Below are 72,089 nucleotides of genomic sequence, written 5' to 3'. Positions count from 1 at the left end.
AAATAAATAGATACAACAATAAAAATAAATAGTTATTGTAGCATGGCTCATTGGTCTAGAATTTTGATCTCTTGATTAAGTTGTGCAGAACATTCAGGGAGAAGCACAGTATTTTGATAACTTTGTAGCATACTGGCTGCTTTGAGATGACCTATATCTTGTTTTTTGAGCCATGATGAAAGACCCAATATTTCTTCACAAATCCACCTGCTCTGCATATACCCACACTAGAAAGCAAAATCCAGATCAACAAATAAACAAGACTTGCTGGAGGGATTGGTTACTAACTCAATGTATTCCCAGCTTATGTAACACATTACCATTTCAGGTCAAACAAAATGCAACTATGGCTACTTTTAAGAAAAGTCTTTATGATTGGACAGGTAGACTTAAATTCTCACCAAGGTTATCATATCTGTCCCTATCTTGCCTAGTATTGTTCCTATGTCCTCATATGTATTTATAGTTAACCAATAATTATTTATTATCAGACTACAGGCTAATATGTAAGCTGTATTGATGCAGTCTTTATTATGCACTTATTTATAAGTGTCATGCAGTGTCATAAATTAAATTAATTTCTTAATAAAGCAGACTTAATTTATACACTGCAATTGCTCTCTTATGAGTTTTGATAGTGTTGTATGAAAAATTATACTACTGCGCAATCATTATAAAATGAAACATTTGGTAAATTTCTCTTAAAATAAATGTATCTAATTAAGCATTAATAATAGGTAGGCTCTGAAGAAGCACAATTTTCCTTGCAGCTTAATGACATAAGGTAACTTTAAGCTGCGATGAAAATGTTTACACATAGAACAAATATAATAACTTATATGGCAGTTGCAGTCCCATACTCCCAAGTACTAAATAAACTAACTCCGAATCTCTGTTGCGTTGGATTAAATAAAATACTTGAGTTTGCACAGTATTCAAGTAGTCCTTTTATCTTCTAGGTAACATGGCCTGAAAAGAAAGTATTTAGAACTGTAGAGTGGTGAGACAAGTCATTATATATATATATATATATATATATATATATATATATATATATATATATATATATATATATATATATATATATATAGAATGAGAGAGAGAGAGAGAGAGATTTATGTGTGTGTGTGTGTGTGTGTATGTGTGTGTGTGTGTGTGTGTGTGTGTGTGTGTGTGTGTGTGTGTGTGTGTGTGTGTGTATACATGCATAAAACTCCATCTAGTTTTATACAATTCAACACATATACTTGACATTTTATTACAGTGTAATTTGATGATAAAAGTCTGATCTATATATCTTTTATTGTTCTCATTTTTCATTGTCAACAGTTCAGTGCTTACAGACTTGATGTGTAGGTATCTCTTATATATCCAATTTCACTACTTTCCAGCATATCCTAGTATAGAAGGGATAAAAAGAAGCTAAGATGAACTGTGTCACATTTGCAATCTGTAAGATACACTGAATGTGAAATATGGCACATGGAAAAGGCAGGTACACACATATGTAATGTTCACCTACAGCTATATTAAGCTGTAATAAGAGCTGAAAAGATCAGATGGGTACCTCTAGATGGATGGATGAATGACCAGAGTAATAACTTAAAAAAGATGGATAACCAGAGTCATACTCCAAATAGGATGGAAAACATAATCACTACATATAGATGGATAGATGAGCAGACGCATACCAATGGAGGATGGATACCCCAACAAAGATGTCTAGCTAATGAGCTACCTCAAGAAGGATGGATGAATTAGGCCAAGTCTCGTGAAGAATGGATAGTTAAGTCTCTATGTCAGCCATAATGGATGACTGCTTATGTTCATCAAAGACATAAGGCTGAAATGAGGGCCCTCTTAGTTTTTACTTACAGTGATCAAGGGTGTCTTACCTTTTAAGGATTTTGCTCTATCTTGTAGTAGCTTCCTCCTTTTGTTGTAGAGTTTGTTTATGGCTGGGGTCCACCAGACTGACGCTTGCCTTTGGTACAAAGAGTCTTTGTTTTGCTTGGGATTGCCTTATCCATGCAGCCCTGCAGGTGCTGGTAGAAGGCATTTGTAAGTGATTCAGCGGCTTGAGTACTGTTTTCCGCCGCCTCGGGGCCTTAAAGGAGACCACACTAGTCTTTAGAAGTGTGAAGTCGGCTTTCGAGAAGTTCTTTACTGTGGTCTTTTTATTTCAGGTGGGGTGGGATGAGGACCTCCAGCGAGATTAGTTTGTGATCTGACCGCACCAGTGAGGGGTATACTCGGTGTTGAACATTGTGCTCCCATGTTCGTGATGATGAGATCAAGTATGTTTTCTCCTCTTGTGGGATGGTGACTAGTTGTTCCATGGCATTTGAGTTTATGAATTCCAGGAACTTTTGGGCTAGGTGTTTGGGCTTGAGTAGTGTTCCCAGTCTATATTAGGGTAATTGAAGTCACCTAGTATGATGGTGTTTGGTGATACATTTATCCCTCTAGTGTTTTCAGGAAGGCCATGTGAGGTTCCTGAGTTTGTGAGGGTGGCCTGTAACATGCTACAATTTGCAGAGCAGTCTTGCCTATGGTTAATTGCACCTGGATGGTCTCCGATGCATCGTATGTTGCCACCAGTCTTGAGGTGTGGGTGTCTTTGATGAATATGGATACCCCTCCTTTCTTGGTATTGTCCGGATTTTGGGGCCGGAACGATGATAAGAGGTAAACCTGATAGTGCTGGGTGCTCTCAGGAGCTTTGAACCAGGTTTCTGTCACTGCACAGACATCGATGTTCTCCATACTGAGAAGGGCCTCGAAAGGCATTTTGAGATTTAGACTTCTGGCATTGAGCAGCATTACCCTTAGTTTTTTTCCTTTTTGTGTTCTAGGGTGGTAGGTTTAGAATTTGAGCCTTGCCTAAAAAGGCACTATGGGGTGGCAAGAGCCTTTGCCAATATCCGAATCCTAGGGTGACAGGTGCAAGCCGCCCTGCGGCAGCTGGCTTGTCCAGCATGTCATCTAAGGCAGACAGACATTGATCCCCTTGAATGACACCAGAGTTTAAGCCAATTGTTAAAGCTGATCATCTTATCTCTGTATTGTGGCATCATTCTTGGTGAAAGTAGGATACTGCTCAAGGTCAGGGTCATACCTGCCTGGGCTACATAATCAGAGAGCTCCTCAATGTCTCTTACATGTAGACCAAGGAGGGTGCCTCAGGTCGCTTACACCAGCATGGACAATGACTGAGTCAGATTTGTACCTGCTGTTGAGAGACCTGAGTGCTTCATGCTATGTGGCGGATTCTAGCACCGACAGGCAGCTTACTGTGACCTTCTCCTTACTCAGTCTGGTGAGCGGGACGTCAGTGTGTCTGACTATGGAGTCACCAATGACTAGTATGTCTGGCATTGTCTTTGGCCTTAAGGGCTGTGACTGTTTGACACTCTGACTGTGAGGTCTATGTGTTGCAGGTGTTGTGTTCTGAGGTGGTGGTTGTTTGATGTCTGCTTTGGTGGCCTCTGCTGTTTTGGTAGATTTTTGATCAGAGCCGAGTATGTCTTTGTGTGTTTATGTGTATGATTTGAGGTTGTGATGGTACTATGTGAGACTGGGTCTATAGTGTGTGTGGTAACCTTCTCCTCCTGACTGGTCTTGCCAGTCCTATGTTGAGAGAGCTCAGCCTCCAGTTTGGCCGATAGTTGCATCTCTCATGTATTTGTGTTTTTGGGAGGAGAGGGTTGTTCAGTGTACATGAGGCAATTGTAACATTGCCTCAATATTCCCAGGTTCACCAGCTGAGCAGGAGAGGACACTAGCAACTGATCCTCGACATGCTAGAAGGACTAGACAAAAAACTTTAAAAGAGATTCCGGGGATGTGGGTGACCGAGAAATGGGTTTTGCCTTTTGGGGTGCTATCTATAAGAGTGCCGATCAAGGTAATAAGTACTGTAGGAGCAAGTGCTAGGTTTAACAGATAGAGAATAGTCTACTTGGAGTCAAGTAGAGATGATCTTTTTAGGTATTAGAGAAAGTGCTAGTAACAGGGATGCTTAAAGGTAAGATTGAAAAGAATGCACTCTGCAGTGTGCACTAGAGAAGTTAGATATGAAAGTAGGTAACTTGAGTTTTACCTGTTTAAAAAGTTAAGGTTTAGTGGAGAGTTACTATTTTTAAAACAGCAAGATGGACTGAAAGGGGTGGTTACTTTTGTATTTTGGTACTATGAAATACTGTAGGATGGCCAATAAATTTAAATAATTGGTTACTAACTCAATGTATTCCCAGCTTATGTAACACATTACCATTTCAGGTCAAACAAAATGCAACTATGGCTACTTTTAAGAAAAGTCTTTATGATTGGACAGGTAGACTTAAATTCTCACCAAGGTTATCATATCTGCCCCTATCTTGCCTAGTATTGTTCCTATGTCCTCATATGTATTTATAGTTAACCAATAATTATTTATTATCAGACTACAGGCTAATATGTAAGCTGTATTGATGCAGTCTTTATTATGCACTTATTTATAAGTGTCATGCAGTGTCCTTAAATTAACAGAATTAATTTCTTAATAAAGCAGACTTAATTTATACACTGCAATTGCTCTCTTATGAGTTTTGATAGCGTTGTATGAAAAATTATACTACTGCGCAATCATTATAAAATGAAACATTTGGTAAATTTCTCTTAAAATAAATGTATCTAATTAAGCATTAATAATAGGTAGGCTCTGAAGAAGCACAATTTTCCTTGCAGCTTAATGACATAAGGTAACTTTAAGCTGCGATGAAAATGTTTACACATACAGAACAAATATAATAACTTATATGGCAGTTGCAGTCCCATACTCCCAAGTACTAAATAAACTAACTCCGAATCTCTGTTGCGTTGGATTAAATAAAATACTTGAGTTTGCACAGTATTCAAGTAGTCCTTTTATCTTCTAGGTAACATGGCCTGAAAAGAAAGTATTTAGAACTGTAGTGTGGTGAGACAAGTCATTATATATATATATATATATATATATATATATATATATATATATATATATATATATATATATATATATATATATAGAGAGAGAGAGAGAGATTTATGTGTGTGTGTGTGTGTATATGTGTGTGTGTGTGTGTGTGTGTGTGTGTGTGTGTGTGTGTGTGTATACATGCATAAAACTCCATCTAGTTTATACAATTCAACAAATATACTTGACATTTTATTACAGTGTAATTTGATGATAAAAGTCTGATCTATATATCTTTTATTGTTCTCATTTTTCATTGTCAACAGTTCAGTGCTTACAGACTTGATGTGTAGGTATCTCTTATATATCCAATTTCACTACTTTCCAGCATATCCTAGTATAGAAGGGATAAAAAGAAGCTAAGATGAACTGTGTCACATTTGCAATCTGTAAGATACACTGAATGTGAAATATGGCACATGGAAAAGGCAGGTACACACATATGTAATGTTCACCTACAGCTATATTAAGCTGTAATAAGAGCTGAAATGATCAGATGGGTACCTCTAGATGGATGGATGAATGAGCAGAGTAATAACTTAAAAAAGATGGATAACCAGAGTCATACTCCAAATAGGATGGAAAACATAATCACTACATATAGATGGATAGATGAGCAGACACATACCAATGGAGGATGGATACCCCAACAAAGATGTCTAGCTAATGAGCTACCTCAAGAAGGATGGATGAATTAGGCCAAGTCTCGTGAAGAGAGGATAGTTAAGTCTCTATGTCAGCCATAATGGATGACTGCTTATGTTCATCAAAGACATAAGGCTGAAATGAGGATGCCCAACACTCCCAAATGGTAGTATACAAAGGCATAACCATCTGATGTACTGATTCCATTTATGTGTACAGATAAAGTCATAATGGCATTAGCAGGTGACATTAAAAAAAATTTCCTCAATGAACACTGGAATTAAATTAAATGGTGCAGCTACATTACTGAATAGTGATACTGCATTAATGATACTGGGAATAACAGTTTACTATAAAAATTCCAAAGGGCAGAACGTTTTTCCTTCAAAGGATCGAAATATAATATTGAAAATGAAAATAAAATTTCTCCTGTCAAATGTGATAAACATGACTATCAACATTCGACATGCCAGACTTCTGGTTTCGAAAGTCTGTGTGTCCCTTTACGTTTTAGCAGTGGGGGCAAGCCCCACTGCACTACCCAGCCCCCTACACCCCCTGCTTATTATATATATATACCAACACCAAGGCTGCACTACAGTGAGGAAAAGGGGAAATTACTCCACTGAGATTGCACTACAGTGAAGAAAAAATTACCTGAGCCGCACTGTACCCTGATCTCCATTCAAAATTTTCAGATTTTATTAACGAATATATACACACTTTTGCCAATATAACTCAACCACTTTCTGTTTAACATTATGACAGCTTAGAAACCACGCATTTGACCAACCTGTATTTGACTGCTTGCCTTTCGGAATTTTGATAGTAAACCAGGAATAACAATTATTATGGCTTGTATATACAGATGAAAATAAATGTTGATCTTTTTGTTAAAGTAAGAATTAACATTTAATTGCATTACTCAATGGAATACCAGGCTTATAACTAAGACAGGAGGAAGCATAACATATTGATGTGACCTCAGACGTGGCTATTTGAGTTCACTTCTGTATGTTTTTTTTTTTTTTTTTTTATTTAAATACATTGTTATCTCCTGTCCTGGTTTTTCATGTTTACTTATGTTATTTAAAGTACAGTCTGGTGTTAGCTTGAATGCGGAATAGCCTATATGTGCCATGAAACACCTGAAGTATTTGCAGAAATGAAGTCAGGGAATTAAATGAAAGCTTCATAACATAGCTGTTCTATGTGCATCAATTGTGTTTTGATGTGCCTTGTCAAGTAGCCAGGATTGCATAATACTGAATGGATGCATTACATGTTATCTCTATCTTAAAATATGAGTAGAGAGATACAACATGTAAAACATTATCACTTCTCTTTCTCGGACTAAAGAAATTAAAAAAAAAAAAACATTAATTTGCTTATTTATTGTTATTTATTGACATTTGTTGACGGGGAAAATCCATTGGGTCAGAAACCTACTTTCAGTGGAGGCCTGGGGAGAAAAGCTCCAGTTATAAATCTAATATTGTAAAGCAAGAAAATATTTACAATGGTAAAGCAGTGCACAAAATTATTATACAATTCTTTGTGATTAGTTATACAAAGGGCAAAAGTTTATACAACCTGGTTAAGTGTTAGTGCTAGACACAGAGCATTTTTTGAGGGAAATGACTATAGATACATTCAGAAACAGTTCATTTAAGCACTTAAATGCATAGAAGTTTAGGATTTAGCCTGATAATATTTATAGAGACATGACAGTGAATATGGTAGCTTAGTAGATATAGAATAGTGAAGGAAGTTGAGAGGAGTCTCAGAGGATTACTCGAAAGTTAGAAGATCCTTATTAGTCAGCAGAATTTTTACAGATTATTTATGGTAGTCTGTAGTTATGTGCACAAGGACAGGTTTAATTATTAAGAAAGTGTTTTTTTAGGGCAAGTTTGAAAGAATTTATAGAATCAATTTGGGAAATTGAGGAGGGTAGGGCATTCCATAATTTTGCTATGGAGTGGGGTATAGGCTTTGTCCAACTCTCTTACTGGGTTTGAAAATGCTTAGGAGCTGTTTTATAGTAGACCAAAGGTTCCATAAGGGGATGTAGGGTTATAGGATAAAATGAAGTGAGGGACAATATTCTATGTTGTATATTAGTTTATGAGCAAGAGTTAGTTTGGTGTAGTGAAGGTGGTCAGGGAATTCAAATCATTGCAATTCCTTAATGGCATGGCAGTGGTGTGTGCAGATTGGAAGGCTGGAGGCAAATTTTGCAATTTTATAATAGCATGATTGTAGTTTGTTACTTAGAGATGTGTGCAGGTTGGTGAAAATGGGTGACCCATAGAGGAGGGAGGGGAGTAAGAAGGTATTTGCCAGTTTTATTTTTGTGGGTTTATACCTGTAGAGTTTGTGTAGTTTAAAATGTGTTTTTTTTATTGTATTAAGGATAAGTTGTTGAAGGGATAGTTTGTCATCTATTGTAATGCCTAGTAATTTTGCAGTCTTCACTACTTCAATTTCAGTTTTGTTAAGGGAGTATATTTTAAAGTCCTGTGGAGGTGGTTTAGTTGAAAATAGTAGTAGCTTAGATTTTCTGGGATTTAGTATGCGCTGTGCTTCATTAAGCCAAGTTTCTATGGATGAGAAGGCATTTTGTGTTACTTTTAGGTGATCTGAGAAGCTGGTAGAGGAGGAGATGATAGTTAAATCGTCTGCATATTGAATGAGTGCACTTTGTAGGGAGATTGTATAGAGATTGTTTATAAACAAATTAAAGAGCAAAAGTCCAAGAATGGACCCTTGGCGAACCCCTGTCTTGTTAACCAGATAAGCAGATTTATTGTTTTGCCGTCTGACAGATTGTTGTCTGTCATTCAGGTAGTTGGCAAACCAGGTAAGGGTATGTCTGGAGCATCATAGTGTTGCTAGTTGTTGAAGGAGTTTAGTGTGTGATACTGTGTCAAAAGCTTTGGATTGGTCTAATAAGACTACTGTTGTCATCAAACCAGAGTCCAGAGCTTTGTTTACAGTATCAGTGAAAGAGAGAAAGCCATGCTGGGTTGGGGCAAGAATATTATTGTCAGCGAGGTGTTTTAACAGCTAAGTGTGTATACACTTTTCCAATATTTTAGATAATGGTGAAAGAATGGAAATGGGTCGAAAATTAGTTAGGTCATTAGTATTGCCACCTTTAGGTAATGGGGTTATGAAGGATTTTTTCCATATTTGAGGGATTGTGGCTTCAGAGATTGATCGGTTTATTAGAATACTGATGGGGTAGGCTATTGCTTCAGCACTGAGTTTCAAGTATTCGGAGGAGAGGTTGTCAGCAGATAAGGCGCATGATTTTAGTTTTGTTAGCAATTTAAAAACTACAGAGGTGGCACTCACTGGTTTTAGGGAAAATGTTGGAACTGTTGGAGTATTATTAGTGGTTTCTATATGTAGGTTGGGATGTAAACTTGTATTTCCCTGAACTACGTTTGAGGTGCTTGTGTTACAGTTGGAAGGTATATTTGTCATTTGGGATAGTTCTTTGACAAGTTTAAGAATGCTGTCAATAAAGTGGGAGTTAACAATATGGGCTATTTGTTGTAGATTTTGTGTGGTCCCAGGATTAAGGAAGGAGGAGACTGATTTCCAGAATTTTGGATTTTGTGTGGTCCCAGGATTAAGGAAGGAGGAGACTGATTTCCAGAATTTCTTTGGATTATTTCTTTGACTCGATAATTGTTGTGAGAAATATTTTTTTTATCATTTTTCACTAATTTCCTGACTTTGTTACAGAGTTCTTAATTTTGTTTGCTTGTTTTTTGTTTTTGCTCCATTCTTTCCAGGCTCGGTCTCTGGAGAGAAAAACATTTGTTTTGTTTGTTTTGTAAGCCAAGGAGCATGACTGAGTTTTGTTCTTTTGTGTAGGATGGGGGCTAGAGTATTTAGGATAGCAAGGAAGACCTCATTAAAATAGCATACAACATCTTCTAAGGGTAGTGTTTTTAGTGGTGCCCAATTATGTGCTTTTAGGGAGATACTGAAAGTTATTTGGTTGAAGCTGGTTACGTTTCTAGATGTTCTTCTGTAAGAGTGTGGTTTGGGTACCTGAGTATGGGTTCTATGCGTAAAAGTTAGTAAATGGTCGCTTAGGATATCAGGGAGGGTACTAGTGTTGAAGTATTTGTGTGGATCAGAGACTGGACTCCAATCCAAGGTGAAATCTGGATGCTTGTTTAGTATTTGTGTAGGGCATGTGATAAGCTGGGTAAATCTGTGCAAGTTAATACAATTGGCTGGGGTGTTTGAGATTACATTTTGCCAATAAATGTTAGTATCTCCTAGAATAACAGTTTCATTAAATATGTTTTATGTTGACTAAGATAGGAAATCTTCAAGAAAAGGGATCTTTTGGCTTTGGGGAATATATAGTGCTGCTAGGCATATCTGTTTATTTTTATTTATTTGTACTGATGCTAGTAAAATTTTCATGTTACCCATGTTAGGGGCAGGTTTAGAAAAGGATGTAATGGTTAAGGAGTTACAGCAGATTAAGGCTACACTCCCTCCTTTCTTTTGGAGTCTGTCTTTACATAAGATATTATAACCTGATGGAACTATTTTAGAGTCAGATATACGTGACTTTAGCCAGGTTTTTGTAGCAGCTACGATATCAGGGGTGTATTGAGATAGCCCAGGAATGGAATTCAGTAATTTTGTTGCAAGTACTTCGAATGTTGATAGTTATTATAAATAAGTTCTGAGTGTTGGTGTGTGGCTTAGAGGAGGGTAGAGGACTATGGCTGATATTAGGGGGAAGGGAAGGGCCGGGGTTTGGATGTATGTCACTGCTTTGAGATAGTAACAAGAGATGATTTTCAGAGTGTAAGTAGAAGTTGGTTTTAGAGGAGACCCTAGCTAAATTATAGGGACTTAGTTTGAATTTGTTGTTGCTGGGGAGGACTTTGAATTTGGTATTGTATACACTGGTACAATTGAATAGGGATGATGAGATGTTAGAGAAGCTTATTATATTGGGCTGTGATGTTATACTTAGGGTGGGGTTTCTAAAAGATAATGGGAAATGTAAGATCTGTAGGGAAGTGGGTTGAGTTAATATGAGAAGAGGGGTGCTGAGAGAGAATATAATAAAAGGTAGTTGTATGTTGTTGACCATTTTGCAATGTGTCAGATATTGGATATAAGATAGAGGTGCAGTGAGTGGTATTAAGGTACTTGAAAAATTAGTAGGTGTTAAAATATGATTGACTACTAATAGATGATATCTGGGTGTGGGTTTGAATTAGTTAATTGGATGATTGTGAAATAGGGGTGTGGTCTAGATGAGTATAAATGAAATGAAAGAGGGGGTAGATGGGAATGGAGGTAGGGTAGGGGAGTGGAGTGACCCCAAGTGTAGCAAGGGTGAATGGAGCAGTTAGAGACCCAGCTCAAGCAGTGATTCCAGAAACAATCAAGGAAACCAGCACAGGTCAGTGCACAGGTTTACTGTGTTAAAGTAAGGATGAGATACTGCACGTATGTCTCACCGGATCTTGCACTGATTTCCTATCTGAAATAAACTTGTCCAGCCTCATCTTAATAACTCTTCTTCACTCTATTGCTTGACCCCCAACATGCATTAAGAAGGACACTGAAAGTGGATCAGGGTTCAGTTATGTAGCATGCATATAGCAGCTTGTTTTTTTTTTAAATCTCTGGAGGTAAAGCCTAATTTATAGGCTATATGTGCACTTGGGCATGTAGCAAACATGGAAAGATGTTTATTGTTATGACTTTGTAGTTAACATATCTCTCAACCTCTATTCACAAGAAATCTGGACAAAGCCAAAGGTAATGGGGAGTCAAAGACCCCAAATCAAGATCAAATGTTAAATACTGCTGATAGAAAGTTGCTAGACTAACAAGTTTTGCATTAGTATGCATTTTCTGAAGGATCTGAAACTCAGATGTATGTCATTATTTAGAAACTCAGTGATTTGCCAGAAAACAGAAACAGATTAAAATTATGAGATAAAAATCAGGACATTCTGGAAAAATCTGGGCAGTTGGGAGGTATGGTGTCTAACAATTATCCTGCAGAAGACCAGTCTTGTGAAGGTCTTACTGGTAGTGTTTATTTAAAGGTATAGTAAAGCCCAAGTACTGGGTAAACTGCTCAGCATCTGTAATACAACAGAGGGCAAATTTATAGAAAATGCTGTTGTGCAACTATTAGTTGCATGATTAGAGGTGACATAATTTGCGGTATCAATACCTTCAATCCAAGAAACTGTTAGAGTTGTATTCTGGACTTGTATACTCGGATAAAAAGTATTATATAAGTAGTTTCAGCAGCAGTAGCCATTCATTATCAGGAAATGTTATCAAGGCTCTGTGCATCTTGTAAATGGATGATGCAAGAACTACTTTTTGCACCAGATGGCACTCTGTGTTAGGCCACAGAATCCAGGAAAGGTAAAATGAGTGTCAGTTGTTAAAAAAGCTTGAAAAGGAAATCACTCTGGACATTTGTTATGATCACTGACTTAAGGCATGTAACAAAAGTGCTGTATTGTCAGCCAGTCATTTTATAATTTAAACATAAAAGATTATTTAGACTTCTAATATGATACAGAAACTCTTTCATTCTGTTGCATGTATTATAGACTGAGATATGTAGCAAAACTACCCTGGTATTACTAGAGACAAAATAGACTGAAGTAAGCAGGAGATGGATTCAAAGCAAGAGTTCATGTTTGTGTTTACAGACTACATCAATATACAAAACACAGCATGAAGAGATTAGAATGGAAGGTGTTTCAAAATGCAACCATTCATCTCACTGACTGTCAAAATATGCAAACATATCTGTGGGGTTCCTCAGAACAGCTAACACCTTGACTGTTCTTGCCAAGGTTAAAATCTAAAGCCTTCCCAATGTTTATTCTTTGTCTTGTTAAGCTAGATTGGTTTAGATGCTATATACAGAAAAGTTAGCATGGTATATGTTGTTGTGCTTTGTGGCTGTGTCTGACAAATTATATCAGTGTGGCTATATTTTATTACTTTTGTGCTACAGTTGCTATTCTATTATAGAAAAAACATGCAGAATCCAACAACCCTCTGCATTTTACTTTTTGAAGCACAAGCCCAGGATAAATATCAGTAAGGTTAAATCAAACAGATTATAACTGTGACTTGCCAAGCAGTACTGTGCATTTGTAATCAAAATGTGTGTACCCCCATACACATAAACTCCATTCAGGCTCAGAGAAATATCAGCCGTCCACTGAAACTGCTTTACACTGCAGTTGCAAAGTTTCTCCAGCAGGAGAGAGGGCACTGTGTTTCTACAGAAGCGCAGCATGAATGATCACTGTAGAGCATCACAGAACTGAATTCTATCATTAATAGATCCACCAGATTTGTGGCACATAAATTCCATCAAACTGCTGTCATGCATGCCACAGATAGCCACCAGAGCTTTTGCAGCACAGTAGTAGTATAACTGCACTGATGTACAGAACTGCTGTAGCCGTTGTAGTAAAATAGCACCACAACTGCTCTAGGGTTTCCTGGATTGTCGAAAATCTGGAAATACTTCATAAATTTGTGAATATGTCACAGAGTGTAAAGGCCAAATGAGATGCAAATGAACAAAAGTATATTAGAATAGGCAATGAGCACAAAGCAGTTCTATAAGCCCATGATCTGTATTACTGATGTCTACGTCGTAACAGAGATCAACACTGCATGCAAACATTACTGAACAACTCCTGCAAAATATAATGCTGCAAGGGTATAGAGGTGCCATTTCTATGTACACTATGCAGTGCTGAGATTCTGTTTATCCTCAGCATAAACGTATTACTCTTGAGCACTGTTAATATGGAGGGAGCACAGTATTGCAGAGCCAAATAAACCACTGACTGATTCAGGTCTATATTACAACAGCGAAGAGGCGTTTAATCGAATGCCTCTTCACCGACACATAAAGTGCGAACGCTCATAACACCGATTTCTTTCTGATTTTTTTCCCTGGGAAAGAAATCGGTAGTACTAACACACAAAAACACACACACTTTCAAACATTACAATGTGGGGGCTCCACCCCCCACCACCCCCAACATGGGGGACTGTGACCCCCACATCCCCCTAACTAAATATACCAACTCCAAGATCGCACTACAGGGAAAGAAATCGCTGTTCTGAGCATTCGCACTTTAGTGCCTTTGCTCTATATGTGTCGGCGAAGAGGCGTTCGATTAAACGCCTCTTCGCTGTTGTAATATAGACCCACTGATTTGAGCAAGAACCAAAAACCAAAAAAACAAATGCATTCAAATGGTAGTGAAAATGGCATGATACAAACACAACCAAAAATGTATCTCCAAGCTGTGTACACATAGCATAACGTAACTGTATAACTGTCAGAGTGAATTGTGCACTGTTTGTAAGGTTGGTGTGACGTATTGTAAAGCTACGTACCCTTCAGTGTATGGTGCAATATACCTAATGATGATACACAGTACTGCCAGGCTTTGTATAATTATTACGGCAGTACAACCCTCCACAGTGCATCCTAAAGAAGGTGAGAAATATTACTAAATGTTTTACACTGAGTATAACAGTATATCCTACTTTTACTTTGGAGGGTACACAGTATTACCAAGTTTTGTAAACTTAGCAGTGCAGTAAACCTCCCCTCACTGTACTTTGTACTATTCCTAAGGAAGCTGTGCTTTACTGCCAAGCTTTGTAAACTTTGTATAGCAGTATAACCCCTCAATCGACTGTATGACATTCTTAAAGATGGTGTGCTATGTACATGTTCCATAAAAGTATAACCCTCACAGACACTGCACGCTATTCCTGAGGGAGTCTGCAGTGATGTCAAGCTGTGTAGACTTACCATAGCAGTATAACCCATAGTGGGCATGAAGCACTATTCTTCTGCAGGGCGGGTAGTTCTGCCAAGCTGTATACACTTGTCATAGCACTATAACCTCGCTCACTGCACAGTTCTGTATTCCTAAGGAGGGTATGAAATATTGCCAAGCTGTGTACATTTAGCACAACACCTAGAGAGGGTACACAATGCTGCCAAACTGTGTACACTTAGTGTAACTGTATACCCCTGCTCATTTCATTATATACTATTCCTAAGGAGGATGAGCAGTATTGTCAGGCTCTGTACATGTAGCATAAATTTACAGACCTACAACATGATTTCTACTCTGCAGTGTATAGCCTGGTCCCATGCAGAGTGTTAAGACTATTGTTGGCATGTGTCATTTGCAGTTTGATTCCTTCAGACAGTATTTAAATACTGTGTGACTGTAAGCAAGTTACTGAAGCAGGCAACATTTCTGCATTATCCCTGAAAAAAAAACACTTCATTTACCAATTAATCGATAAAAATATAAAATATAGTATTTTCAGAGGACAGCACTTCATGTGTGTAGTAACGTGTGATAAAATCATGTGTTTTCTGTCTGCCCTGTGAAATATACCCCCCCCCAAAAAAAAATATATAAAAACAAGTAGAGGAAGAAGTCCTTTTGCAGGGTTCAGAAGTTTTAATCTTATGATTCCTTTGCTTCTGAATGCCCACAGTGGTATTTTATTGCAGGACATACACCAACACCCTGCTAGAATCCATAAGTAATATATTTGACACATCTGTCCCACATAGTGCTATTTACAGAACTCACTACTGTGTAGTATGGAAAAATGGCATAAATTACTTCTTTGCAGTATTCTATTCACTTCTTGTTCAGGTACACTGTGTATGTGCAGACAGGTGCTTGATTCTGTCTCTGAACTGATTGTCAGCTCAATGGTTTTAGCCACTGTCTGTTAAACAAATGTCTGTGCGCGCGCACACACACACACACACACACACACACACACACACACACACACACACACACACACACACACGTGTGTGTGTGTGTGTGTATGGGGGGGTGATCTTAGTCTCTCAACTGTCCTTATTTTGGAGGTACTTCCCATTTTCAGGCCTGATTTATCCTTGCACATGATGTACCCATTTTTGGAGGTATGCCCCTATTTTCAGAATTGACTTACCACTTCACACAATTTTCTGAATCTCCCTCATTACATGTGATTTTTGAAGTTGTCTAGTACACAGCAAACCACACTGCAAGGCCAACATAGTAGTAGCAACAATACTTTAAAGAAAGAGGAAACACACAGAAAAATAAAATAAATGACCTTGTGTGGTATAATTTATTAGTTCATTACAGTTTATAGACTTTAAACTCTCTCTTTGACAATGGGCTTATATTTTTCCACCATTTTTGTCACTCTCTGTTTTCTTAAAAGAGTTTCTGAGTAGTATACCACATTCATTGGAAGCGGGAAGAGTCATGTACTCTTTGATATTCAAACTGTATCCAAATTAGTAGTCCAGATTTTTAACTGAATGCATCTATTTTTCAAGGGCTTTGTTGAAACAAATGCAAAAAGGTCCTGGGACACAAAACCAAAACTAGAAATAACAAACTGCAGTGTTAATACTAACTCAAATTGTGCACTGAACTTGGCTTCAGGGTTACCCCAGAGAAAGCAGACAGCTGAGGAACTGGCCAGCAACTCACAGGTGGCAGAGACAGCAGGAAAGGATCCATTAGTGAACAAAACTGGCATAAGCCATTCTCATTTTGGTTTGGACTAAAACATTATGGACATTATAAATGAACCTGGACTTAATGGTGAGAATTTAGTGAATAATTCAACCACTGAGACTTTTTAAAATTTTAATGAATGGATTAATCATGTGTATGATTTTTCTGGGTCATGGTCATCTCAGATTATTCACAATTTTAACAGGTTGACTGTGCAAAAGAACTTTGATCTTTTGGAAAAACAACAACTTGATAACTTTTTTTTTTTGTGGAATGTATTTAGCACAACCTTGTCCCCAAGAGTTTGAGATACAACAAATTCCCTAATGGAGCAGCAGATGATATTGATTTTTATAATGAACTTGTTTCTTTATTTAACAAACAGGGTTTAGAATTACTTAATGTTATGATAAAACATAATGAGAAGGTTATTGCTGACCTAGTTAAACAGCTTCAAGGTTGAACAACAGTATAAAAAAAAGATTTGTTGTTTACAGTTTATCAACAGAAATACACTAGTATTTTAATAATGTTGACAAGCAGGTTGACAAGATAAAGGAAAGAAAGTAGAAAAAGTTATATAGAGATGCTTGGGAATATTGGGACAATGTAGCATATGTGCTTACCAGCAAGTCACATAAGAGGAATAACAACAGTTCATTAGATGTGCAGGACACAGCAACCAATTGCAATTATAATAATGGAGGAGTCTCCAATAACGGGAACATTCAGTTTGAATATGACCCAGGAGACAATGGTTCAGGACACAGTGACACTGAGATTCCTTGTAATTCTGACCTTTTAGATTTCCCTCCCTCAGAAGATCAGAAAAAATTGCAAATCAATGCAACAATGGGGAGGGGGGACACAGGACATTTTGCCACAAGAGAGTACATTGGAATTCCCACAGGCATTCCAACAAAGAGAGAGTTTATGGAGGGAGGATGACAGATTATATAACACAGATTTAAGTTTTACTACTGACTATAGTGGTCTAATGTTAACACACAGAGGATTTAACATGTTTATATATAGTTCCGTGGATATCAATGTGTCTCATTTATACAATTTTATTATCAGTAAAAAAACAAACCTGGTGTATGTTTTAATTGAACTTACTAGGAAATTGAACTTAGCTGCTCATTTCAATGGTAAAGGTAGTCCTAACACTGAAGTATTTAAGAAAAAAATGTAATTTTATTCCACTTAGCCATCCTGTTATTAATACTTTTGAAAAGGCTTGTGAACACAATTCAAACAATGTTTTTGCAACTTATTTCCTGAAAGGCTTTTGCTTACAAAAGTATTGATTTATTTTTGGAAGATCGTTTTCTTCGAGGATTAATTAACAAAAATCTTTATGATTTTTTTACTTAATAAAACCCCTGTCACACCCACAAGATTTGGAATCCCTAAGATTCATAAGAACATTTTCAAACCACCTTTGAGACCTATAGCATCAACGCAGGGTGCTAAAACATACCCCCCTTGGAGTCTACCTGGATAGAATTTTGAAACCCAGTTACAAGCTGGTAGTTCATATATTATGTGACTCATGGGGCGTTTTAGGTAGAATTACAGAAGGATGAATTATATTTCTTAATAGTAGATGTAGTGGACTTATTTACCTGTATACCTAAGGTAGAAGGTCTTGAACTGTTCAATGATGCACTCAAACAGTGGGAATTTGTAACCCAAAGAGATATTTCTTTACTTATGAGCTTGATGGATATAATTCTATGCAATAATTTTATCTTTTTTGAAGGTGAACTATACAAGCAGATCAAAGGCAATGCTATGGGAGGGGGGGGGGTTCCTGTTCACCTTGTTTTGCTAATTTGGTTATACGGTCATGGGAATTGAAATATATTTTCTCCTCCCAGTTCCCTCTATTCTGTAAGATGTATCTTGGACTTTTGGATGATCTTTTTATAGCTGTGTTTTTGTACTCAATCTTCTTCTTCTTCTTTCGGCTTATTCCCGGTTAGGGGTCGCCACAGCGGATCACCTTGTCCGCACATTGAATGGCAGTGGAGTTTTACGGTGTCGAGTTGCCAGCCCGGCGCCCAACCTTCCACAGAAGGCACACTCACACGCACACCTATGGCCAATTTAGAGTGTCCAATCCACCTGCAGCATGTCTTTGGGATGTGGGAGGAAACCGGAGCACCCGGAGGAAACCCACGCGACCACAGGGAGGACATGCAGACTCCACACAGAAGGCACCCCAGCCGAGGATCGAACCGGAGAACCTCTTGCTGTGAGGCAGCAATGCTAACCACTGCACCATAAAGGATTTAATTTACATTAATCTTGGATCTGTTTTTCAACTAGAGAAGCCTCACACAATTGCCCAGAGGTGCAGTTTGTTGTCACCCCAAGAAAATCTTATCTTCCTGCCTTGTCCCCCACACTCTCTAACATTGTTGCAAGCAAAATGTTAACATGTTTAACTTCCCAATGCAATGTCTTGTGAATTGCTTTCCCCTTGTGGAAACACTAACCATGCATTATCCACCCTCAGCCTCTGCACCTTTCTGATCATCATAAAATATGCAAGGCCTGTAACACATCTTTCTCCAGCGTTACAACCATATAGTACAAAATACTCAGGACACGATTTTCCCAGGTCTGCACCCTAAAATTTGCTCAACCTTCTTCTACTTAAGGCTGCCAGTGTAGCAAACAAATTCTTGGTTCCTAGACCTTTTACATAAACCACTCTCTGTACCCTATCTGCATCAAATATATCAACAAAATCCCCTTTCCAAATCTTCTCTTTAACTGCTTCTGCAACATGGGGTATAAGAAACACCCCAGACCCGCCACCAAGAAAAGTCTGGGCTGTCAACTAATCCCCCAGAAGAGCAACCATGTCCAAAACACTACCTTCAACCGCCTGCCCTAAATCCTGGTTAGCCTGGCACATAAGCTGCTCTGAGCTGCCTGCTCCTTCTTCCCCACTCATGTCTCTGCCACCTAACTGCCTCCTTGTTTCCAGCACTAGATCATCAAAAGACACTATCTCTTGCAACCTGGCCCACTCTTATCCTGTTAAAACCTGCAGTAACCTGCTGTCTACCACCCCACCCTCAACCTGAGCAATAGCATCATTACCTGCAGGTGGCTGTGCTCCACTGCTGAAGGTCTTCTGGCCTCGTTTTACCAAGGTCTGGGCAATTTCCTCGATCTCTTCCCTGATGTGCTGCCCTCGGCTCCTCCACTGTCTTGTGTTTCCTCCCTCCACTTATCCATCTGTCTGCAGCCAGCTCTGCTGATGGCTCCCCAGTAGAATTCAATGATTACTCTGCATCCTTGAACAACTCTTCCATTTGAGACACCAAGTGGGACAACCATTTTTTTAATGCTTGCATCTTGACCATCTGCAAAACAAAATGGAACATTAATAACCAGCTTATCCTGTGTCACCCCTTACTTCACACTAGTCTCCCCATCCCCGTGCCACCCTAACCTCAGCACAGACTGCTAACAATACTTGAAGACCAACCTGATGTATTCTGCATGGACTTACTCACCCCTGAAATGGTCAGCTATCCAAATCGACGCACATCATATTATTGTGCATTTCCCCTGACAGTAAGGTAACTGCTACTGGCTTTATTTAACCTGACTCCTGCAAGCACTAATACCAGGCCTGAGAAACTCTGGGTGACTGGCCTTAGGAAGACATAGCTGACTTTGCATGTATCCAAACTGTAACAATTTGTGACAATCTTGGCAACTGCAGAGGAACAATCACACTTCACAACATTCACCCCTACCTACCTGAAGAAAAATCCTGTAACATACATAGCTGCTGGCACACCAAATCTTAATTCAGCCTGCTTTATCTGCAACCAAGAAGCACACCAGTTTGATGAAGCATTAGAACTGTTTTTTTTTTCATGGGGTTCATGTGAGAGCAAAGACATCCTCTAAAGTACCTCAGTCTTAATGACGCAGTTGAATTTTTTAATACTACCTTCCTGAGCATCCTTAATTACCATGCCCCCATAAGACTTTCCAGAATCAAAGCACAACCCACCCCATGGCTACAGAAAACCACTAAGTCAGAAATGAAAAACAGGGATAAAGCCTGGGAGCACTGGCGCAAAACCAAAACCCCCTCAACTAGACAGAAATTCCTAGAACTATGCAATAGATTCAAAAAGCTAATAAAACAGGACAACTTCCAATGCTACCAGTCTGCCCTAGACTCCTCCCAACACAGCCCCAAACAATTCTGGTCCTCCATAAACTCCATCCTCCACCCAGGTAATGTCAGTACCCCTCCTCCTAACATCCCTCACTCCTCAGAAAATATTGCTACCTCATTCAACACACACTTCACACAAACCATACTATCACTAGCTAAACAACACAACCCCCCTCCCCTCCAACCCACACCTTCAACTAGTAATCTCCCCACTGCCTTCTCTTTTTCTCCTGTACCTACCTCCAACATAAAAAACTCTTAACTAAACTTAAGCCCACCAGATTAGCAGCAGACAACCTCCGAAGTGAATACCTACAAATCGCAGCTGATGCTCTGGCCTACCCAGTATCCATCTTGATTAACCGATCTCTGTCAGAAAGTTACGTTCCCACACTGTGAAAAGTATCACATATAATTCCCCTCCACAAAGGTGGACCCTCCACAGAACTAACCAGTTACTGCCCCATAGCTATTCTCTCTCCACTCTCCAAAATACTAGAGAGATGCATACACTCAGGTCTCAGACTACTTCCTTACTAACAACCTCCTTTCCAATACTCAGCATGGTTTCTGACCAAACCATAGCACCACCACTGCCTTACTCTCCTTTACTAACACTATCCTTCAGCATAAAAACAATGGCTATCTCTTCTCTGCTACTTTCCTAGACCCATCTAAAGCATTTGACATGGTCCCACACAAACAACTTATCTCTGTCCTCAATAACCTATCCTTCTCACAATCAGTCACCAACTGGTTTCAGAGTTACCTGTCTGACTGCCAACAAATCGTTGTATGGCAGAATGACATATCTCCCCACCTACCTGTCTCCATAGGGGTTCCCCAAGGATCCATCCTTGGACCCCTACTCTTCTCTGTTTTCACCAATAATCTAGCCTCTGCCACCAAACATGGCACACTAATACAATACACAGATGACTCAACCATCATCTGCTCAGCCCAGTCCCTACCCAAACTGCAAAAAGTCACACAGGAAGCCTTTTCCTCTGTTGAAATTTGGTTATCCGATGCCCAATTAATACTCAACCCAAACAAAACTAATCTACTCATCTTCCAACCCACCAAACGTACTCAAAACAACTCTCACTTTAACATTACAGCAAAAGACAACACCACTATATACCCAACTGAACACACCAAATTGCTAGGAGTGGAAATAGACAATAAACTAAAATTTGACATTCACATATCCATGACCATAAAAAAAGTCCACAAAAAACTAGGAGCGCTATACAGAAATAAGCAACTTCTCACCAAAGCAGCAAAGATTTCAATAGCAAATTCCCACCTTATCTCCACCCTACTTTATGCCTCTCCAATATATACCAACCTAAGGTAATGTGATCTAAACAAGCTAGAGACCTGCTACAACAAAATCGCCAAATTCGCCACAGGGGCATCCTACCATAGTCACCACTGTCTCTCACTTGCTGAATTGGGCTGGCTTGAACTCCCTCACCTCCTTCAATGGTATCAACTCTCACTCACCCACAAACTAGTAAACCATCCACTAAATGTCCCATCCCTCCAGAATCTACTCCAACTCTATCGCACCACCAGACCACTAAGATCCAGCAACAAAAATCACTTGCAGATCACTAAAGCCAATAACTCTGCTGGTGAAGCACTATTCTATTGCACCATAGCCAAATTATGGAACTCCCTCCCACCCACAATTACCTCCATACCATCATGCACCCACTTCAAAACTTTACTAAAAGCGCACCTAAAAACATGCTGGCTATGCCCTTGCAACTTCCACTCTAATATCACCCACCCCATCCAACCACTACCTTTCTTTCCACTCCACTAACTACCTTGATTGTAGCAAGCTCAGATGCTCATAAGCCAGTACTTATTATACAGCAGGAACTTCTTCTTGTAACATTTGTTAATGTCTGTTATGTACTTCACAGATAAAGATTCTAGTTGTCTACTGATGTACTATGTTCTTCATCTGTAAATATGTTGTAAGTAATTGCTATGTAAATTGTTAATCGCTATGTAATCCAATGTAACTATTGTCTGTTTATTTTAACTGTGGAGCTTTTCTCCCCGGGCCTCCGCTGAAAATGGACCTACATTCAGTTGGACACTCCCGGTCAACAAATATAAATAAATAAATAAATAAATAAATAAGACATGAAATACACCAATCAAAACTGCAGCTATGGTGTTGCAGCAGAAGCCAAATTATCCAGATGACAAAAAGCAAAACCTGATGAAAATCAAGGGAACCAAATTTATGCCAAGAAAAAGACTATTATTTTCCCATGGACTCCAAGCCACTTACATTTTCACCAAATTCTCACCATTGCAGATCAAAGTGAATGCTACTTTGAAAAACTCAAGCTCAGCCCACCAGGCAGGAAATAACCAGCCCTACAGTCATGCTTCCTCAAAATCTACCATGCCACCTATGATATCATCGCTAACCAAATCATCATTACAAGCATAGATTCCAAAGCCTAACGGGTGGTGACAAATGACAGAAAACAGCTTCCAACCAGCACCCTTATCAAACTCCCTGGGTGCACAAATACTGACATGTCCTGAAGGCACACATCGCCACATGGGAAGACTCCAATTCCAAACAACAAAGAATTACTCTGATCAATCCTTAGCAAACATTCATACAATGCTGCAGTCATGACCAATTGCCCAAGCCAATCAACAATGACACCAACACAGCAATGATTCTGCTGGAATGCTCCCTTTGCTCTCTTCTCTTCACAACATTATATTACATTAAAATTTCATTTCCTCTTCCTTTTTTTTTTTTTTTTTTTTTACCACTGATGCTGCACATGTGCACTGGTAGTAAAGGTCACCCTGACTTCACAGACATTGCAACCTCTGCCCTCCCATCCATGCCATCACCCAATGTGCAAACACATACTGATGAAAACAAAAAATAAAAGCACTTGCACTATTATGAGAAGTTATAGAGTGAAAGGCACCCTATACTGTTGATGCCATTCACAGCCTAAGTTCACAATGGCAGCAAACTATGCTGCTCCTGCACATCTCCCAGTTTAGTCCACCTGTCCACCTCTGCCATCTGCAGTGTATCCTTGCTTTATCGTTTCTCTTCTTGCACACAAGGCAATCTCTGACCCTGCTTTATTGGAAATGCTGCATCTCTGTAAGTCAAATGGTACATGGGTTACTCGCTCTAAAGAGCTTAACCTGGTATGTGACATTAATAGAACCTACCTGAAGGACAGATTTGTCTCCTAGAGGTTACCACACATTTGGAACAGACTCCCACCTCATGTCAAACAGAGCACCTCATTAGTCCTCTTCAAATGCAATCTGGATGACTGGATAGGTAACCATAAATTCACCCTGGGGTTCTCTCTGTGTCCCCCTTCTTGGACAGGAGCAATAGGTGCTGATCAGGGAAATAAGAGTAAAACTTGGCTAGGCTTGTAAGGGCCCTAGGGTCAATAGCCTAGTAACTTCCTACAATACTATGATCCCATGATCTTTCTATCATTTTTTGCACTTAAAAGAGGCCATGCAGCCTGCCTTAGCCAAAAGGGGGGGGGGGACCAATAACCTACCTAGCCTCAATATACCTATTATCAGACCTACACTAACTCTTGGTAGCTCAGACATGTTTCTACACAGTCAGGTGCATATAAACTTTAATCCCGCCCTTTACTTCCCTTCACACCTACGTTACTTCCTAATAAACCAACTCATCATTTCCTCCAGCCAATTAATCCTTTCCTCTCCTGCTTAGTTGAAATAACCTTACAACCCGATCAACCCCCCCCCAGCATACACACACCCACACACACTAATCAGAAGTCTTCGGACAAATGCGTCTGCAAGCAAACTGCATTTTTTGAAAAAAGGCATTGCTCACTTAATATTATACAGTTGCACAAAGTTAACTATTGAAATGGGAGGATTGTGCTAAGGGAATACAATGAGAATGCAACATAATATTAAGTGAAATGCTTGACAGTATTTTTCACACTTTTGCACTATAAAAAGAATATACCTGAAAGCAGATTGCACTTTATGTCGGCACCATAATATCTGAACATTCAAATTATATTCATGTGAAGTTCTGCAAATTAATCAGCATAAGACAGTGGAAGATAAACTGAAGTACAAAAAAAAGTATTTGCATGTTGGTTATATAGAATATTTAAATGCAAATGATCTTAGTAAACTAGCGTCCAAACTCTGTTGAAGGGGTAGAGCTACACAGGAAGTCACTTTTATTGATGGTGATAGGTAAGGGCCAATTTTTTAAAATCCAGTTGGTGCAAAAGCGTGGGGCAGTATGTAGTTTAATAGCAGCTGTTAAATTGTATGAGGAATCATGCAAATAAATAACACATAACTTGCAAAATCATATGACTCCAAAGCTTTTAATAACTAATAAAGAAACTACGGAATTGCAGAGTACATATCTGACTTGCACATAAACAAGCAACAAACAACCAAAACTAAATTAAGCACAAATGTGATGGCTGCTGGACTACTATAAACTGCTTTTTAAGGGGTGTCAAGAAGTTGTGTCTACTTAAAGGTGTATATGGCTAGGCATCTTATGCTCCCTGTGACCACTTGCTTAGCATTCTTCTTCCTCTTCCTGTGTCACTAAGTTCCATGTGTTCTTATAAGAAAATATACTGCTGCTCCATTGGGACATGCAAATAATGGCACTGCAGATACTGCTGCTCCATTGGGACATGCAAATAATGGCACTGCAGATACTGCTGCTCCATTGGGACATGCAAATAATGGCACTGCAGATACTGCTGCTCCATTGGGACATGCAAATAATGGCACTGCAGATACTGCTGCTCCATTGGGACATGCAAATAATAGCACTGCAGTACATTAACAATACTTAACAAATCCATTAGCACACAGTGTAAGTTTTATAGTAGTAGGTACTCATTCATAGTTTCCAGAAATGGTTTGCGTGGAATCAGCTAAACTGATGCCCTTCCATGATGACTATTCATGAAAAAAAATGATGCCTGTACAAACTGTAGGTGACAACAGGCCACAGTTTCCATTCAGCAGGTAAGCAAGAATGAAACATTTGCTATTTCTAAACAGAAACATGAAGACATGATTGGATATTTTGTGGCCTCTTATCACAAGTAAAAAACAGCTTTTAAATTTTGCAATTAATCATTTGTAAATATGTTCATGAAAGATAGTTCATGTCACCTGCATAATGCATTTGAGTATCAGATATGCTAGCCAACCTTACAGCTTGGAAATTATAGTTACGTTATTTCAAATTAGCAAGATGACCCAGATAATGAAGAGATGGGGATGGATGTTCTATGTCATCCCTAGAGACAGAGTTTCACAGGTTCCTATAGTTTACAAGGCAGAGTCAATCCATGAACCATGATCGCTGTGTCAGTCCTCCCCACCATCATCACAGACAACCTCCTGGCTGCAAGAAGGCAAAACAAGCCATGCCTGTGCTAAATTTAATGACGCCCATCCAACTGTTATTGTCTTAAAGGAAGCAAGAATATCACTATTTTTAAATATATAACAGAAGATTATTCCAGAAATGAAGAAACTGTTGTGTAATAAATCTAGCCCCCAAGTGTGTCATATTTATTTGTTGATTTAGATTTATGTCTTTAGTTTGTGCATGGAACCATTTGTTTCATGGAGGCACAAAAAATCAGCAAGGATTGGTCCTTACCAGTATTGAGTGCTAGACATACATCACACTGAAGAAGTGTATAAGAAAAGAGTACAGGAATAGGGCTTTAAGCTCACTTTGCTTGCTCAGGGTTTTTAGTTGAGTGATCTTTTTATTTAGTAACTTCTGGCGTCTTTCTAGCTCCATGATGTGTTTGGAAAGACATACTCACAGAGGTGCTACACTCTATAATTCGTCTGATCAGGAAAGAGACTAGAGGAATGATAACTCATTTTGACATGAAGGAGAAACCTTTTCTTATTAATTGGGCTAGACAAAACAATTTCTTGATCACTGCTTCTATGTGGCGATCAAAAGATAGGGAGCTGCATGTGAAAGTTGAAATCTCTGACAACCATATCACTCTGGAATGGGGTGCTATCTCTGCTGTCAGTATGTTCTTTACATTGAATCTAGGACTGTTTCTAATACACCATTGATTTGTATGGTTTTGCCCACGCTGTAGTAACATGGCATCGGATGCTGAGAAAACATTTTATATTACACAGTTTGCAGTCATCTGAAAATTTATTTAGCCATTTGTCTAGTCTAAATTAGTTGTTTGGAGATCTGAGAAAACAATGCTGAACAGAAGGGGCCCTAGTAATGCACCGTGAGGAATGCCACTAGTTGCTTTTTTTATTTTCTAAAGTGACAACTATTACTTTATCTAAGTGTGATCTGCTTTCAGCCAGCTAGCTGTTCACCTTACAACAGAGGGGTCAACATTAAGGCCTTCAAACCTTTTTCTAGGTATGGTGTATGATGATCACTGTCTATGGCTTCATTAACTTTCTCTAAGAATTTTAATAAATTAATAAGACATAATTTATCTTGTAAAAAGTATATTTCTGTGAATCAAGGGTAACATTTTCTTGAATTAGATTTTAAGAAGACAGATGTAATATGTTCTATGGCTTTGTTATTTAGGCTAGTTGGGCTGATGGATCTACAAATTGAGGGAAGGTCCTCATTTAGGACAGGGATAATGACACCTGTTTTCTATATCTCAGGAACATACCCTGTGGACATGTACAAGTTGAATGAGTTATAGTAGGTATTCAGGAAAGGTTTACCTATGTGAATATGAAGTACTCCTTTCTGTTCCTCGTTCATCGCAATTTTATACTGGGAAATGGTGAGCCAAAACCACAAAAAAACAACTAAAATCTTCCCCTGCACCACTTGCACACCCACCAAAATTGTATATACCAACTCTACAGTCACAAAACAGTGAAGAAAAGAGGAGAGATCCCCAAAAACGCACAGATGGCTCATACAGTGCATTACATGGTGATGCAGCTCACTGCGAAGAAACACTGTCACACTAAAGACAAATGATGGCAGAGTCAGTGATGACTCGTAGGCATGGTGTTCAGGGAGGGCAAGTTTATAAATGTTAATTATGCAAACAGTTATGTTGTCAGTGCCCTGAGAGTCAGCATGTTTTATACTTAAACAGGGCAATTAGGGCATGTCCATAATAACCGTGGGACTGTAAAGCGTCTCTTTAATGTGTGGAAGTTTTATGACTGTTCCTGATGTGAAGTTAGCACTAAATTTATCTGAAAGTGTATGAGACATATCTTTAGGGTAGGAGTGTGTGACACCATTATAAATTAACTTGGAACATTGCTGAGAATTACTTCTTAACTGCCTGATGTAGTCATAAAAGGATTTATGATTCTCCTTGGTTTTAGATGCTAATTTTCACTTGTTTTGATCTTCCTTGTGGCAGCTTGCAGATTTTTGCTGAACTTGATAGAATCTTTAATGAGGGTGGCTTTTGATTTACTATAAGGATTAACGTGTTTTTTTTCATTATACAGCTTATTATTCTTGCATTCTGTGAAGGTGCTTAATTTTTGCATTCCCAATATGTTTGGTTCCAAATGGGACCACGTAGTTTACTCCAGTTGTCTGATGGAAAAAAATGTATTTTCATAAGTGACTGCTGAGACTACATGTAGTTTGGAAATGTTGAAACTGAATTTTTAGAGCTTGTAATGTAGTTTTAACAGGTTTGTTCTTTTAAATTAATTGAATATAGATGTATTCATTGTTGTGGGTTTAGATGCTCTAAAGGAGATTATTGATTTGTAATCAGTTTTGACCAGGGATAAGGATACTGCAGGAGTGTGCAAGTAGTCAGATGCTAGAGAGGATGAGATGTAGAAGATTCTGAACCTTAGCAGTCTAACTATCTATTTGTTGAAGGGAATAATCATTTAATAAGTTTAGGAATCATTAGGTAAATCCAGCCTTTGAGATAGAAGTACTCCAGTTAATCAATGGACAGCTGAAATTAACAAGAAAACGATATTTTTATGGGTACTTCAGATATCAGAAGGCATATTTAAATTATTTATTTATTTATTTATTTTACATTTGTTGACCGGGATAGTCCGACTGGATATATGTCCATTTTCAGTGGAGGCCCGGGGAGAAAAGCTCCATACAGATGAACACAAGACAGCATCTGGTTGGGTTTGTTTGTTCTGATTTCCTGCTAAGGAGTGTATTATATAACTTGTTTGCAGTTAAAAGCATTCTCTAGAGTCTGCTTGATCCTTTATCTGTTTAAACATTTCTGCAGTTTTTTTCTACCTAAGTAGTGTGGGTAGTGTAGCATTGTCTATATTCAGGCTTGTGTTTTGGGCATATTTGTTTGTTAGTAGAGGCTGTGTGTCTGAGCAGATGTTCCAGGCCATCATAGCTTAGGCAAAGCTAGTATAGTATTTCAGTGAGAGTGAATTGTTTATGGTCATTGGCTGATTGGGGTTACCTGGACTATGGCTTGGAATAAGAACCTCATTGGTTCTTTCAAGCTTTTTTTTAAAGTTGTTTCAGGTTTCAACTTTGTTACTTAAGAAGTTAACTTGTAAGTGTTTCTGCCATTTCACACTGAGCTATCGGAGGAAGGGCTCTGACCCAACTAATCTGTGATATATAACATTAAGTATCCTGTTTTTTAAGCATCTGGTTGGGTTTGTTTGCTCTGATTTTTTTTCCCCACCCCTACTGTAAATTTGATCTGGGACACTACTCCCAGTCTAGTGTCATTACCTCATTCTACCTAATTCAGGGAGAACATTTGAGAAGGACAAATCAGTTAGTTTCTGCTCCTCCTTTCCCCTTTCCACTTTACAAAAAAGAAAAGAAAGAACATTTCTAAGCTTGTTTCCTGCCCTTCCTGTAAGTCGTCTAGTCCAGATACATATTTGCTGTATCCAGGACTGTTTATAAGCTCCTGAGCCCCCAAGCCTTTCTGTGTTGGAGGGAAGCCTTATAGCTTAATTTTGTCTCTTAGAACTAGCCAGTTTTCTAGTTTCAGCACTTGTCTGTTTCTTTGAGCTCACCACTTGTTCAGAACTCATTGTAAGCACTAAATAAACTACAAATTACTACAGCACTCAACTTTCCTCACTTGTCTAGAGGAAAACAGTTTTTAGTACTTAATAAATAAGCACCTATCCAGGATCATCTAAGGGTCAGCTCCCGGTGTTTTCTCCTGTCTACCTGATGAATCTGGGCATCTTGGGGCAATGCAGCAATTGCCTCATGTACACAGACAACCTTCTCCTCCTACCACCCAACACTACAACCTGTGAGAGATGCACTTATATAGCCAAACTGGAAGCAAAGCTCTCTTCACCCAAGACGGGACTAGACAGTCAAGAGGAGAAGGTAAACACTTGCACCACACCACACTCATCACATAGTCTCTAAAAACCTACACCACCAAAACACACACATAGAAACACAAAGCACACTTTCAATAAAAATCTACCCAAGCAACAGGGACCTCCAAAGCAGGAACGCAAGCAACCTCCATCCCCCAGCACAACCCAAATGACACATAGCCCACAAACTCAGTGTGCCATTCAACCAAAGCCCATAAGGCATAACAACTTACCCAACACTCTAGTCATAGTTTACTCTATAGTCAGGCACACTGATGTTCCACTCACCAGGCTAAACAAGGAGAAATTTACTGTCAGCTGCCGGTCAGGTGCCAGAATCTGCCACATAATGCATGCACTCAGGTCACTCCACAACAAGTACAAATATGACTCTGTCATTGTCCATGTTGGTATGAATGACCTAAGATGTACCTCCCTGGACTACATGAAAAGAGACACGGAGGAGCTGTCCAATCTTGTAGCCCAGGCAGGTATGACCCTAGCCCTGAGTAGCATCCTGCCATTACCCAGAATGATACCACAGTACAAGGACAAAATGATTGACTTCAACAATTGGCTAAGATTCTGGTGTCATTCTAAGGGGATCCAGTATCTGTCTGCCGGGGATGACATGATTGACAAACCACGATGCTTTGCCAGAGATGGCCTGCACCTGTCTCCCTTAGGATTCTGGATACTGGCTAAGGCTTTTGCCACCCCTATAGTGCCTTTTTTAGGCAAGGTTCAAATGACAAATTCACCACTGTAACAGGTACAAGCAAGCAAAATCTGAGGGTAATGCTACTTAATGCTAGAAGTCTAAACCTCAAAATGAACTCACTCGAGGCACTCCTTAAAATAGAGAACGTCGACATTTGTGCAGTGACAGAGACCTGGTTCACGGCTCCAGAGAGCACCCCTGCATTACCAGGCTATAATTCATACCTCACCTTTCGGCCACCTAACCTGGACAAAAACACTAAAGGTGGAGGTGTGTCCATATTCATTAAGGATATCCACACCTCCAGGGTAGTTGCTCAGCATAATGCATCCGAGATTATCCAAGTGCAACTAACTCTGGGCAAGACCGCAATCTAAATTGTAGCTTGCTACAGATCCCCCACCATGCCCCAGGATTCCCACTCCTCATTTCTTGATACACTGGAAAATATTAAGGTACAACCTAACACCCTAATAATGGGAGATTTCAATTACCCCACCATTAACTGTGAAAACTACTCATGTACCAACTCTTGTGCTCAACGTTTTCTGGAATTCATAAATTCCAATGCCTTGGATCAACTTATCCACACCCCCACCAGGGGCAGCAATATCCTAGACCTGGTCATTACCAACATGGGCAACCGGTGTTCCACACCAGAGGTCAATTCCTTCTTGGTCAGATCTGACCACAAGCTAATCACTCTAGACATCCACATCCCACCCCCACTCCCCATTAGGGAAACCACTGTAAAAAATTTCTCCAAAGCCAACTTCACGCTTCTTAAGACAGAAGTGGCAAACTTCACAACACCCATGCTGATGGACAATAGAGGTACAACTGCTGAATCCTATACAAATGCACTTTATAAGCACTTACACAAGTGCATGGATCATGCAATCCCTAACAGAACCAAGATGCTATCCTCCAAAAAAAGGAAGCCAATCTGGTGGTCCCCTGCCATAAACGAACTCTACAGCAGAAGAAAGAATCTGTTGCAAAAAAGAGTAAAATCCCATGATTGGACGAATTCCATGGTCAGCCTCAGTAAGAAGCTGAGATTCCTCATAAAATCCTCCAAAGGTAGTTACAAAAACAAAATCGCCACTGATTCTAAAGACAACCGCAAAGCATTCTATAGCTATGTCAAGAATCTCAATGGCAACACTCAGATCTGCTCTGAGTTACAGCACAATGGCACTAAATATACAGAACCAACTGATATTACCAACATTTTGGCATATAGGTTCAGTGCTAACTTTACCCCTCTCTCACCCCCTAAAGGGCCCATCTCTATACTGGAAGAATGCAAAGTTCCTGTAATCACAGCTGCACAGGCAAAAAACACACTCTCCAAAGCCAAGAGCACAGCCTCCATGGGACCTGACAACATCCCAGGCTGCGTTCTACATGAACTACAGAATGAACTCGCACCCTACCTAACAGAGTTGGTAAACAGAGTGTCCCTGGCTGAGTTGTTAGCCTTAAGTGTGAGAGATAACATTTTGTTGGAGGATCTGAGAGTTTTGAGGTTCTGGTGGGGATGATGAGACTTTCAAGATCAGGTGTGTGTTCTAGCTGGTAGAGGATCTTGTGGGCAATAACTAGTTGGTTGACCAGGAGTAGATAAGGTAGTTCAAGCCATTCTTGTAGTTTTAGGTTAAGACAATGGTGAGTTCTATGGTGAGTTCTATGGGCAGAGGCAATGGGAAATCTGGCAATATAATTATAGCACATCGTATACTTATTTAGGTCAGTTTTACTCAAGTTTGTGAATAGATTAGAGGCATATGAGAAGTGTAGAGAGTAGATGTGTGCGAGCAAGAGTAGTTCTGGTTAGAGGAGTTAAGAAGAGTTTGATCCTGTATAGAGCACCCAGTTTTTTATTAACTGTTTTAATTGTATGGTTGATATACAAGTCAAACCTCAGGTTATTGTCAACTATTGCACCTAGGAGCTTAGTAGAGGGATCTGGCTAGATAATAGTGCCATCCCTTGATTTAATAGAAAAGGTGGAGGACCTGTGAGATGGAGAAAAGAGCAGCAGCTTAGTTTTTGGGGGGATTTAGTATAAGACGGCGATAGAGGAGCTGATTTTCAACTGCATTAAAAGTATTTTGGGATAAGGCCAGAGCCAGGGAAAGTGACTCTTCACAGGCTATGAACTGATGACCTGTTGGGTAAAATAAATTGAAGTTCAGTAAGTTCTGCTGTGGGTTGCACAGAATCTATTAATGGAGATAATTGGGTCTCTGACAAATACTGATAGTGATCAGCAGTTTCCAATAGGTCTAAGTGAATGATATGCATTGAATCTCAATAGGGAGGAAGTGCAGTCTTTAAGCTAGAACTGTATTTTCATCACAGATATGGATGAGTGCGAGTTGTTGGAGGGCTTCAAGATCCAGCAATTTATTAAAACTTCTGGCAGTCAGTGGAGCAACCTTAATGAATTAATTTGATACATATCTTTTTTGTTATAGTGTAATGTAGTTTGGCTTGAAGAAAGTGATTTTTCCATCTTAGGTAAACTAGAATTAAAAATAAAACACGTCTCTAGTTTACTCTACACATCAAAAAGAAATTGGAAAATTGAACAGTCAGCAATGTATTTTCACAACCTTATACAGCAAACATGCATTGCCACAAATGCTGCAAAGGCTTTAAATGTAAGAAAAAGACAAAAGTCATGTTTAGGTACCCCAAAGCAGTTCTGGAGGGTTTTTGAAAACTATGACAAGTGACTCCAAATCCACCTTAAATAGTCATGCCACACTTCAACCTGAGCTACTTAACAGCCTAAGATAAAGACATACCCCCAGCCCCAATTTGTCAAGCATTACATATTACTCAGATACACAATGTGCCACAAATTCAGAACCAAGAGATAGGCAGTATTGATCCTCGTGGTCTCATTTTATCTGTTATTACAGAACAAAGATACCTGGGATTAACACATGAACAACAACTAACATTCACTTATTCTTCATCTTTTGGCTGCTCCCGTCAGGGGTCGCCACAGCAGATCAACTGTTTCCATTTCTTCCTGACCTCTGCATCTTGCTCTTGTCACACCAACCACCTGCATGTCCTCTCTCACCACATCCATAAACTTTATCTTAGGCCTTCCTCTTTTCCTGTTACCTGGCAGCTTCATCCTTAGCTTCTTTTTCACAATATACTCTGCATCCCTCCTCAGCACATGTCCAAACCAATGTAATCTTGCCTCTCTGGCTTTGTCTCCAAACCTTCCAACTTGAGCTGACCCTCTAATATACTTATTCCTAATCCTGTCCATCCTTGTCACACCCAGTGCAAATCTTAACATCTTCAGCTCTGCCACGTCAAGCTCTGACTCCTGCCTTTTTGTCAATGCCACTGTCTTCAACCCATATAACATAGCTGGTCTCACTACCCTCTTGTAGACCTTCCCTTTCACTCTTACTGGTACTCTTCTGTCACAAATCACTCCTGACACTCTTCTCCACCTACTCCATCCTGCCTGTACTCTCTTCTTCACCTCTCATCCACACTCACCATTACTCTGAACTGTTGATCCCAAGTATTTAAACTCATCCACCCTCGCCACCTCTACTCCCTGCATCCTCACCATTCCTCTATCCTCCCTCTCATTCACACACATATATTCTGTCTTAGTCCTGCTGACCTTCATTCCTCTTCTCTCTAGAGCATATCTCCACCTCTCTAGGGTCTCCTCCACCTGTTCCCTACTCTCACTACAGATCACAATGTCATCTGCAAACATCATAGTCCACAGGGACTCCTGTCTGATCTCGTCTGTCAACCTGTCCATCACCATTACAAATAAGAAAGGGTTCAGAGCTGATCCTTGATGTAATCCCACTTCCACCTTAAATGCATCTGTCACTCCCACCGCAGTCCTTACCGCTGTCACACTACCCTTGTACATATCCTGTACCACTCTTACATACTTCTCTGACACTCCCGACTTCCTCATACTATACCACAACTCCTCTCTGGGCATCCTGTCATATGCTTTCTCTAAATCCACAAAGACACAATGCACCTCCTTCTGACCTTCTCTGTACTTCTCCATCAACACTCAAAGCGAACATCGCATCTGTAGTGTTCTTTCCTGGCATGAAACCATACTGCTGATCACTAATCATCACCTCCCTTCTTAACCTAGCTTCCACTACTCTTTCCCATAACTTCATACTGTGACTGATCAGTTTAATCCCGTTGTAGTTACTACAGCTCTGCACATCAACCTTATTCTTAAAAATCGGTACCAAAACACTTTTTCTCCATTCCTCAGGCATCCTCTCACTTTCCAAGATTTCATTAAACAATCTAGTTAAAAACTCCACTGCCATTTCACCTAAACACATCCATGCATCCACAGGTATGTCATCTGGACCAACAGCCTTTCTGTTCTTCATCCTCTTCATAGCTATCCTTACTTCCTCCTTGCTAATCCATTGCACTTCATAATTCACTATCCACACATCATCCAACCTTCTCTCCCTCTCATTCTCTTCATTCATCAACCCCTCAAAGTACTCTTTCCATCTGCTCAACACACTCTCCTCGCTTGTGAGTATGTTTCCCTCATTATCCTTTATCACCCTTACCTGCTGCACATCTTTACTAGCTCGGTTCCTCTGTCTAGCCAATCGGTACAGGTCCTTTTCTCCCTCTTTAGTGTCCAACCAGTTATACAACTCATCATACGCCTTATCCTTAGCCTTCGCCACCTCTCTCTTTGCCATGCACATCATCTCCTTATACTCTTGTCTACTTTCTTCATCTCTCTGATAATCCCACTTCCTCTTCGCCAACCTCTTTCTCTGTATATTCTCCTGTACTTCTTCATTCCACCACCAGGTCTCCTTGTCCTCCTTCCTCTTTCCAGATGTCACACCAAGCACCTTTCTAGCCTTCTCTTACTAGCTCTGCTGTAGTTACCCAGCTATTCGTTAACTCTTCACTGCCACCCAGTGCCTGTCTTAACTCTTCCCTGAACATCACTTCACAATTACCATTTTTCAATTTCCACCATTTGATCCTTGGTGCTGCCCTCACACTCATCCTCCTCTTCTTGATCACCAGTGTCATCCTACAAACCACCAACCTATGCTGCCTAACTACACTTTCCCCTGCCACCACTTTACAGTCTCCAATCTCCTTCAGACTGAACCTTCTACATAAGATATAATCCACCTGTGTGCATCTTCCTCCACTCTTGTACATCACCCTATTCTCCTCCCTCTTGTTAAAATACGTATTCAACACAGCCATGTCCATCCTTTTCGCAAAATCCACTACCATCTGACCTTCTGCATTCCTTTGCTTAACACCATACCTATCCATCACGTCCTCATCCCCTCTGTTCCCTTCACCAACATGCCCATTGAAATCTGCTCCAATCACCAGTCTCTCACCCTTGGGTACAGTCATCACCACTTCATCCAACTCTCTCCAAAATGTTTCTTTCTCATCCATCGCACGCCCAACTTGTGGAGCATATGCACTAACAACATTCATCATTACACCATCAATTTCCAGCTTCATGAACATCACTCTATCCAATACTCTCTTCACCTCCAAAACACTCTTAGCATACTGTTCCTTCAGGATAATGCCTACGCAATTTCTCCTCCCATCCACACCATGATAAAACAATTTGAACCCGCCTCCGATACACGTGGCCTTGCTCCCCTTCCATCTGGTCTCTTGCACACACAATATACCAACCTTCCTTCAGTCCATCATATCAGCTAGCTTTCTCCCTATACCAGTCATTCTAACATTCGCTTCACATAACCAAAATATCACAACAACACTTTGACAGTTAAGGTTAGCATATAAATATTAACACTTGCTTCCTCTACAATCCAGGACAACCCTGTGATTACAAATGATGCTGCCAAAATTAGAAATCTGGCTACCCTTATTTGCTCTACACTCAGCCCAGAACACATATGATCTCCAAGTCAAAGTAAACAAGATATATGGAATCATATCCTTAGGCTGCCCAAACATGCATCACTGCTACTCACAGCAAAAAGCAAACTGGCTGCTAATAACTGCCAGTGCCACTCTGCTGCTTAACTGCCTCACACACAAAGTACTAAACTACTACTTTCCACCACTAGTGCACAAACACCACACACCAGCCAGTTATCCAATTTCTTGTATTACACAAATACAATATCACTGCCAAGACCACACTTCTCCAAGGTAATAGGTGAAAAAGCTTTCTCAAAGCTTGCACCAATAACCTGAAACTTATTATTTCTAAGTATTAGGAAAGTTCAGCTCTTAACCATGAGTAAAAAACAGCTAACAAAATTTCTTAGCAATGAACACAACTGCTGATTTTTGACATTGGCTAAAAACTGGACGTTAAGCAGCATCAAGCAAAATATATTGTAGCCAGAGAAAGATAGATGTCCCATGTTGTGACTAGAGATAGACATACATTCTGGAATGTGACCCAGAAATGATGGACATTCTATTTTATGAGCAAAGATAAAGTCCTATATTTGTCACTGAGGAGAGGGCCAGCACATACTAATCAACCCAAATGGATGGATGGATGGCTGAAATTGGATTTACCAAGGTACCCTAAGCCAAGGGCTTGGCCAAAAGAGAATAGAGGTTGACTGAAAGTCTGCACACTCAAATAGTATCAGCACTGAATGGTTAAAGTCAAGTGCAGAAAGTTTTACTAAGGCTTTGATGATTGTAACATGTAGCCCAGAAAAATTTCAATTCTGCTTCCCTGAGTATTTCGGCAACACTGATAATTTGCAAGGACGTTATTGTTAACATTGCAATGGCAGTAATGTTATATAGATACTATTATGGGCACTGGAAAAAAAAAACTGTTATATTGTTTAAATTTGGGAGGGGAGAGTGCACGTTCTATGTTTTCAATTATAAATAGCATGTGATGTTATAAATGAGCAATGAACTAAACTTGTACTGTAACAAGAGAAACATCATTCCTTACTGAATTTCATTTCAAACAAGACTGATACCCACTGATGAGTGTAGCATGTTTGCTAATATGTATGCTTGCCTGGGTTGAAATATAAGTGAGGAGGAAGTCATATACGTGTTAGAGGAAGTCATATACATGTGAGATATGTTTAGAAAGTCATATACGTGTCAGATATGCACAGACATTCATGTCAGCCTGCCTCTAACAGAACAAGCAAAGAAAGATATGAGTATCTCAACTTTGATTTTTAATGCATTTATTTTTTTGTGTGAGTTATACTGTTGTGACAAATCCTCAGTGGAGCGAACAATCATGAGTCTTGAGGAAATCAATGAAAGGTTTAGACTAATAAGTGAGACCTTCAGCAGCATCTAACATCAGGAAGTGCTCTGAGGCAAGAATATAGGGTGCAGCAAGTGACCAAATGAACATGAAAGAAAGGGAATGGCAGACATGCAAGAATTTAGAGAAATGTAGGAAAGAGCAGCAACACTAACATTAGGAACCCCCCAGCAACCTCCCAAACATTCTATTAAAGCAACACTCACCATGATAGATACAGCTTCAATTCAAGGTGACTCATCTCATAAGCCCATATGGCAAACCTCCACACAAGCTTATGTTCTAGTCATAGATGACTCCATGATGAGAAAATCAGATGTTCCACTCAACAAGCTGAGCAAGGAGGAGGTCACAATCATCTACATATCAGTGGCCGGTATTTGTCAGATCATGTACGTACTCAAGTCATTGAACCACAACTACCAGTATGATTCTGTCATTGTACATGTGGGTGTAAATACACTGAGAAGCACCTCTCTGGATTATATGAAGACAGACATGATGGAGCTCCTGGAATATGTGCCCCAGGCTGGTATGAGCCTAGCACTGAGCAGTATTCTGCCTTCTCTGAGGATGTTGCCGCAATATGAACAGAGGTAATTGACTTTAACAACTGGCTTAATATTTAGTGTCATTTAAGGGGGGCACAACATTTGTCAGCTTGGGAGGACGTAGTTAACAGACCACTGTACTTCACCAGGGATAGTCTACATCTGTCCCCTTTAGGCTTTTGAATATTGGCTAAAACTTTATCCACCCCCACGGTGCCTTTTTCAGGCAATGCCAGGTGACAGACCATCCAACATAACACAAGAAATCTAGGACAAACTTGAAGGTAATACTACTCAATGACAGCAGTCTAACTAGAAAATTCCACTAACTCCAAGCCCTGCATACCCTGGAAAATGACATCTGTGTAGTTATAAAGACATAGTTTAAAGCCATGGAGAGCACCCAGTGCTACAATGTCTTCCACATGTTTAGACCAGCTACTGCATGGGAACATAAAAAAAGGTGGAGCTCTCTAAATGTTCATCAAAACAGTCATGTCTCAAGACTGGTCAAACAGTATGGCCTTTTTGAACTATACCATATCCAATACACCATAAGCAAAGTCCCATACCATATCATGGCAAGCTATAGGTCTCCTTCCATGACCCAAAACACCCATACAATATACCTATATGTACTGGAGTCACTCAGCACTACCCACTACAAACTGGGAAACTTGCACTTCATCCAATGTGCAGATGCAGGGAATTCTGGACTTTGTCAACACAAATGCTGTGGAAGGGATCAACAGCCTTGACCTGATCCTCTCAAACTTGGGGAAACTTTTCACTTAACCCATTGTTATATCCTTAGTTGTTAGGTCATATCATAAAGCTGTCTCAAACTAAAACCTGTCACCACATCCAGCCTTAGTGCATTTAAACATTTTCAAAAAGAAGACACCAACTACTGAGTGACACCCTGGCAAAATTTCAAGTCCCCTCCACCAATCACGGGAACACAGTTGCCTATGGAGAATTGCTCACAGAAACCCTACACCATCTCAAAGAATAAACCACCATAGTGGAATCCCAATATCAGCAAGTTATATTACAGAAATAAAATAGAAAGTGCAATGCCCAGCAAAGCACAAATCCCTCATTAAACTAAATAAGCAGTTCAGGAGTCATATCGAATTCACAAATGTCAAAGCTGAGGTAAATATGGCCTTGTAGGCAGAAGGACAACCATAAAGCTTTCTTCAGCTATGTATGCAGCCTTGAACACACAACAATGTGCTGACCTAATTTCAAATGGAATCACCTGCATGGACTGGGAAGATGTAGCAAACCTACTAGGGGACAAATTTAGCTCCAATTACACTCTGCTGCCCCACTTAACACTTCTCAAGAGATATCACCGAGTATAACTCTCACCGTTATCACTAACAAGCAGGTCTTCAATGCATTCTTCAAAGCAAAAATACTTCATCTATGGGCCCTGATAATATTGCCTAATGAGTAACATTAAACATGACCTATCTGACCATTTAGGATCATTGTTCAACCTTAGTCTCCAGACTGGCTTCATGCCTAGTGAATGGAAGAATGCAGCAGTTATCCCTCTACACAAGGGGATGCCATCTACTGACCTGGATAATTACAGTACTGTAAATCTGTATTGTCTCATATGTAAGGCCATGGAAAGAATTATCATGGATATTATAAATAAAGACATAGGAAAATGTCAGACACTGGATCCAGCACAGTTTGGAGTTGTCAGGGGCAAATCATGCCTGCTCAACCTGGGGGACTTCTTTGAGAAAGTCACCAAAGGTCTGGATGAGGGCAAAATGGTACACACTGCTTATATTCAGCTGGCTGTGGCATTCAGCAATTTGTCATTCAAGTGTTGTTGGCAAACACATAGAACTAGGAATAAGACTCTATGTTATCCATTGGAAAGGCTTCTAGCTCACAGATAGGACATAGGAAGTCAGGAAAGAGGACTCTTTCTCCACAAAAACAACAGTCATCAATGGTGTACCTCAGGGCTTGGTACTGGGGCTGCTCCTTTCTGGCATCTACCTTTTTGGAAGTCAAAGCTACTACTAAAGGCTTCTTGTTGACCAGGTTTGTGGACAACTGCAAGCTTGATGTGATTACAGAGTCCCTTGAACACAATACTGTCCTTCAAGAGGGTTTGTCACAAACTAATAATTGGTGCCAGAGCTGTACTCTAATTCCAAAAAAATGCACATAGACAATACACCTCTAATAGTAGACTCACTGGTTAGGGACCTGGGAACATATGTAGACAGTGACTTGGCCTTTGACCAAGTGTCTACAATTGGAAGGAAATCATTCTGTATTATGCAACTCATTACTAAAGGTGTGTCATCCATGTCCAGAGATTTCATTACCCACCTGTACTCATCCTTTATTAGACTCTTTCTCTTTCGACTTTTCCCAATTAGGGGTCGCCACAGCGGATCACCTTGTCCACTCATGATTGGCAGTGGAGTTAATCCTACAATACAATGCTTCCTTTGGTATGCACCTTACCAGACATATAAAACAAATGGAACACCCTCAGAAGTTCCTTATAAAAAGAATACAAGATGTAAACCACACAGAATATCCAGACCACCTCAAAGCCTTGTGTTTACACTCAGCCTCCTACAGAGTACAGAGAAGTGATTGTTGCCTGACTTATAAGACATAATCTGATCCAGTACTGAGAGATTTGTTGCATATCACCAAGTCTAACAGTATTAGAAATACCTGATTCAAGGCTCTAAATTGCATCTGTAACATTAACGTAAACAGAACACGCCAGAGGGAGAGATATGTGTTTCATAGGCTACCCTTACTTTTGAACAAGCTTTCCATCCATGTGACACAGAGCTCATTCCTCACCCTATTCAAATATAACCTGGACCAATGGATGGGAAATTGGAAATTTATCACTGGTATGGCATCTATTCTCCTATTGGACAGATGTAGCTTGCAGATGCTCTACTACCTATACACAACTATATGCCCCTGCGTAATTTGTCCTGTCAATTATATATGGGAATACATGACTAGGCTTAAAAAGGCCTCTTGAGACCATTAGCCTAGTAATCATCTATAATCCTATGAACCTATGACGTGATTGTTATTATGCTTCATTATTTATTTTGCAGTGCAGTGTATAATATTTTGTTTTTTGTGATTATTGTTGTCCGTATAGTAGGTTTTATCTTGATTTCCCTTCAATAATAAAATCATTGTGACATAAAAAGAAAAAAATTATGAGAGTTTAATCACTATCATGGCTTTCAAAATGATATGGCAACAAAATTGCACTGTTTTCAGTCTTTTATGCTCCACAAATAACTAATGCAATGGCAAATGGCTGCCCCACAACTTGAATCACAAGAGAGTGAAGACTCGTACAGGAGAAAAATGTTTTCTCTCTCCTTCTCCAGTTTAGAGCAGCCTCAGCACAGATGCATGCACATATATACATAGAGAGGGCTCCTATTAGAACAACAAAAGCGCATTTTGTCGAATGTGTTTTCATCAACACCTAAAGAGCGAACAGGCAAAACAGCGAAGCAGCTGTTCAGCGAATTCTTTCCCTGGAAAAGAAGTCGCTTGACCGCTTCGTTGCTTTGCCGTGTTCTGCACTGTAGTGTGGTCCCTTGTCTGGTATAGCTCCTGAGCATAAATGTGCAATAGTTACTGACCTTAGGGTTAGGGTGCGGGTTAAGGTAAGTGCATATATATGAAAGTGTTTACTGTTTTTTTTTTTTTTGCATTACATGTACGGTTTAGTAAAGTGCATATGTGTTTTAAGCTGTTTACTTTTGTTTTGGGGGGGGGTAAAATTAGGGTTAAGGTAAGTGTGTATGTGTTTGGAACTGTTTACGTAAATGTGCAACAGTTACTGGACTTAGGGTTAGGGTGCAGGTTAAGGCTAGTGCATATGTTTTAAAATGTGTACTTTTTTTTGCGTTAGATGTATGGTTGAGTTACGTGCATTTGTGTTTTCAGCTGTTTACTTTTTGGGGGGGGGGTAGAATTAGGGTTAAGGTATGTGTGTATGTGTTTGGAAGTGTTTACTGTTTTTTATTTATTTATTTTTGGTTGGAACATCGATTTCTTTTCCTAGGAAAGAGATCGCTGTTCTGAGGTGTCGTTCTCTGTTTTAAGCGTTCAATGTTTTAATATAGACCCCATAGAGAGACAGAGGGTGAGCTAGCTCAAAGCCCCCAGAGCAATGCTACAAAATACAGCAAACGTATAATTTGCAAATACATTTAAAAAATATGACAGTTTGCAAACTGTAATTAAGTGCTCACAACTATGATTGCTTATAGAAAGAAGGGAATCATCCAATGGTTGTGCTGCCCAGGCTGTCAAACTGCTGTACTACAGCTCAAAATACATCACTGCAGTTTTTGTTAATCTACAGTATAACTCAGATATAAGGTCAGTTTTGTTGACATTACTTATTTTATTATTTATTAATAACTTCACTACTGAATTAAACAACATAAATGTGAGAATGCATACTGAAGATTTTTTCCTGATTATGTCAGTAAAATCAATAATGTCTAACAATCTTTACAAAATCATTTTAGCAATATACTCTTCAACTTAACTTATCTGCCACACTCACTTCAAAATTGGAATCTGTTATAATAAGACTTCTAAATTTGTCACCAAAGCCAAATACTCCTCCCATCACTGTATTGCCCTTAATTTGTTACACTGGCATGAACTCTCCAACTGTCTAGACTATCTTCAGATTACCATAGCCCACAAACTAATCTTTCAACCCTTTAAGTGCCCGGCTCTATGCAACATCCTTCTCCCCTACACCCATCAGAGAACTCTCAGATCTACTCACCAAAACCTAATCTGTGTCCGAAAACCCAGTCTCCCCGCTGGTCAACTCCTGCTATCCTTTTCCTTAGCAAGAAAATGGAATTCTCTTCCTTCCTCGCTAAGGACCTGTGCAAACTTTGAAAACTTTAAATCTCAGTTACATTCCTACCTTTACTCTAACAGAAAATGCAACTGCATTCTCCACACCTAGTCTTATAATTCTCTCTCCACCTCTAAACCCTTCTCCAGCTATGATTACTAGCCTCTCTAGCTATGATCTATAGGCTACCACACACATGTACATATTGTAAATATCAAATTTGTACCATGTACCTAAGAATTTACACCTGCTCTCTAACATGAAATGTAACTGTAAATTGTTCATTAATAATATTGTGTCTGCATCTAAAGGTAATATGTACCTAAGAAATTACACCTGCTCTCTAGCATGAAACATAATTCTAAATTGTTCTTCTTTTCTATATTGTATCTGTATCTAAACTTTGTAACATGGAGCTTTTCTCCCCGGGCCTCCACTGAAAACGGGCTCCCTGAGCCCAGTGGACATCCCCAGTCATCAAACTGGAAATAAATAAATAATATATGTCTTTAGCTTGCTTTTTGAACTTGCAAAACATTCTAAGAGGTATTTATGCTTTTTAATTTATATATTTGCTAATGAGGCAAGTGAACTAAACAGTACAGACCTTTTCAGTCATGAATGAGGGCACAAGGTCAGAAGTAAATACTATACATACATCGATAAGTGTAGTAGTATAGATAGAATACTCTCAAGATTGACAAGCAAAAAATCGATGCAAAAATGTTGAAAACACCAATGTCAACATGCATGCCTCAGGAAACCACCTCAGAACATGCAAAATGTTAAATCACAAAGTAGAATAAAACTCCAAACCAACCTTAAAACCAAGAAAAAGGCAAAAAAAATGAAGTGTTCTATTAAAGGATTTAAATGGCTAAGTGGTATGGCTATTTTTTGCCTTGTTTTTTTTGTCTTTTTCTTGGTTTTAAAATGTTAAATCAAAGAAACAAATGAAAACATTGTTTTTTCTGCAGGGCAAAGTCCCTGCTGCTAGTTATTTATAGTAACAATGAAACATGCGACTAGTGCATATACCCCATACCCAGGGATCGTGTGATCACAGACACCTGTTGACCAGCTGCTTAGTCAATCATAAATGGTTGAAGAAACAGCTGTTGTTCAAAGGCACACTTAATCTTTTGCAGGGAGCCCATATAGGTTGTTTAGAGTAACAAGATGTGGGTGGAAACCAGAGTACACAAATAAAACCCATTCAGACTCAGGGATAAGATACAAATTTCAACACAAACCACATAAATTAAGCAGAATAACTTAAAGGCTGCATCCAGGGGCAAGCAACATTTATTGATAAGCATAAGCGCTTTCACAGTTCCACAGACTGCTTCATCAGAAGTTAAACTTCCTGACTTAAACTACCATATATACACACAAGCATCAACAATCAATCAATTAACATTTAAAGAGAACTCATTTAAAAAATCATTGTAAAATAATATTAAATCAATAAAACAGAACATATACACTTACATACAAAGAATACAAGTTTTAATAAACTTCTGATATTATCTAAAAAGTACTAAAAATAGAAAGAATTCATCTACATAAGGCTCTAGATTTTAGTATGGGCTTTAAGGGAACTTTATCATTCAACCCCCTCCCTTTATTGGCTCCCATTCTAATAATCCATCTAGTCTCATTTTCTTCTGTTTTATTGATAATGTTACCAAGTCTTTCACCGTCCTCTGCCTTATCAACAACTAAAAATTCAAAATTATGCTTGTTATCATAATTCATGACATGTTTAGCTAATGCATTAGTGGATATTTGCCTGGCTATATTATATTGATGTTCCCTTATTCGGTCTCTAAATTTACAATTAGTTTTCTGTATGTAAAAAGACTGACACTCTACACAATATGCAAGATAAACTAAATGCATAGTATTACAGTCAGCATCCACTTTAAAAATAAAATTCCTGCTCCTGTCTGGATGTAAAAACTGACCAGTATCATCAATGCATCCACAAAAATGACATTTCTGACATGGTCTAGTATTCCTTTTAACCTTAGTATTGCCATCTCTTGTCTTAGAATAACATAAAATTTTTTTTAAGGATTTCATATTATTAAAAGTAAAACTCGGTCGTGATCCCACTATATCATTAACTTTTTTATTTGCTGTTAAAATAGGCCAAAATATTTTAGATCTATCTAAAACTTATTTATTTTATTTATTTATTTTACATTTGTTGACCGGGAAAGTCCAACTGGATAGAAGTCCATTTTCAGTGGAGGCCCAGGGAGAAAAGCTCCAAGAGAACAACTTATTACAGACAAAAATGTAAGGACAAGACTTTGACATACAATATTTTTTAAAAGATTGGATACATTCCCTTGCTACTATATGGTATTAACTTTAGAAGATATTACAAAGCACAACATTCCTGGGATAGTTTACTATCAAAGGAAAGAAAGAGAGAAAGAGAAAAGCGCCAAGAGAGCAACTGTTTCTAGATACAGATGTGAAGGACAACAGTTTGATATAAAATATGTCTTAAGAGTTAGGATACATACTCCGAGTACTATATGGTATTAACTTTGGAAGATAGTGGAAACACAACATTCCTGGGATAGTTTACTATCACCACTAGAGAGTCAGGATGTGCAATTGTTTAACAGTCTTTAGTAGGTTAGTTTGATTAACTTGATTAACATTACTAGAGTAATATACTGGCATTCTCACTAAATTATTTTTGATATGTTGTCTAGTACTTGCCATGCCATGTTCTAAAAAGTAGGGTCTGGTTTGTGTTCTTCTCAGCTCTTTTACCTGTGTCAAAGTGGCATCTACTTTATGTGACTGATAACCTCTTTCTAAAAACTTATTTAATAAATCAGTCAACTCTTTCTCAAAATTGGCATCCTCTGCACATAGCCTTGAGACTCTCATCCCCTGTTCTTTTACAATGTTATTGAATACATGGATGGGATGCATGCTTGTTCTATGCAATAAATTATTTCTATAACAAGTCTTTCTATGAACTCTAGCATTTATACCCATCACACTGTCTTGTGTAATACATCTAAATAATTAATTTCTTGATATGAGAATTCCATTGTAAACTTAAGGAAAACTGTGCTATTATTAATATAATCATAAAATATTTTAACATATCCTGACTACCTTCCAATAATAAAAATAAATCATCCACAAACCTACGATATAATATAATTTGTTTCTGAAAAGGACCTCTTACAATATGTTCTTCCTCCCATGTGGCCATCACTAGCTTGGCATAGCTATTGGCACATGACGTGCCCATAGCTATGCCATCCTTTTGTAAATAAATTGCATATTCAAATAGGAATACATTTTTTCTAGCATTGCCTCCATAAGTAAACATAAAAAAAAATCAATGCTTTTACTGCTGAAGTCACTATGCTCTACTAAATATTGTTGCAGCATGTTTAAACCTGTCACGTTTGGAATGTTCATAAATAATGATTGGACATCCAGTGTGACTAGCATAAAATTCACATTCTGTACCTTATTTTTAAAAACACGATACAGGTCATTTAACAATTGTTTTGTGTTTCTTAAAACAATGGGATTCTTATCCAACAATAGTCTAAATTTCTTTTCCAAGTAGATATTGATTCTGCACACCAATTCCTCCCTGAGACTATAGGTCTCATAGGAGGGTGCATTGCATCTTTGTGTACTTTAGATAGTCCCTGTATCACAGGAATTGCTGGCTCCTTAATCAAAAAATATGTATATAGGTTCATAAGTTCATACTAGGCTAGTGACCCTAGGGCCTATACAAGCCTAGCCATAACAATTCCCTGGATATTTCTTCCCATAATATTTACTTCCCTGGACCCCTGTCTAGTAGGGTGACTGACGTGATCCCGGGGTGAATTTCCTATCTCCCATCCAATTATCAAGGTTCCTTTTGAAGAGGGCCAATGAGGCACTCTGCTTGACATATATAGGCAGTCTCTTCCAGATTATGGGGAGTCTCTGGGTCAGGAACCTATCCCTCAAGCATGTTTTGTTCATTGTGATGACAAGGTTTAGATCCCTGGAGTGTGTGGCTCTAAGGGACTGGGATTTCTCTAAGTGGAGCATGTCCAACAGCTTAGGGTTTGACATGGTCTTGTATGTTAAGCAGAGATCACCTCTGAGTAGACGATATGCCACAGAGTATAGTTGGAGTTTTTTTAAATGGTCAGCATAGGGCATTTGCTTTAGGCCTGTGATTCTTTTAATGAGGTATTTCTGCGGTCTTTCCAGCTGTTGCAGATGTCTTGTGAGGTACATACCAAATGGGGTGTTGTACTCTATAATGGGTCTAATGAGGGATGAGTACAGTGGGACAATGACCTCCTTTTTTTCTGGATGAAAAGCCCTTAGTGATGAGATGTGCCACATAGAAGGATTTCCTGACTGTTGTGGTGATGTGGTTATCGAAGGTGAGACCACTGTCCACCTGCGTCCCTAAGTCTCTCATCACACTTTGGTGTTTAGTGTACTGCCACCTATGTGGTAATTCATAAATCATATTCCATGGTTTGGGATAAAAAATTCTTATATAACATTCTATGTACTCTATTAATCATCTTATCAACCATGCTTAAATCAGTTTTCACATGCACTTCTTCACCAGCTTGCATCTGTTTCATACTTGATATATAATGTTGTGTGTCCATTATACAACTGGGCCCCCTTTATCTGCGAGGCATATTGCCATTGTACTGTCATTCTGTAAATTCCACAATGTTGCACATTCATATTTAGATACATTTCTAAAAGACTTTCTACTACTTTCAGAAGAAGTGAATTTTTTATACATTTCATCTTCACATAACTTTTCATACACTTCTAGTGCAGGATGATTCACAGGTGTAAATGTACTAGGTTAAGATAAATTGGTGCTATTATTGAACTCATTGTTTCCATACAAGAGTTTAAGCATAACAGATCTAATGAAGCATTTCAAATCAACAATAAAATCTACAACATCAGCCTTATTAGTAAGAATAAATGATAAGCCTCTTTCCAGCAATGTTCTCTCAAATACTGTTAAATGTCTGCTGGAAATATTCCAGACTAAGGATTTGGCTTCAGTGTCCATGTCTTTTTCTCCAAATATGAGGCGGGAACAGGTTTTTTGCAGTTTCCCACTACCTGAAAGCAGAGCTACAGAGAACCATCAGAATCGGTCCAGAAGCAGAACGAGGATGAAACAGAAGCCAGAGTCAGACTTGAGCAATGCCCATAAATTGAAAAAGATGCGGACACCGAAGGTAAATCCTTTAACATTTTTCACCAACACTCCCTATACTGCCAAACAACAGGCCACCCTAATACCATACGTAGATGATTCCATTCTCATATGCCCATCCTACAATGTGGTACACCTCCAAAAAATTACTCAGGATGTCTTAGCTGTTACTGAGACATGGCTTTGTAACTTACAACTCATTCTCAACCCAAAATAGACCAAACTACCACTATTTCCCCTAAATCCCTCTCTCATGAAAAAACTAAATTTAAAGTCCTCTTGATAATACAACCATTGAAGTCACTTATTATAGCCAACTATTAGGGATGATAGTGGATGATAATCTTACATTTGACCTCCATATACAAAATTGATTAAGAGAAACTCATCAAAAACTAGGGATGCTTTACAGAGCCAAAAACTTTCTCACTGAGGTAACTAAAGCTACACTTGCCAGTACATATCTGGTCCCTGTTCTTTATGGTGTTCCCATCCTTACTAACCTCCAGGCTCCTTAAAAATTGAAGCTTGAGCAATGCTATAACAAAGTTGCTAAATTTGCAGCACATACCTCATTCAGAACCCACCATTGTATAGTACTGAAAAGCCTAAATTGGTTAGAACACATCAACTAACATATACAACTTCTTACCACCTATAAAATTATCCAGCATCCATCTGCCTGTCCACCACTAACAAACAATTCTACACAACTATGTTCCCAATTGGTCCTTGTGATCCAGTATTCAAAAACTCCTGTCTGTCTATAAACCTAACAAATCTGCTGGGTGTTATCTGTTCTCATATAAGGTTGCTAAGGCCTTGAACTCCTTACCTGTTTCCATCAGGTCTATCCCCTTCCTCCCATATTTCAAAGTCACTCTGAAAGACTTCCTAGCTAAAATCCATCTCTGTTCTTGCTCAAATCCAGGATAAACTATATTCCTAAATGTGAATAAGTACCTTTTCATTCCTTATACCTCCTTACTCTCCCTTCTTCACTTACTTCCTTGTTGTTGTTTAAATATACATTATGCCTGTTTTTTCCTTACTTCATACTGCAATTCCTTATCATATTAGACTAACTTACCTTTAATTTCTCAACAAATTGTTTAAAATTTCTCTAAATGTTAAATTATTGTCATATACCTTGCATCGATTCATAACCAATGTTTTTATATTATGTATGTTTGTTTGTGTCTTTCGGCTTTTCCCGGTTAGGGGTCGCCACAGCGGAACTCCGGTCCGCTAATGATTGGTAGTGGATTTTTACGTACCGGGTTACCAGCCCTGACGCACAACCTTCAACGAAGGCACACCCCATTCACATATGCCTCCACACAGAAGACGCTCTAGCTGAGAATCGAACGGGACAACGTCTTAATTTGTTATAATTATTTTAACTGCATATGTTTTTATTTTTTGTTTGAAGATTGTAAAATTGTTGTTCTTAAAATGCTTTGTAATAAACTGGAGCTTTTCTCCTTGAAACCCCGTTGGACTTTCCTGGTAATCAAATGTCAATAAATAAATACGTAAATGATCTCTGAAACCAGTATGTCTGCAAGCCATTTTGTTGTGTAAAACAAAGCTCTGTTTATCCATAGCTTTTGAAATATTGTCTGATATTAAAGTTAAGTGAAAGTGTGGCAATTTGCTGGACCTGACAAAGGTGTGGATCCATATTAAGGATGAATCAGGAAAACATTTTTTTCTTCAATGTTACAGTTGCAAATGCATGATGAAGTGATGTTTGATATGGCTGTTAGTGTTGAAGTCCAGCTCTGTGGCATAGAGTAATGAAGCTTTAACAATGACTGAGACAACCAGAGATAGGATAGTAACTGGAGCACTGGAGCAGCCAGGCAGGGATGGAGTGGGTGAGGGTGAGAGAAATGGCTGTTGCACAATGTTGGTTTATTATTCTGGTAAGTGGAGATTTCTTACTGACAGCTGACTGGAGAGATGTCGTATCCCAAACTGGTGATGGTAGCTCTGAGGGTATGTGGGCATGTGCAGCATATATATATATATATATATATATATATATATATACATCAACGGAGGGCATTGGACACTCCATGATGATGCAGAGCTGACATCACTGTTTACAGCTAACAAAACTGCTCTTATGTCCTATTTACAAAAGAAGGAGCTGCTAATAGCAGGTGGTACTGCAAGTTACTGGCTGTGGGGAGTGTAGTGGTCCTGAAACACTGATTCACTGGACAAACTGGACTAACCTGGAATGAGGACTGGATATTGTCAGGCTTGGGCACATGCTAGAAAAGGTTCCCATTAGCTCCCGTCTGGAGGGTAAGACATACTTTCAAGGGTTAGGCTATATGTGGTCTCCATACTGGGTTACATGTTGGGTTGGTGTTTCTAGAAGGTCCATTGCTCACCCGCTTCTTGGACTGTATCAATCCTCAGTAGATGACTATTTGGCAAAGTGGACAGAGGCACAAATAACCCACATGGATGCCTGAATGCTGGCTCCTCCAGTGGGATGAAGGCTTAAGCAGGCATGGGAATGAAAATGATATAAAAATATTCATACTCAAGATACTTCTCTTGCATATGGGACCGAGTAATTAAAAGCTTCATATTCTATAAATACTGACTGTGAGGGGACAGAGCAGAAGAGTCTGGTTTTGTTGCTGTACAAAGGAAAGGAAATGCTCAGAGTCTGAGAATATTAAATATAAAAACAGGAGTGAATTGGTAACACAAGACTAATTCCTTTTGTAAAGTTTGAGTTCATAACTGATGTACTACAGACAGCAAAAGAAATAAGCACTTTTACAAAAGTCTTTGAAACCATGTTTGAAATAATTTGGTTTACTCAGTGAATTACCAGAGAACATGAAGCAAATACCCAGAAATGTATTACAAATATATATAATGAAAATAGCTTCAGATTAAATCATTTAACATAAACTAAAAGAAATGAGGAACTGTGGTGCCAGAAGAAAGGTAGATACAGTGGCTCCGTTCTTAAAACCACACAGTGTACAACTTGAGAATTAAACAAATAAATAAATGAAAGAAAATGGTTGATATATGATAATATGATAAATAAATGAAAAAAAAAACACACCATGTTTTTGGTTCTCTGTATTTAATCTTAGCTTAAGCTACTAACTTACTCAGTAAACATTTGTTCTGACCTATCTAGCTAATGTACTATGTAGCTAATGTACTGTAATCCACTTGACTATTACTATATATTTTATTGTTTACTCACTGCAGATGCTTGGAGCTTTTCTCCCCGGGCCTTTACTGAAAATGGACATGTATCCAGTTAAACTAGCCCGATCAACAAATGTAAAATAAAATAAAATAAAATAAATAAATAAATAAATAAATAAATAAATAAATAAATAAATGTGCCCTGTTGGTATAATGTACAGGATATCCAATAGAGAATTGTGAAAAGCTTTTCACTCACAGACAAGGTACAACAAGGAATACATTTAATGGCAAAGCTGATGAAAGCTAAGGTTATTTCCCTCATCAGAAGCATTGTATAATATAGGACTAATGCAGTACGTTTTTTTCTTTATTCTGAGTCTTGGGAGCTGATTTGGATGTATTGTATCATTCTGGTAAATACTCTTGGACATATGAAGGTGAGATGGCTGGGAAGTGAAGCTGACCAGAAGCAAATATATTTATAATGTTATGAATGAGAGTCTGACAAATATTATTTACCCTGATAAAGTCTACATATTGTGAGGACATTTTCAATTACAGTGAATTGTGTTTTTCCAACCAAAAGAACAAAGTGACAACCCAAATTATAAAGACTTGTAAGATGCAAAGAAACAGAGAGAGAGAGAGAAAGAGAGCGAGAGAAAAAGCGGGAAATTAAGTTATAATGAGCTCTTTGACTGCAGTATTTAGTTTTATTTCTTTTTGCTCCATTATTTGTACTGACCCTCAGAACTTTCTCAATATACCCATTCCCTCCTGGAGAACAGCCTTTTGGCTTGTTCATTCACAGTGGTGGAAGTTGACCAAGCCAGGAGTAGGAGTCATTCACACACTAGAGATTGGATGGGGGGACCCACAAAGCGCTAATTTCACCACTGCATGTCTTATCAAACTCAGGGGTTTTGCATGCAGTTAGCCTTCCTGAAGTTCCTTATGTTCATCCACTCCTCCATATATGATGTAATCACTTAGCCCCGCCCCCATCTACGTGAGCACCTGTCTCCATGGAACATGCACCAACAGACACTTCACATGCACCTCTCCCTGGGAAGTGGCAAACAGTCTGAGCCTCATCGTTTCTCATCATTCCTCTTCCCGCCACACACTAGATCCAGCAGTTGCCTGAGCTGCTATTGGAACTTGGGTCACCTAGTTCTCAGTCAGGCTTTGCTCCTTCATGCCAGTGGATCTGGCAGGAGTGTAATTGTTTATACCTAGAACTTAACTGACTGCAGACTTGAAAGCTGACTATAAACTTGATAATCAATTAGATCTATTTAATACAGAGCAAAGGCACTGTATAATAATAATAATAATAATAATAATAATAATAATAATAATAATAAAAAACATGGCAGCCAAAAGACCCTGGGTGAGGTTTCAGCTATGGCATCAGTGAAAGCTACAAACAAAAATATTGTACTAGTTGCAGGAAGGAAGGTCTCCATACCTGAAGGTAAACAGAAGAACTCTGACAGAAGTTCCAACCTCAGTGAAGACAAGAGGCAAAGCAAGGTACTAGAAATTTCTATTTTGGAAGGAAAGTTGCCAAAAATGAAATTTAGTATGACAAAGCTGAAATTACAAAGAAAGAAACTGAAGTTCAAGAGTCCTTAAAAAGTGTAAAACATAATACTAGTAACCAGAAAGGAGAAAGCAATTCTATGGTGTGGCAGTAGAGTTTTGCCAGATGTAGCTGCTATGGAAAAGGAACAGATGGAAGCAAAGAGCATGACAGAATTACTTCAACTTCCAAAAAAATCTGATAGCAAAATTATGTGAATTCTGTGTCCTAATGTATTTGCTGATATTTTATATTTTTACCCTCTCTGCTACCTGTTTTTTTTTCATCACATCTGTTTCATTCTTGTATTTCTAGACTTTGACCAGTACACTCCATCATTAGGCAACAAGACCCAGTTGTCCACTCTTGACTGGCACCTAGTTTTGCGTGCTACAGGCAATAACACGCATCTGGACCTCTGGAGTAGCCTGCTAAAGACAAAGTTAAGGACAGCATATCTACTACCCTGCTGTGGATATATATATCCTACATAAACAGGTATTTTACTAGGTACTCATTCGCATTTCTTCATTTTGAGGAGTCAAACGTTTGCTGTAGTATTTGTGTAAGGCATGCACACTACATAGTGAAGTAGTGAGTAGCTTTGTAAATTAGCTACTATAGTATAAGTCATCATACATTAAAAACTGCATTACCCAAATTTTAATAGCCTAATATATCTCTTTATAGGCAGCATTTAATATACAACTTTTACATATTCGGATATTTTATGCAAACCTCCATCTATCAACACTTAGTTTACTTTTAATAACAGTCTTGCATAGACCCACATTAGGTAAACCTATTGCCCCCCCCCTCCATTTTTGTTTAGTTCAACATCAGGTAATCAACTAGCAGCCTTCACTTTTTCTTTGTTTAACAGTTCCCAAATAAGTAGTAGTAGATTTTTTCAAACCACCACTAATCTCACTTCTCTTATTTATTTTCTCGACTTATTTTATGTACTATTCTTACTACCAGTGCACCAAATAGCAAGCGTGCAAACTTTCTCATTAATTCCCTGATTTATATAATTTGCTTTATACAGTAAAGTGGAAACAGTAATAGTTACACACATTTACCTTCTTTTGGCCCAGTTCACTGATTGAATGTTTTTGTCCAACAACATTCTGAAAAAGCTGAACCCAATCCATTCGCCATTTGTTCCACTCCCCTAACTTACCCTCTATTCCCTCACCATCTCTTAGTCTAAATTTAAACCTTCCTATCTTCACCCACCTCAAAGTTCAACCAGTCCTAGTCTACAACTATTTGTAGTCCTTCCCATATTTCTTTCAATACTCCCTCCACTATCCAGCTGTCCCTTCTGTCCTGTATGTCATAACATATTCCCAGCCTTCTTACTCACCAACATTTCAACACTATATTTTTCCCAATGCAACACTTCACCCCTCTTTTTCCACAACCTTCTCTATCCCTAAACTTGTCAAAATGTCATCCTACATAACTAACCACCATGATACCCATTTTCTCTAGATAACATCCACCTTATACTCTCCCAATACCACACAACCTATCGCCATCACCCTAGTTGTACTATCCAATATACTGCAGCATACTCGGCCCTTAATTTACCCAAGATGAACCCCAGTTTATACTCTCCCAATATTACAGACTTTTTCCAAACACAACCTACACTTACAAAACCCCATAAATCATAAGCTAAAATTGTAATGAAATGTTTATCATACAACCAACATATCTCCCTCAAAGTAAAACTCAGTGATCCTTCTACATGGCACACCTCATCACAAAAGGTTTCTCATCCAGAAAAAAAGAGGTCATTGTTCCCCCTCTACTCATCACTCATTAGACCCATTATAGAGTATAATGCCCCTTTTGGTATGTACCTCACAAGACATTTACAACAACTGGAAAGGCCGCAGAAATACCACACAAAGAGGAATACCAGCCTCAAACAAATGCCCTACGCAGACTGTCTCAAAAAACTCTAGCTTTACTCTGTCACATATCACCTACTCAGAGGCAATCTCTGCCTAAAATACAAAGCTATGTCAAACCCAGAGCTGTTAGACATGCTCCACTTAAAGAAATCCCAATCCCACCGAGCTACATGCTCTAGGGACCTAAACCTTGTCACCACAATAAACAGAACATACTGGAGGGATAGATTCCTGTCCCAGAGACTTCCCATACTCTGGATCAAACTACCTATCTATATCAAACAAAGCTCCTCATTAGCACTCTTCAAGAAAAATCTTGATGATTGGATGGGAGATAGGAAATAATTTTCTTGGGTGGCAAAAGCCAGGGTACCATTTGGCTAGATTTATATAGGCCCTAGGGCCAATAGCCTAGTACCTACCTATGAACTTATGAACCTGTGATGACATCCATCCAAACCCTGGTCCAGCTACAACTCTGTAAACATTTTGCTCTACAACCCCCACAAACCACACCCTTTCAATACAACATAAGATTACTTGTTCTTCCCTTAACATTACACAAATAAACATTACAGGCATCCACAATAACATTCCACAGTTACATGCCTGCCTTAACCTACATGCTACAGATATAGTAGTACTAACTGAAACCTGGATGAAAAAAGAAAAAAAAAAAAAAAGAAATTATACCCCAAACTATAATATACTGAGAACAGTCAAACAAAATAAATGAGCCAGTGGGGTTGCAATACTATAAAAAATTCTTTGCAGTTTACCCCTTCACCACTAAATTTTTCACAGTTTTGTAAGGCAGAAATTCTCATATCTATCATCAAACTCTACCAAAACAAAGCATTATCCACCATAGGTACTTATTTGACACCTGATAATAATCTCTCTATTGCTGAAAACATATCCTGCTGGGCTTCATGCAACATCTCCCAAGAAAAATGCATACTGGGTGATTTTAATATTGACTCTCTCTCTCTTCTCCAGATCACCTAACCAATCAATAAATCTCTTTGATCTCTCACAGCTAATTGCCACTCCCACCCATTATAATAAAAAACAACACTAAGGGAATATTAATTGACTGGAGTCATTTCTCTATGTCTCATACAATCTGTACCTCAGGTACCCTTCCAGATACTCTAAGTGATCATCTCCCTAACTACATAAGATGAAAACAAAGTAATGTTGAAAAACAGCCACACTTCAGCATAGCAAATAACCTCATATATTTCAACAAATATTCCTTTATCTCCTGTCTAAAACTACATAAGTGGAATGTTGACAACCACGTAAATCCACAAAATCAAAAGCTGAAACAGCAAATGGAAACAGATGCATACAACCCTCAAAACGAAAGCCAATGCACGAAGTGAGCAAAAATATTTCTTTTAATGGACCAAGTTGATCAAATAAAACACAAACACATTCCCATTAAGTGCTTTCATCCACTCTATAGTGGACTTCATCAGAATGTTTAACAACTGTTTTTAGACTATTTAAATATCTTTTGGCGCCAACAGTCACTCCAACTTCCAAAATTTAAAGTGACTCAGTGCCTGTATTAACAATTCAAATTAACCACAAACAAAAATACAAATTCCCTCACAATTCAAATATTAATTCATAACTAAAATAAATATAATTAATTAATTAATTAATTAATTAACTAACTTAGCAGTATGAGAGGCTTATACTAACAATAACATCCAATAAAGTAATCAGTACAATTTCCTTGAAGGATCAACACATTTCATAAAAATTCAGTGCATTTCATAGAAAATCAGTATATTTCATGAAAAAATCTGTACATTTCATTGTAAAAATATATATCAATACATTTCATTAAAAAATATATATGTCTCAGTACATTTTGTTAAAAAAAAATATATATATAATATATGTTTGCATAACCTATGCATTTCATAAATACCCAGTACATTTTATTCATACACAATGCATTTAAAAATATATATTTAAAAATGTGTTTTGACAATATATGTATCTATACCTATAGAGCTTAAAATATGAACTTCTAAACACAATACTCATGAAATCCTAACCTACATCAAATATATGTATAATGTATGAATATAAATAGCTAAGTAAATAAATAAATAAATATGTGAATATAAATATAAAAACATATATAAATATATGAATATATAATGTTTTGTATGAGATATGCAATCATAACTGGGCTATATAAGTTGTAAAATGGGCTTAATAGAGATATACTCATTCAGTCCTGGTTCCCTAGCAGCATCAGTTAGTATTTGCCATATGATTTCTCTCTTACCCAATAAAGCCCTTATGTTGCCACCCCTTGGACTAACAGTAACTTGACCAATTATTGCAAATTTGAATGTATGAGAATCACCTTGACTGTATAGTGCATTAGTCATGTCCTTAGTTCTAATACTATATAGGTTGTTATAAATTCTCTTCTTAAATTGTTGTTCTGTTTTGCCTATATAGAAACTAGGACATGACAAGCATTTTGCTACATATATGACATACCTACTACTGCAATTACCTTGCCTAAATGGAATATGAGTCCTAGTGATGTTCTTTAAAGTTATCTCATCTGTGTCGAATATCACACTACATTGCCTACAACAACCACATTTTGTGGTGTGTTTACTTTGATTGTTTCATACTCCTAATGTAGGTCCAGTCTCTAATTTCTTTTTTATATTAGTTCCCATTTTGTAAAAAATGTGGGTGCATCACCTATTATTTTCTTTATATCTTGATTTACCACTAAAATGTTCCAGTTCTCACTATATTTTTTATATATTTAACATATGGGGAGTACTCAAGGACACAAGCTCTATTATATTGTTTATTAGTACACATCTCAATTTTTCTTTAATTCTTATTTACTTCCTTACAATCAATGGGGGATATTTCTTTCCCCATTCCCCTACTACATAATTAGTGACATAATTCAACATAGACATAGGATAGCCCCTAGAGATAAACATAGTTTTGATATAATTAACTTCTTCTATCATATTCTCATAAATGGATGTCATGTGGGCAGCTCTAATATATTGCCCCTTATAAATGTTCTTCATCATATTCCTAGGGTGAGTACTTGTATACTCCAAATAACTATTTGAGAAAGTATTTTTTCGAAATATTTCTAGACGGAAAACCATTACTAGATTTGGAGATGCATGTGTCCAAGTAAGAAATACCATCCAAACTACAGGTGAATGTAAATTTTAAAAATGTACTAGTACTATCCAAAAATTCTATGAAAGACTGAATACTCTCCATGGGCCCATCCCATAAAATAAAAATATCATCCAGGAACCTAGAATAATAGGTAACATATTTGTAAAAACTACTGTTGAACAACTTAGTGGTTTCCCATTCCAACATAACCAGGTTTGCTGAGTTAATTAATTAAATAATTAATTCTATGTATTTTAGTTATGAATTAATATTTGAATTGTGAGGGAATTTGTATTTTTGTTTCTGGTTAATTTGAATTGTGAATAAGCTAGTAAGAGAGATGGCTAGAAAGGTGCTTGGTGTGATATCTGGAAAGAGGAAGGAGGACAAGTAGACCTGGTGGTGGAATGAAGAAGTACAGGAGAGTATACAGAGAAAGAGGTTGGTGAAGAACAAGTGGGATTGTCAGAGAGATGAAGAAAGTAGACAAGAGTATAAGGAGATGAGGTGCATGGCAAAGAGAGAGGTGGTGAAGGCTAAGGATAAGGCGTATGACGAGTTGTATAAAAGGTTGGACACTAAAGAGGGAGAAAAGGACTTGTACCTATTGGCTAGACAGAGGGACCGAACTAGTAAAGATGTGCAGCAGGTAAGGGTGATAAAGGATAATGAGGGAAACATACTCACAAGCAAGGAGAGTGCGTTAAGCAGATGGAAAGAGTACTTTGAGGGGTTGATGAATGAAGAGAATGAGAGGGAGAGAAGGTTGGATGATGTGCGGATAGTGAATCCTGAAGTGCAGTGGATTATCAATGAGGAAGTAAGGATAGCTATGAAGAAGATGAAGAACGGAAAGGCTGTTGGTCCAGATGACATTCCTGTGAAAGCATGGATGTGTTTAGGTGAAATGGCAGTGGAGTTTTTAACTAGATTGTTTAATGAAATCTTGGAAAGTGAGAGGATGCCTGAGGAATGGAGAAAAAGTGTTTTCGTACCGATTTTTAAGAATAAGGGTGATGTGCAGAGCTGTAGTAACTACAGAGGGATTAAATTGATCAGTCGCAGCATGAAGTTATGGGAAAGAGTAGTGGAAGCTAGGTTAAGAAGGGAGGTGATGATTAATGATCAGCAGTATGGTTTCATGCCAGGAAAGAGCACTACAAATGCGATGTTTGCTTTGAGAGTGTTGATGGAGAAGTACAGAGAAGGTCAGAAGGAGTTGCATTGTGTCTTTGTGGATTTAGAGAAAGCATATGACAGGGTGCCTAGAGAGGAGTTGTGGTATTGTATGAGGAAGTTGGGTGTATCAGAGAAGTATGTAAGAGTGGTACAGGATATGTACGAGAGTAGTGTGATAGCGGTGAGATCTGCGGTGGGAGTAACAGATGCGTTTAAGGTGTAGGTGGGATTACATCAAGGATCAGCTCTGAGCCCTTTCTTATTTGTAATGGTGATGGACAGGTTGTCAGATGAGATCAGACAGGAGGCCCCATGGACTATGATGTTTGCAGATGACATCGTGATCTGTAGTGAGAGTAGGGAACAGGTGGAGGAGACCCTGGAGAGGTGGAGATATGCTCTAGAGAGAAGAGGAATGAAGGTCAGCAGGACTAAGACAGAATATATGTGTGTGTGAATGAGAGGGAAGATAGAGGAATGGTGAGGATGCAAGGAGTAGAGGTGGCGAAGGTGGATGAGTTTAAATACTTTGGATCAATAGTTCAGAGTAATGGTGAGTGTGGAAAAGAGGTGAAGAAGAGAGTACAGGGAGGATGGAGTGGGTGGAGTAGAATGTCAGGAGTGATTTGTGACAGACGCGTACCAGTAAGAGTGAAAGTGAAGGTCTACAAGAGAGTAGTGAGACCAGCTATGTTATATGGGTTGGAGACAGTGGCATTGACAAAAAGGCAGGAGTTAGAGCTGGATGTGGCAGAGTTAAAGATGTTAAGATTTGCACTGGGTGTGACGAGGGTGGACAGGATTAGGAATAAGTATATTAGAGGGTCAGCCCAGGTTGGAAGGTTTGGAGACAAAGCCAGAGAAGCAAGATTATGCTGGTTTGGACATGTGCTGAGGAGGGATGCTGAGTATATTGGGAAAAAGATGCTAAGGATGAAGGTAACAGGAAAAGAGGAAGGCCTAAGATAAGGTTTATGGATGTGGTGAGAGAGGACATGCAGGTGATTGGTGTGAATGAGCAAGATGCAGAAGACAGGAAGAAATGGAAACAGATGATCCACTGTGGCGACCCCTAACGGGAACAGCTGAAAGATGATGATGATGACTCTCATATCCATTCTTTGAAGTACTGCCTATATTTATTACAAAATGTTTCTACAAATTGGAAATAATTTAGTGTAGCACTTTTAAACTCCTGCCTTTTCTTAATTTCATGTATCAGAAAATCATGCTGCTTTATAATAACTACCTAATTCCTCAAAAAAATTAGCTGTTATAGGTAAAACTAATTTACTGGGGTGTAATTCTTATGGTGACAGTTCCATTGCTGATGCCTTATATACTTTTGTTAAGTGAATGTGTCCAATTAATGTTATTACATCTGATAGAAACAATGGTGTGTGTGTGTGTGTGTGTGTGTGTGTGTGTGTGTGTGTGTGTGTGTGTGTGTGTGTGTGTGTGTGTGTGTGTGTGTGTGTGTGTACATATATATGTATAGATCTACTTTCAAAAACTGAAGATCATAACACCGATGTTAATTTTCGTGAGACTGAAAATACCAAAACCTGACATACCCGAACGCTGAAGCTTTCCCAGGGTAAATAAACAATTGCCCAAAATTAAACTGAATACACACCAAAGTAATTAAAACCCACCCAGGTGGGGGGCTAACACGCCACCCTTAACTATATATATATATATATATATATATATATATATATATATATATATATATATAGATATATATAAACACACACATATACCAACTCCAGGATTGCACTACAGTGGAGAAAAGTGCATATTGGGCAATATATATGTGTATATATAATATATATATATATATATATATATATATATATATATATATATATATATATATATATATATATATATATATATATATATATACACACACACACACACACACACACACACACACACACGTGTGTGTGTGTGTGTGGATCCCTATGAGAACCTGTAGTTTTCAGAAACTGGAAATTGATGTGATCGGGACCATATAAATGATTTTCTGAAAACTTGAACATTGGAAAACCAAAATATCTATCTTTTTTCTATGTTATTGCAGTGGGACAAGAACCCCTGCACCCATACCCCCTGCATACTATATATACCAACTTCAAGATCACAGTACAGTGGGAAAAAGGGTAAATTCCCCAGTCCTCAATCTCTATTCAAAAGTTTCGAGTTTTTGGAAAATGGATCATATGGTCTCGACCATATGAGTTTTGAGTTTTTGAAAACTTAAGCCTCTGATAGACCCATTTATGTATATATATATATATATATATATATATATATATATATATATATATATATATATATATATATATATCTGCTGCTTGGTATCACTATAGTGTGTATTCAGATGGAAGACAATATGGTGATAAAACTGACCTCTTGTGTTATTTTTTTTTACCTAAACGTTGAACTATAAGAGAAGACATCATAGTTGCAATTTGACTGTCCTTTATAAAATAAACATTATTTCATCGAAATTCTTACAGAAGTTTTGCCAGGTCACTAACACATTTTCTCAGCTATTGTCTCAAACATTACTTGCTATACAGTGCCTTGAAATTTCATGGAGTGATATTATATTTCTGTTCATTATAATATGTAATATTATCTCTTAGTATACCCTCCTGGTGGGCATTTGTTTCCCTGTGCTGTGTAGTATTGTTAATTGTTGTTTACATCCATTGCTTTAACTTTTATACACGTGATACACATCAATTGTTCAAAAATAGACTCCTTGAGTGCTATGTTCAAAACAATGTTGATATCCCACCTCCTGTCTCATTTGATGTTTTCCCTTGGCAGGATGTTTTTGGCTTTAGGAATGTTCTAAGTGCTGTTGTATATAAACTATGATCATTACACATTAAAAGCAACATGAGATTATGAGGACAAAATGGGCATTGCTGCCTGTGCACCTAGATAAAAATGAGTATATGTTGGGGTTGTCATAATGGAGTTTACCTCACAGACAAGAGGTACAGGGTTTGATTCTCACTGAAAGGGGAATTACCTAGGGTTAAAATATTCTACAAGGGCAACTAGCCCAGTACCTACCTATGAACCTATAAACCTATGTAGATCTAGTACTCTCATTGCAGAAAAAAGACAATGAGAAAACAGATTCAGGAAGTCTTGTGCATTTAGAGAAGCTAAGGTGGTACATATGTGTAAGTTAAGAATTTGATACTATGGTAACCTTTATGAAGTAGTTTGATAGAATTAGTATCTCTCTGATTTGTGAAAGAACCACAAATCAGGATTTTGTACAGGAATTTGATGTTGTTTATTTTTGTCTAGAACATGTGGTGAATTAAAGGGTGACACAATGTACTATTATTAGCAAAAGCTTGACTGTAGACATACAAATAATTATGAACTGTATAGCAATCGCATATAGGAAAGGAACTCATGAAGTTGATAATAAGATGATCAGCTAAAATTACTTTCCAGGAATGACTGATATGCTGATATGGGAACCATGTCAAAATCACATTTCAAAGATTATCATACAATCAGTTTGGACATAGCAAGCATTTTAAATATGAAAATCAAATTATAAAAATGTGTTTTTTTTTACATAAGGGCTGTATTTCATCAACTAGCTGCCACGAGTTATAATCCCAGAGATCATGCTGAGTGTCTGTGGAGTTGATTAGACACCTAATTCCTTCCCACTGCCATGCAGCCATATGCGGGGCCAAGACTTAATTAAACCTGAGACCAAGCAGCTGAGCATGAAACTAGTATCACATGCCCCTTCCCTTATAAGATGAATAAATATGACACTGAAATATTTCTCCATACTTTGTTTTATTACTTTTTGTTAAGTTGATTACAGAGGGGAATTCTGTTTTGTGTTTCATTTAGTGATCTATGATTATTGTAGTTACATAACAACAGTAGAGCCAAGTCAAGTTGCTGCCAAAACTGAATCTAATACTGTGCCTTAGAGAAGAATAATATTGTAGTAAGAGCTGTCATATAACTTTAACATAGCTACAAACTTTTTTTTCTTTGAATAGATGTTGATGTGATGGTAATAATGTCTGTTTACATTCTGTATGCACAGAACTGATGGATTCATTAGTAATAGTATTGTATTCAATGTTCTGCAAAGGCAGTTATTGCAATCTATATTATGAGTGAATGCATATCATTTGAAACTGCATAGGAACTATAGTTATTTGTTGTTGAAAAGCATGTATTACAGTGTTATAATAACATTAAAATCAGATACCGCATACAGATAAAGCTATATACTGAGGAATTTTTGAAAGCTGTCCCTTCAGGTGTGTAAATGAAGAGTTTGCAAATAGGTTGCTCTCATCAAGAATGCTTTGTTATCCCATGTAGATCTAAGAGCAATTATAAACTACTTCAGAGAATGTGCTAACCAGTTTTAATGCATGCCTGGACAGCTAGATATATTATGATGACATCATGCATTACTGTTAACGGCCAAAATATGTTTTAGAATCACAAAAGTCCATGTTTTTTTCTAAGTCTGAACATGAAATTCCTGATTGGGTTCATATACATTAACAGGTGACTGCTTTAGTTGAATAATATAATTTGAAATACATTTTTCATACAGTTTTCTTAAAAAAAAATTGTTTCACATAATAGAAGTATAAGGATATACTGAATAAAGCACTTCTAATTTGAAACTACACATTCTGATTATGTTCTCAACACCTTGCTCCAGGAGTGGCTGCCTCATCCTTGCTATGCTTCCAAAAGAAATCGAGAAATGACTCCTGGGGATTTCTTGATAAAAGAACTGATAAAAGTGATTTCTTCTGAATGTAAGAAAACAATTCTTTTGCTGGATTGTGTAATGTGGCCTCTGAAAATAGATTTGTCTTTGTAATTGTTGTCTTCTCCTAAATGTTGATAAAATTAAATCAATTATTTTTGCATAGGATTATAGGATCAGAGGAGGTTACTAGACTAATGACCACAGGGCCCTAACAAGCCTTGCCAAGTTCAACCCATGTTCCCAAGGGTGTCTGGTTCAAGCAGACACTAAAACCAGCACCTATTGTCCTTGATGAAGAGGAACACAAGTGGCACCCCTGGGGTGAATTTTGGTTACCTATCCAATCATCCAAATTACACTTAAATAGGGCCAACGAGGGGCTTTGTTTAACATAAATAGGAAGCTTGTTCTAAAGGTGGGGCAACCTCTGTGAGACAAATCAGTCTCTCCAGCAAGTTCTATTGATGTCACATTCCAGTTTAAGGTCTTTTGAGTGTGTGACCTGTATGCCATTTGATTTGCATTAGAGACTGCTGTATATACAAGGCAAGGGCCACCTCTGAGTAATAGGTATGACACAGAGTAAAGTGACAATGATTTCAGTCTGTCCATATAAGACAGATATTGAAGACCCTGAATTTTCTTTGTAAGGAACCTTTGTGGTCTCTACAATTGCTGCAGGTGTTTGGAAAAGAACATACCAAAGGGAGGATTGTATTCTGTTATTGGCCTGATGAGGGAACAGTACAGGCCATTATAACCTCTTTTAATCTGGAGACAATGCCCTTTCTTATGAGATGAGCAATATAAAATGCCCTTCTTACCACTGTGGAGACATGGTGATTGAAGTTAAGGTTGCTGTCAAACTGTGTGCCCAGATCTCTCACCACTGACTGTGTAGTTTTCAGGAACATTACCCTTGCCAAATAGGGTGATAATGCAATTTTTTGCATTAAGTTTAAGACCATGACTTTGGCATCAGCCATTAGTCTGCTTAAGACCTTCTTGCAGAATGTTGACACTGCTAGGGGTTTCAGTTATTGTTCCCCATTTACAGTCATCAGCAAACTTTGTCAGCCACGGTTCTTTAGTTTTAACCTGTACTTCAGAGAAGTAGATTCTGAACAGTAGGGATCCCAGAAGCGATCTGTATGGAACACCACTGGTTATGAGTCTACTGGAGGAGGTGGAGCCCCCTATTTTGACCGTATGAGTTTTATCAAAGAGCCAGTTTGCAACCTGCCTGACAATATATGGTTTAATACCCAGCTGGGTGAGTTTATCAATGATGCCTGAGTGGGGGATTGTGTCAAATGCCTTGGCTAAGTCTAGGTAGGACGTATGAACAGATTTGCCCTCATCTAGGGCTTTGGAGACTGTCTTGAAGAAATCCACCAAGTTTAACAGGCATGATCTCCCCTTGACAAGCCAAACTGGATGCGGTCAAGCATTTGGAGATTTCTTATATCTTTGTTAATAAGGTCCATGATGATTTGTTCCATGGCCTTGCTGATAAAGCTGGTCAGGCTAATGGATCTATAGTTCATGGGGCCCATGGATGCACCCCGTTTGTGCAAAAGGGTGATGGTATCTGTTTTCTATTCCTCTGGGATGAAGCCCACACTTAGACTGTGATTGAAAAGCATGCCCAATGGTGATGCAAATTCTTGTTTTAATGATGTAGAATGCAATCTTGGATGTTACCTGGTCCCATAGATGCTGTGTTTTTGGCCTTGGAGTAGGCGTTTAAGACCTGTTTCTCAGAGATACTAGGTGGGGGACTGGTGTTAGGGATGCTTTGGGGTATATGTGGCAGGGACAGGGGTGTGAAGTTTTCACTGAACCTGTCAGCCAGCAGGTTTGCTATATCCACAGGTTTTATAGTACCATTAACTATGAGTTCAGCACAAATCTGGGCCTTACCTTTGAGGTTACAGATGTAACTAAAGAACACCTTGTGGTTATCCTTAGTTAGGGAAGCTAATTTGGATTCATAATTAGCTTTGGAGGACTTCACTAGGAGTCTTATTTGCTTATTTAAGTTGAGGAGGGAGTGTTTCCAGTTTTGAGATTGTTCCTTTATACTCCTTGACAGAAATTTCTTTCTCGTATTGTATAGCCTATTAATGGCAGTTGTCCACCAAGCAGGTTTGATTTTCTTTAAAGATATTTCTTTGGTTCTATCAGGTACGGCAGAGTCAATACAAATGTACAGTTGCTTGTATAAAGCATTGGTGTATAACACATCATAGGTGTCTGTTCCATTAGTGGGGAAGGGGCTATGAAGCTATTTATGCCATCATATAAGAGGCTGTAATTATCCTTGGAGAGGTTTTTTAGTCTAGTTGTTGCTAAGGGGGGGGGGGGGTGGTATTATAGTTACTTCTAGTGAGACTGTTTTGTGGTCAGATTTCACCAGGGATGGCCACACACTGGGGGTGATGCAGCGGTCTCCTATGATGGTGAGCACCAGATCCAGGATGTTTCCGCCATTGCCGTGCTGTTTTCTCCCCTGCACTAACCATCTCAGCTTGAAGTGCTGAAATAATCAATTGGAAGATAAGATCAAATACCTGAGAATCCTACTAAATAAGTATTTCTCTCTTAATGTACAGTTTAATAATACAGTTCAAAACATTTGCAAACTCTTGGCTGCCTGTGCCGTATATACAGGATCAAAACTAAAACTACCATCTTCCCAACAATAGATGCAAATGTGTGAACAAATTAATGTTTTCAAAGTTAGTTTATGCCAGAATAGTATTAATTTGGCTTTCATCAAGTAGTCTTCAAAGTTAGCAACTTTCTAAAGAAGCCTATTATTATAAATTTTAAAAGACCTTCCCTCATCTTTTCTATGCACCAGACTGCTTTTGTTGGAAGTCATGAACCAATCCTTTTGCCTCTCAACCCATATAGAGCTGTGTGAAGAAAGGAGTCACTGCCAGCACAGCTAGCTGGAATTTTGTAAATAATTAGATGTCATTTGTGAATATCAAATTAATGTATATAAGATGTTTGTGTTACAAATGTATTAGAACTGTGTCGTGCATATCAAACTGCTCTATACAGATGTTTGTGTTGAAAAGGTATTTGTAAATTGCTGTGTTTAAAATGTATACACAGTGTACCCTACTGGAAGACAACAGAAATGTGCATGCACTATTGTAACTGTTTAAATATATATATTTTAATAGTGGAAACTAGAATACAGGAGGTTAACCTCAGTCCAGCAAACTTTAAAAAAAATCTGAAATTAAATTACTTTATAGGCTACATCATGAAGATGTTTCAATGCAGCTAGAGAAACAAAGTCTGTACTAAGAAGCTTTCTGTATTGTCTTTAGGGTGGACAAATTGCTACTTTGGACACATGAAGGAATGTAATTGTTTTATGATTTCTAGCATCTTCCATAGATCTGAGCAAAAGCCTGTCTATGAGTATTTTTAGAGGCAGAGGCTAAATACAGCCAGCTTTAGCAATGGGGGTTTTGTCTGGGAACCAGAAGTCAGATGGCATGAACTGATGTTATTCTGCAAACCATCCCAGTTGTAATATTTTACATAATATTTTGAGAAGTCTCTGGGTGAGACAGAGCATTCTGCATTCTGTCTTGGACCTGATGACAACCAGCAGAACCACTTACCACATCTGCCTTGCTCTAATGGTAAGTTACTAGGGAACAGTATAATTCTCTTAGATACAGCCAGGAATATAGTGAAGCTTAGTTCAGATTTTGTTTTCCTTTATTTGTATGAGCCTGTACTGCAATGGTATTTTAAATATTTCCTGTGATTTTTGAGCTCTGATGTCACTGGGTATATATTTAGTATTGTCTTGTTCTTTTATTATTTATTATTAAATATATTTAAACCTTTCATTGTGACTGATCTGTGTAGAGATATTTAACTCATTTACTCCAGTGGAGCTCAGGAAGATTGCAATGTACGCAAACAAAAAACAAATCCAGGAAAAAGGACTGCCTTGGAACAAATACACACTTTATTTAGCACTTTCATCAGTGTATAACAGTTGACTTCATCAGAATAAAAACACTCTAAATGAATTGTAGTTAAACAGTATTTGAAGAACATCACATGATTAAAAGAACAAATCAAAACCCAGTATCAGTTAAGATATTAGTGAACTAATTGAACACATTCATATGTGTCAAGATGCCTAACTGTGTTTCCCTTCCCAAATGTGAAATGTTACACACAAAAAAAATCAACAATATATTGTGTTTAAAACCATAATAAAAACAACAATGCATGTATATACAATAAAATTGATTTTCATTACACCTTTGTACCATATAAGAATGCAATTTTAAAAGACTACTAACACTAATGCCATCATTCAACCCAGGATTTACATGTGCATTAAATCTTACTTGTCAACAAAGTTCGTTAAATTCTAATAAATATTCCCATGGCGAACCCCTAGGGTCCTGGGATACTTTTTCAATCGCAACAAATTTAAAATTATATGTGGGATGTTTTTCTATGTGTCTAAATAACGCACTGTTGGAATTTTGGTTTCTAATATCTTTTACATGTTTATATATTCTTTCTCTAAGTTTTCTCTTAGTTTTTCCAATGTAGAAACCCTTGCACTCAGAACACAGGGCAGCGTAGACTACCCCCTGAGTGTTACATGAATACTTCCCTTGTACTTTTATATTTGTGTAGTTGATCTTGATTTTATCAGTGTGTTTAATAAAACAACATTGAGCACAAAACCCACATTTCTTCATACCAAAAAATCAATTTAGGAGAGGGACAGTGCCTTTGCTTTCCAACAAATTTTTAAAGGTAGTCCCTCTCTTAAACATCAACCGTGGTCTGGGACCTCATTTATCTAAAATTCCTTCATAACACTGAAAAAATATGCCAATTTTTAGTTAAAAATGTCATGTATACTCTGATGGTCCACAGAAAATTTTGTAACAAAGGAACAAATATAATCCTTGTTATTAGTGTTTTGTTTGGAGGAAGAAGTTTTTATCATGTTAGTTGTAAAACCTCCACTATTGTTATTTAATAGGGGTACAATGATGCCCCTCTCTCTCTTAGTGTAAATTTCATTCTGTATACTCTCTAACAGATCTAGTGGATACTCTCTAGATCTAAACATCTCCATAAGTATGTTACATTGAAAATGGAAATCAACATCTTTGCTTACCATTTGGGCAAATCTAACAAACTGACCCTTTACTAACCCTTTTTTCACATGTATTGGATGATTACTATGGTAATGTAATAAACTGTTACTATAGGTAGATTTTCTGTAAAGGTCACTAAAAATGCAAATTTGACTCTTTTTTTAATCACCACATCTAAATAGTTAATACTGTCAAAACTATGAATATGCATAAATTTCAAAACGTCAGTGATGCTGTTAATGTAGGACATGAAATCTTGAATGTCCTTAACATCTCCTGTCCAAAGAAAAAATAAATCATCTATATAAAGTAAATACAAACTCCATTTGTGTGTGTAAAGAGAAGTAAAAAGAAACTTTCTTTCCCACATTAACATGACGATGTTTGCAAAACGGGGGCACAAATGGCCCTTATCGCAACCCCTGTTTTCTGTAGGAAATATTGTCTCTCAGAAAAAAAAAAATGTTTTTTAAAACCACCTCCATAAAAGTTACTAGGACTAGTACTTGATCATTGTTGTATGGAACCTTGCTGGCTAGGCTTACATAGCCCTTGGGCCTATAGCTTAGTACCTACCTATGAACCTATGAACCTATGAAAAGACTATCATATAGAAACTCTGTTAGAGTGTATTTAACAGTGAATAAAAGGTTGAAAGTAATTCTGTTACAAATATGCAACATAAATATGGTATAAAATAAAGTTTGCTTACATGTGGAAATATAGTTTAGCACTATGTGATTGGCATCCATACTAAAATGACTGTGGCTTGGAAAATAAGGAATTTGCTTAATGGACATGTTTTCCTACAGAATCAGTATACATTTCACACTGTCAGCAAGAAAGCTGACCTCTTACAGACTTGGCAAGAATGTGAAAAACAGGATGAAAGTTAACCTGCTTCTGTAAAGAGTGGACAACAGGAAAACAATCTGTGCATTTTCTATCATATGACAGTTGTTAAGCAAGGAGGTTTGAATGATCAAGTCCTCGTTTGTATATGTTTTACTACAAGGTGTTTCCTTAAAAAAAACAATACCAGTACAGGATGAAAACATATTTTTCTGCAAACACCAGCAAACAGATGTTCTCATACAAAGTCCAAAATAGAATACCAAGAGAAAAACAGAATTTGAACTGCATGACTAGAACAATATAAAGAGACTGTAGCAGATAACATTATTAGAGATTTTTTTGTATTGTATCTTTCATATCATCCATGCTGTTTGAGAAGTAAAGTAGAACAGTAACTAAAGCTGCCACAGTAGTTCATGTGGTTTGTTATAAAAAGTCATTTATTGGTTACTGCTCAGAGTTTAGGTTCTGCATCAGTGTACACTCTGCATGTTTCTGTGGGCAATAGACAGTGATAACTAGACTTTGATTTCAGCAGAATCCAGCCAGCAAGACCTAGTGTCTTAAGAAGACTTTGAATCCATCACAGTAAGAATCACAGTAACAGCAGCCTGTTTAGCACCTTATCATTAAATTTTCAATGGCAAGCCAGCCAGGAGTCGAACCTAGAATCTTAGCCTGCATACGAATACAGAGGGAGTGGTAAGCCCTGCAGAGGGTCACTTCAGTCAAATTGCAATAACTAACATTTGTACATATGTGTAAATCCTAAACAGAAGTATTCCAGTTTATGCAGCTTGCAGTAGTAAAGTTTTTCAGATATCTGAATCCAGATTGAGACTGCAGTGCAGGAAAGTTGCAGTGCCATTAATCTTCAAGAAAAGTTGGACATCTACTTTCACAGCATCTCGCTGCCTGTTGTGTTTCACCAGCTTGTCAAGTGACTCTGAAAATTTTCCAGCCAGCAGCAGCAACAACAGCCTGATCACCTGTTTTCTTGCTAACTGGTAAGACTTTTTTCTATGTTACATTTTTAGTATGGATGCTATTAGATATAATACAAGCAGGTATAAGCCAAGTTTTAGAAAATTGCAATGTTGGTATACACAGCAATTAGCAAATGTAAAACCTTATCAGGGCAAGTTGATAGTAAGGCATTATGCAAATGCATTACAATATTTGACTGGTATCTTAAAGAAAACCATGTGGGGTATGACAAATGTTTATTGTGTGATTCAAAAGAAACTGCATTTTGTGTACAATGTCATAAAAATGTATTGTATGATACTGCTAAAAAATAAGACTGTGAAGACAGACCTTTTTATGATAAAAAATGAACTAAGGGTAAAGTGTTTCCATTATATTCAGATGTTTAATAGTTATGTCCTGTCACTACATGTAAAAGGTTTATTTCAGAGTTACAACAACAGTCAAATCAGTTACTGACCAAACTTCTAGTACATTTTGTTACAAAATAATGTAATAAACTTCTAAAAGACAGACATGATGAGTTCAGGAATCTTAGACAAGTTATACAAACATTTTT

The sequence above is a fragment of the Protopterus annectens genome, chromosome 5.part0 (assembly GCF_019279795.1).
Source record: "Protopterus annectens isolate FY-2018-M chromosome 5.part0, PAN1.0, whole genome shotgun sequence".
Classification (NCBI taxonomy): domain Eukaryota; kingdom Metazoa; phylum Chordata; order Ceratodontiformes; family Protopteridae; genus Protopterus; species Protopterus annectens.
The sequence above is the reverse complement of the archived record's forward strand: the minus strand, read 5'-3'. Positions refer to the sequence as shown.